The 68,540-nt window shown below is 48.4% G+C and overlaps 1 protein-coding gene, 2 non-coding genes and 1 pseudogene across 3 annotated transcripts; 2 read left to right on the top strand and 2 right to left on the bottom strand.

Moving 5' to 3' along the window:
* The first annotated feature begins 9,857 nt into the window (after nucleotides 1-9,857).
* On the top strand, nucleotides 9,858-19,806 carry mcrip1 (MAPK regulated corepressor interacting protein 1). The gene is made up of 4 exons (XM_078226067.1): nucleotides 9,858-9,913; nucleotides 10,252-10,376; nucleotides 14,123-14,221; nucleotides 18,371-19,806. Exons 1-4 carry the CDS (start codon nucleotides 9,858-9,860, stop codon nucleotides 18,433-18,435), a joined length of 345 nt encoding a protein of 114 aa, XP_078082193.1. The 3' UTR covers nucleotides 18,436-19,806.
* Nucleotides 19,807-44,687: 24,881 nt separating this feature from the next.
* LOC144502149 (U6 spliceosomal RNA) lies at nucleotides 44,688-44,793 on the top strand. Its single transcript, XR_013499286.1, has one exon. It is a non-coding gene; the product is annotated as a U6 spliceosomal RNA (small nuclear RNA).
* Nucleotides 44,794-63,471: 18,678 nt separating this feature from the next.
* LOC144502123 (U2 spliceosomal RNA) lies at nucleotides 63,472-63,664 on the bottom strand. The gene has a single exon (XR_013499268.1). It is a non-coding gene; the product is annotated as a U2 spliceosomal RNA (small nuclear RNA).
* Nucleotides 63,665-63,868: 204 nt separating this feature from the next.
* LOC144502188 (U2 spliceosomal RNA) lies at nucleotides 63,869-63,998 on the bottom strand (annotated as a pseudogene).
* Between the last annotated feature and the right edge of the window lie 4,542 nt (nucleotides 63,999-68,540).

Genomic DNA, 68,540 nt, shown 5'->3' with positions numbered 1-68,540 from the left:
CCCTTTCCCTGCGCCATCGCCCCCCCTTTCCCTGCGCCATCGCCCCCCCTTTCCCTGCGCCATCGCCCCCCCTTTCCCTGCGCCATCGCCCCCCCTTTCCCTGCGCCATCGCCCCCCCTTTCCCTGCGCCATCGCCCCCCCTTTCCCTGCGCCATCGCCCCCCCTTTCCCTGCGCCATCGCCCCCCCTTTCCCTGCGCCATCGCCCCCCCTTTCCCTGCGCCATCGCCCCCCTTTCCCTGCGCCATCGCCCCCCCTTTCCCTGCGCCATCGCCCCCCCTTTCCCTGCGCCATCGCCCCCCCTTTCCCTGCGCCATCGCCCCCCCTTTCCCTGCGCCATCGCCCCCCCTTTCCCTGCGCCATCGCCCCCCCTTTCCCTGCGCCATCGCCCCCCCTTTCCCTGCGCCATCGCCCCCCCTTTCCCTGCGCCATCGCCCCCCCTTTCCCTGCGCCATCGCCCCCCCTTTCCCTGCGCCATCGCCCCCCCTTTCCCTGCGCCATCGCCCCCCCTTTCCCTGCGCCATCGCCCCCCCTTTCCCTGCGCCATCGCCCCCCCTTTCCCTGCGCCATCGCCCCCCCCTTTCCCTGCGCCATCGCCCCCCCTTTCCCTGCGCCATCGCCCCCCCTTTCCCTGCGCCATCGCCCCCCCTTTCCCTGCGCCATCGCCCCCCCTTTCCCTGCGCCATCGCCCCCCCTTTCCCTGCGCCATCGCCCCCCCTTTCCCTGCGCCATCGCCCCCCCTTTCCCTGCGCCATCGCCCCCCCTTTCCCTGCGCCATCGCCCCCCCTTTCCCTGCGCCATCGCCCCCCCTTTCCCTGCGCCATCGCCCCCCCTTTCCCTGCGCCATCGCCCCCCCTTTCCCTGCGCCATCGCCCCCCCTTTCCCTGCGCCATCGCCCCCCCTTTCCCTGCGCCATCGCCCCCCCTTTCCCTGCGCCATCGCCCCCCCTTTCCCTGCGCCATCGCCCCCCCTTTCCCTGCGCCATCGCCCCCCCTTTCCCTGCGCCATCGCCCCCCCTTTCCCTGCGCCATCGCCCCCCCTTTCCCTGCGCCATCGCCCCCCCTTTCCCTGCGCCATCGCCCCCCCTTTCCCTGCGCCATCGCCCCCCCTTTCCCTGCGCCATCGCCCCCCCTTTCCCTGCGCCATCGCCCCCCCTTTCCCTGCGCCATCGCCCCCCCTTTCCCTGCGCCATCGCCCCCCCTTTCCCTGCGCCATCGCCCCCCCTTTCCCTGCGCCATCGCCCCCCCTTTCCCTGCGCCATCGCCCCCCCTTTCCCTGCGCCATCGCCCCCCCTTTCCCTGCGCCATCGCCCCCCCTTTCCCTGCGCCATCGCCCCCCCTTTCCCTGCGCCATCGCCCCCCCTTTCCCTGCGCCATCGCCCCCCCTTTCCCTGCGCCATCGCCCCCCCTTTCCCTGCGCCATCGCCCCCCCTTTCCCTGCGCCATCGCCCCCCCTTTCCCTGCGCCATCGCCCCCCCTTTCCCTGCGCCATCGCCCCCCCTTTCCCTGCGCCATCGCCCCCCCTTTCCCTGCGCCATCGCCCCCCCTTTCCCTGCGCCATCGCCCCCCTTTCCCTGCGCCATCGCCCCCCCTTTCCCTGCGCCATCGCCCCCCCTTTCCCTGCGCCATCGCCCCCCCTTTCCCTGCGCCATCGCCCCCCTTTCCCTGCGCCATCGCCCCCCCTTTCCCTGCGCCATCGCCCCCCCTTTCCCTGCGCCATCGCCCCCCCTTTCCCTGCGCCATCGCCCCCCCTTTCCCTGCGCCATCGCCCCCCCTTTCCCTGCGCCATCGCCCCCCCTTTCCCTGCGCCATCGCCCCCCCTTTCCCTGCGCCATCGCCCCCCCTTTCCCTGCGCCATCGCCCCCCCTTTCCCTGCGCCATCGCCCCCCCTTTCCCTGCGCCATCGCCCCCCCTTTCCCTGCGCCATCGCCCCCCCTTTCCCTGCGCCATCGCCCCCCCTTTCCCTGCGCCATCGCCCCCCCTTTCCCTGCGCCATCGCCCCCCCTTTCCCTGCGCCATCGCCCCCCCTTTCCCTGCGCCATCGCCCCCCCTTTCCCTGCGCCATCGCCCCCCCTTTCCCTGCGCCATCGCCCCCCCTTTCCCTGCGCCATCGCCCCCCCTTTCCCTGCGCCATCGCCCCCCCTTTCCCTGCGCCATCGCCCCCCCTTTCCCTGCGCCATCGCCCCCCTTTCCCTGCGCCATCGCCCCCCCTTTCCCTGCGCCATCGCCCCCCCTTTCCCTGCGCCATCGCCCCCCCTTTCCCTGCGCCATCGCCCCCCTTTCCTGCGCCATCGCCCCCCTTTCCCTGCGCCATCGCCCCCCCCTTTCCCTGCGCCATCGCCTTCCTCCCTCCCTTCCTCCCTCCCCACCACCTTGCTCCCCGCATCCCCTCTCCTTCCCTTCAACACCTCTGTTTCATGTTCCATATGGGGTTGGGAAGCTGCTGTCATTACTATTTAGCAAATGCAAATCTCCAAACTCAAGCAATCGCCTTCTAATTTGCTGTGTTAGTCTCTGGAGGGGACTCTCCTCGATAATGTGCAGCTTTGTTTATGTATCTTCACGTGTATTTCAGGGTTTTGTACTGACACCCCAGTGTTGGAGGTTAGCTGTACAGGGGCTTTGACGTGTCCTGAACCTATTTGGTGCTGTATAAATGTCTCTCTTTTCCTTCAGTAGTTTCTCTTTATCAGTGTACTCCAGTGAGAGTTTCACTTGTGCAAGCTGCCACTGGCTATTTCCTGAAACATCCTTTGCATTTTGCAAAGTACCTTGGGATGTTTTGTGACATTAAGGTGCCGTGTAAATGCAAGTTGTTAGTTCTTGCGCCAGCCGAGTGAGTTGAGGAATGAGTGTACTTGATGAATGAGTGGGATATTTTTTGATACTGGGTTACTTGTGGATGTGGTCATGTACATTAACCTCACTCTTACAATTTTGATTTAAAATGCTGCTTTGAAGATGAGCTTTCAAAATAAAGTCTGATTTCTGCTGTTTGCATTTAGAACTTTTGTCAGCGTCATGTCAGCTGCATTTTGTTCAAAGTTTAATGTTTTTGTTAAAATCATCCTATTCGTCTCTTGAAGCAGTCTAATGTAGACTGCTGTTCATAACTATCCGTTTGCATGAACGCTTTCTCAAGTGAACTTTCTCTTTTCTCTTTAAAGAATGGGTGGCACGGTGGCACAGTGGTTAGCACTGCTGACTCCCAGCTCCAGGGACCAGGGTTTGATTCCTGGCTCGGATCACTGTGTCTGTTTGGAGTTTGCAAGTTCTCCTCGTGTCTGCGTGGGTTTCCTCCCACAGTCTGAAAGACGTGCTGGTTAGGTGCGTTGACCCGAACAGGCGGAGTGTGGCGACTAGGGGAATTTCACAGTAACTTCATTGCAGTGTTAGTGTAAGCCTCACTTGTGACAAATAAATAAGCTTAAGTTCTAGTTCTGTAAGTGTGCACCAGCTGTAACTGGGCTGCTAACTTGTTTCTATGGCTGTCGTTTGCGGCGAGGATTCCACTGTATGATCCAGTGGTAACTTTTCCATCTGTCTCCAATTTGAAGTGAAGGCTGGATGAACTGTTTTCATGCATATGGAGATTAGAATACAGTATGCATTACCACTTGTGGCAGTTGAAGCCGGTGAGAACGTTTGGGAGGCGTTATACACACTGAGGAAGCACATGAGGAAGGGGAGCTGAAATGAATCTGAATCGTTGTGATTCAGTGCCACGCTGGGCTGAATATTCTGCTGCATTGAAAACCATGGCGTTAAACTTGCAGCTGGTGGTGCTCCCATGCACCTACTGCACTTGTTCTTCTACGTGGTAGGATTGTAGGTTCGGAAGGTGCTGTCGAAGGAGAATTGATCCAGTGCACTTTGTAGCTGCCACTGTTTGTCAGCAGTGGACGGAGTGAATGTTTAAGTTGGATGGGCTGCCAGTCAAGCAGACTGCTTTGGTCTGGGTGCTGTTAAGCTTCTTGAATGTTGTTGGAGCTGCAGTCGTCTGACCAAAGGGTGAATATTCCTTCAACACTCCTGATTTGCGCCTTGTAGACGCCAGCTTTAGGAGTCAGGAGACCAGTTACTCATTGTGGAATTCACAGCTTTAGGTCGAAACGTCCAAATCATTAATGTATATTGTGAATAGCTGGGGCCCTGAGCACTGATTCCTGTGGTACCCCACTAGCCACAGCCTGTCAACTCAAGAATGATCTGTTTGTTCCTACTCTGTTTTCTGCTTGTTAACGAATCCTTAACCTGTGCCAGTATGTTACCTCCTATTCCATGTGCTTTAATTTTGAGAACAAACCTCCTGTGGGGGATTTTATCAAAAGCCTTCTAAAAATCCAAGTATACCACATCCACCCCTTTGTCAATTCTGTGAGGAGCATTCTCGAAAAACTCCAATAGGTTCATTAAACATGATTCATGAATACATATTGATTGTGTCTAATCAGATCATCGTTTTCCAAGTGTCCCATTTATCACACCCTTTATATTGGGCCCAACCAATCCATGCTGGTCTTTATGCTCCTGTCTTTTCTCATTTAAATCTGCCATTGTTAACCCTCTATTTATTTATTCCTTTCTCTCCTTAAAGACATCTATGCTAATTGCTTCAATCACTTCCTGTGATATCTGGAATTAAGAATCGACTGATGACCATGAAACCATTGTCGGAAAAACCCATCTGGTTCACTAATGTCCTTTAGGGAAGGAAATCTGCTGTCCTTGCCCAGTCTGGCCTACATGTGACTCCAGAGCCACAGCAATGTGGTTGGCTCTCAACTGCCCTCCAAGGGCAACTAGGGATGGGCAATAAATGCTGGCCCAGCCAGCGACACCTATGTTCCACAATGAATAAAAAAAGAACTTCCAGTGGTAGCAAGTTCCACCAATCGTTGAGTGAAAAAGTTTCTTGTTGGAACAGCACCAAGAAACTGCTTAATTTCTATTCTCCCCATCTTGTCTCCTCCTCGTGTATTTTGGAATTTGTGTCCTTTCCCTATGATGTGCTCCCTGAGCCCTCTTCACGGCAAGTTTTATTGAAGCATGGATTAGGCCTCAGCTAGATGATTGGGGGAAGGAGGGATCCGGATATTGAATTCGCTGATCAGCCATGATCAAAATGAATGGTGGAGCAGGCTTGAAGGGCTGAATGGCCTCCTCCTGCTTCTAGTTTCTATGTTCAGTTATTGGCACCACAAGACCTTGAAGAGAGTGCAGCAGAGATTTACTCTCAATATTATCAACCGTGAGGGACCTCTTGCCCGTCCCTAATTACCCCGGCTTGCTGGAGCATTTCAGAGGGCAATTAAGATAGAAAAAGTAAAAATATATCTTTTTATTTCAACAGTTTTCTTTTTACATTTCTGACAGTAATTAAGAGATGAAGAAATGAGAATCAACAGTCATAAAAGTTAATTTTCAATGCTGAGAGTCTGGAGTCACATGTAGGCAGATTTTCTTCCTTGAAGGAAATTTGTGAAGTAGATGAGTTTTTACGATGATAGTTTCATGGTCATCATTGGACTTTTTAAATTCCAGATTTTTATTGAATTCAAATTTCACCACCTGTGGCTGGGATTCAAACCTGGGATCCCCAAAGCATTACCCTGGGTCTCTGGATTATTAGCCCAGTGACAATGCCCCTACTCCACTGCCTTCTCAGGTTAGAGTGAATAGGGCGAAACTGTTTTCAGTAGTGGGAGGGTCTGCAATTATCAGAAGAGTTAGAGGGAAGATGAGAATTTTTTTTGCCAGTGAGTTATGATCTGGAATGCAGTGCCTGAAAAAATGGTGGCAGCAAATTTAGTCATAACTTTCGAAAGGAAATTGGATAAATACTTGGAGGAGAGAAAAATTGAAGGAAGGAGCAGGAGAGTGCGTCAAAATGGAGAGCTCTTAGCGCAGGCATGATGGGCTGAATGGCCCCTTCCTCATAGAATCATAGAAACCCTACAGCACAGAAAGAGGCCATTCGGCCCATCGAGTCTGCACCGACCACAATCCCACCCAGGCCCTACCCCCATATCCCTACATATTTACCCACTAATCCCTCTAACCTACGCATCTCGGGACACTAAGGGCAATTTTTAGCATGACCAATCAACCTAACCCGCACATCTTTGGACTGTGGGAGGAAACCGGAGCACCCGGAGGAAACCCACGCAGACACAAGGAGAATGTGCAAACTCCACACAGACAGTGACCCAAGCCGGGAATCGAACCCAGGTCCCTGGGAGCTGTGAAGCAGCAGTGCTAACTACCGTGCCGCCCCTTCCAGTACTGTATGATTCTATGATGAATTTACCTTCCAGGTTTGTTTCTGGGATAAGTGCATGCAAGATATATTTTTAAAACTTCAAATAGAAGAACATATAGGAAGGATTTCTTCCCAAAATGTGAATTTATTGAGTTTATTGACAAGTCTTTGTTTCGACAACAGTCAATAGGAAGTATTTTTTGCTATTTAAAAATAGTGATCCCAGAATGGTACATTAAAGAATAAGGCACTGGACAGGATTTTGCTGTTTAAAGTAAGGTAATGGTGTGCAAGTCAGGCTGCAACTGTGGTGGCCTCACAGCTACAATTAAACAAAGGAATCCAGAAGCTTCTCTCTGAGACTCCAACAGAAGCTGAGGGGTAAAAGCATCACACTGTCTGACTCACCATTGAAATGCATAGAGTGGTGTGAACTTCCTGTACTTATCTAACAGGTGCAGGATTAACTCCCACAAAAAGTTAGGGTTTATACATTCCGGTGTAAACTTTGAACAGTGGCAAATCTTAATTAACTCCTAACCAGCCTCCCTGTCACTGCAAGTTAACTTTTATGAATATTGAATCTCGTTTCTTCAGCTTTTAATTACTGTAGGAGATTTAGAAAGAAACAAGTTTAAATAAAAGACACATTTTTACTTTTTCTATCTCGTGTCTCTCTCTCTCTCTCTCAATCCAATCTTTTTTTTTTTCTCTTTGTTTTGGAACAAAGACAAAGATGAAAGAAAGGTCCAGCACAGGAACATGCCCTTTAGCCCTCCCAGCCTGTGCCGATTATGATGCCCTAACTAAAAACAAGCCTCCTGCCCTTACTTGACCTGTATCCCTCTATTTCCTCCCTATTCATGTATCCTGTGCCTGATTTATTAAATTTGCTCTTCTAACTGACGCTTCCTGGTTAAGTCACTGCGCTGCTCATTAATTGTCATGGAATCCCTACAGTGCAGAAGGAGGCCATTTGGCCCATCAACAATCTTCCTGCACTGACAACAATCCCACCCAGACCCTGTTCCTGCAACCCCACGTGTTAACCCTGCTAATCCCCCTGACACTAAGGAGCAATTTAGCACGGCCAATCCACCGAACCCGCACATCTTTGGACTGTGGGAGGAATCCGGAGCATTTGAAGGAAACCCACGCAGACACGGAGAGAATGTGCAAACTCCACACAGACAGTGACTCGAGGCTGGAATCAAACCTGAGTCCCTGGTGCTGTGAGGCAGCAGTGCCACCGTGCCATCCTTCAATGTGATTGGTTTTTTAAAAAAAAATACACAATTGCTTGCCCTGTTCATACAGGCCCCAAATGCCCTGTGGAGAGTGCTGCACTTTTTGGGTAGGTGACAAACAGCAAGTTACTGTGTGGGGCAAGTGCAAATCTCTAATGGGTGACTGGTGCAGTTTGTGCATTACTCAGCACGCTAACTGTGTGGATGTGACAAGTAGAAAGTAAAATAAACCCCTATTCTGATGACTTAATACATGCCTCTCTCTCCCTGTTCATTGTCAACTAACCACTTCCTATTGATGATAGCAAAGGTAGATAAGTAGAACGTGTTCATCTCCTCAACGAGCTGAACCCTGATCTTGCAGTTCATCTTGGGAAGTGAAATTTTGATCTGTAGTTATTTGATTTCAAGTCTGTCTTTCAGCTTAAAGACAGGTGCCAAGCTAGTAGTTTGTGCTTTTCCTATAATTGAGCCATTAGTTGCATGCATATACAACCACTTAGAGTACTCTGAGCGCATAAATCTAAGTGAGATCGTATGCAGATTAATACAACTGTGCAGTGGTGCACTTCACCTCGTTGTGGTTTCTCTAGTAGGCAAGTGACTTGTTTGATTGACTCATTAGGCATTTTCCACGTCGTGCATCTGGCAACTAGGGGGTTTTAGGGGAAATGATCTACAATAAGTTGAACAGAGAAAATTGGATATTTCTTTGTGATTATATTTCTTCCTGTGGAACCCTGCTTTGTGCACTGTGGTAAAATGTTGCCACGGTGATGGGGAACAGGTTACCGGGGGCCTGCCTGTTTCCATTGTGTGGTTGAAAAGCGAATGCTTGAAGCATTTAGTGATCCTATCTGATTTTCTGGTAAGAAAGGAGTATATTTGTTTGGGGGACTGGGGCTTGATGCCTGTTTACCATCTGTATTAACTTCGAGCTAACAAATCTGGAAGGAAGAATGCACTATGTAAAATTGAGAAATGATGAGCTGAGTGTTACAGGTTAATTTCTTACCAATTACAGCACCGCTTTTCTCCCATCTTATTTTATTTGGGATGTGTAAGAATGATAGGGTTATGCCAATCTGTCCCCGTGTTGTTTGAATCGTTTTTTAAAATCTGGAATCCTTGTATGGAGGAGCTCAATTCAAATGCTGGTTTTCTGGTAAACTTAGCAATGGTCCAACGTGTCTAACCGGCCTGGCAGAGAATGCATTTTCTTGCCCTTGTGTGTGAGAGGGACTTGCTGCATATCGCAGACAGCAATCCCTCCTTGCAGTACCCTGTCACGCCAGTGTGTGCAGAAACAGCCATGCCACTTGGAAAGAAACGTCACTTTGTTCTGAAGATGGCCATTTTGTACTGCAGAAGAATTTATTTGGTTTGCAATCTGCCATTGGTTTGCTATTTCCTTTGATCTCAGCACAGGAACTTTGCAGGTTCTTGTGTTCCTGCCAACACAAATATGCAGTGGGAGAAATTCAAAAACGTTCTGGTTAGAAATAAACAGAACCATAATTTAAAGGGGATGATTTTGGATTGCAACAACAACTTGTGCTAAAGGTGCATTGTAAATATAAAACGTCCTAAGGCACTTCACAGAAGCCTTTCCAAACAAAATTTGACACCATGCCTGCACACAGCTATTAGGTCAAGCAGCCAAAAGTTTGGTCAAAGTGGGTTTTCAGGAGTGTCTTAAAGAACCAGTGCAATGTACAGAGGCATTGAGGTATGGGGAGGGTATTCCAGAGTTTGGGGCCTCGGGAACTGATGGCATAACTATTAATGATGGAGTAATTAAAATCAGGGATGCTCAAGAGGCCGGAATTAGATGAGTGTAGATACCTCACCGGCTTATAGGGGCTAGTGAAGCTTATAGAGACAGGGAGCGGTTAGAGAATTTATAAGTTTATTTATTTATTCATTAGTCACAAGTTGCCGAAGGTGAACTCAATAGGGTCTTTTAAGAGACTCCTGGATGAGTACATGGAGCTTAATAGGATGGAGGGTTATAGGTAGGTCTAGAAGGTAGGGATGTGTTCGGCACAACTTGTGGGCCGAAGGGCCTGTTTGTGCTGTAGCTTTTCTATGTTTCTTCTAAGTAATGCTTACATAACACTGCAATGAAGTTACTGTGAGATTCCCCCAGTCACCATGTTCTGGCGCCTATTCGGGTCAATGCACCTAACCAGCACGTCTTTCAGATTGTGGGAGGAAACCTGAAGCGCCCAGAGGAAACCCACGCAGACATGGGGAGAACGTGCAAACTCTGCACAGGCGGTGACCCAAGCTTGGGTCCCTGGTGCTGTGAGGCAGCAGTGCTAACCACTGTGCCACCGTGCCGTTAGGCCATGGAGGGCTTTGAAAACTGGGATGAGAGTTTTAGAATAAAGACATTGCTTGACCAGTGAGCACAGAAGGCAATAAGGGAACAGGACTTGGTGCGAGTGAAGACATAGGCTTTTAGTATTACTGGAGTTTGCAGTTCCAACGTTCATAACCAGTTTGAGGTTTGTCCAACAACAATAGAAAATGCTGGAAGCTCTCAGCAGGTCTGACAGCATCTGTGGAGAGAGAACAGAGCTAATGTTTTGAGTCTGGTCCTTTTTCTGTTTTTGTTTTGGACTCCAGCATCCGCAGTAATTTGCTTTTATCTTGAGGTTTGTCCAACTGACAAGATCAAATATCCAGAGAAATTAAACTTTTTCTTTTAGCCTAAATGTGAACTTATTTCCTCTCTTCCAGCTCACCTGCACCAAGGATTGTTTATAATGGCAAACGAAGCAACGGACCACGTTCTCCAACTAACACTGCACCACAAGAGATTTATACTCCAGCACATGAAGAGAATGTCAGATTTATACATGAAGGTACATTGAGATTGATGTGAAGAAAGCAGACTTCCAAATAGACAAACTTGCATTTATATAGCACCTTTCATTATCACGGGACAGCCCAAAGTGTTTTACAGCCAGTGAAGTACTTTTGAAGTGTAGTCACTGTTATAATGCAGGAAACATTGCAGCAAATTTATGCACAGCAAGCTCCCACAATAATAAGAAAATCTGTTTCTTTAAGATGGTGATTAGAGGATAAATATTGGCCAGGGTACCGGGGATAACATCCTGCTCCTCTTCAAAATTGTGCAATGGTATCTTCTATATTCCCCTTTAGAAGGCAGAAGAAGCCTCATTTTAACATCTTTTCTGAACAGTTTAGCATCCCCTCAGTACTAGCACTGGAGTGCCAGCTCTGATTATTGCACTCATCCCCTGAAGTGGCTCTCAAACTCTCAACCTTCTGAGTCAGAGGCGAGTGTACTGAGCTATAGCTCCTGGCACAGAATGGCCACACAGTACAGCATCTTCCCAACAATGGGGGAATCTACAGTAGACTGCTCCTTGGGAAACATAATGCAAAATCACAGCCTCTGTTTTCACACACACGCTGCTCCCAGCTCTACTACATCTCTCTTGGCTCCCCCAATGTGCTTGACAACCATCCAGTGCTGGATGAACAGAAATTTCCCCCAATTAAATATTGGGAAGATCAAAGCCGTTGTCTGCAATCCCCACTAAAATGTTATTCCCGAGCTACCAGCTCCATCCCTCTCCTTGGCAACTGTCTCGAGACTGAAGCAGACTTTTCGCCACCTTGGTGGACTTCCTACTGCACACTTGCATTATAATTAAGACAGTTTACGTCTGCTTCCATGATGTTGACTGATTCTGCCCCGACTTCAGCTGAAAACCTCATCCATCTCTTTACCTCTGGATTTGACTATTCCAGCACGCCCCTGGTTGGTGTTCCACATTCCATGAACTTTGCAATTGATGGCAAGAACACTAATGATGGATGCTCATGATACAAAGGCCCTGAGTTCTGAAACTTTTTAGCTAAACCTCTCTGCCTCTCTCTCCTCCTCTAAGACACTCCTTAAAACCTACCTCTTTCACCAAGCTTTTGGCCACCCGCCCTAATATCTCCTTAAATGGCTCAGTGTCAAAGTAAGTTAATTGGAAAAGTTGAATAACCTTACAGATGTTACAAAACTCCTACATTTAATAGTCCTTTAAGAGGATGCTGATGATCCTTGTTTGCTGCAGTGGAATATCTGATAGTATAGAATACATGACTCAATTTGGTTGCTTTCCTGGAGCATGCATTTTGGAATTCCTTAAGTTTGTGCAAGAAAATCTGAGTCTAACTTTACCACCGTAACGAGCAGTTAGACTATTGGCTTGTGTGAACGCTTGCATTTTCTACTTAAAAAATATGGGGTTTCTGATGAGGCTTGTGTGAGAAGTTTATGGGGTGGCGATGGCCTAGTGATATTATCGCTAGACTATTAATCCAGAAACTCAGCTAATGTTCTGGGACCCGGGTTCGAATCCCGCCACGGCAGATGGTGGAATTTGAATTCAATAAAAAATATCTGGAATTAAGAATCTACTGATGACCATGAAATCGTTCTCGATTGTTGGAAAAACCCATCTGGTTCACTAGTGTCCTTTAGGGAAGGAAATCTGCCGTCCTTACCTGGTCTGGCCTACATGTGACTCCAGAGACACAGCAATGTGGTCGACTTTCAACTGCTCCTGGGCAACTAGGGATGGGCAATAAATGCTGGCCAACCAGCGACACCCATGTCCCATGAACAAATTTTTAAAAATGGTTATAGTTGACTAGGCTGATAAACTGCAGTTTGAAAGAATGCATTTATGGTTTTGTTGCACTTGGCACAGAAGGAATCTTTTCAAAGAGCAGCTGCGATTTTCCAAGATTTGGCATGTGCGGAGCTCTTCCCAAATCCGTGGTGTAGAGACTAAATGGAGTGCAGGGTGGGTTTAGGATTATCCCATCGCAGAGGTGAAGTATGACTGGCTCATTGTTAGAGGCTTAGGAGTAGTTGCCTGCACTCCCCTTGTCCTAGCCATTGTGAGCGGCCTAGTTATAAGGATTGGAAAGGAGATTTCCTTGTAATCTTCTAAAATTAAACATTTTAATCCATGAGTCCCAAGATAAAGTGGAGAGTGTTGTTCATTTGAATATTAGAGGTGTAAATCGCCCGTTCAACATTAGATGTTTTTTTACTTAGGCACATATTTTATTCTAATATATTTTAGAATGAGTTCTCAGCCATCTGGTAACTACACTAGTTCCCTGCTGTCAAATTGGCGGCGTTTACATGTGCCCTAGTCTAAGCTGACATGCACACTCTTTTCCCAACAGGATGTGGCTGCCTTTGTTTTTGGATGTCTGGATTTTAAAACTACAGACGTTTGAGTAAAATGTAAAGTTGTCTTTTTAATAGCTAATCTGCGTTCTGATTGGCTAGAGAATTGATATTAATTGATGCCAAGATCCCTTGTTGCTCGAATCCCTGCTTTGAAATCCTGCTAACAGCACCCTGTGGCTTCATCAACAATTGACAATAATAAACTAACAGCTGGTACTTTTGCTTTAATCTGCTTTTTATCCTCTTCTATTCTGAGCTTAATGCAAAAGATTTGGAGACCTGCATATGGAATTGTGAAGCGTGTCAAGTTATGTATTGGATGCATTAATGCTAAAGAGAGTTTCGCCTTTGGAGATCTGTGTTTACCTGGGGACTTCCAAGCAGATGTACTTTGTTACACCTTTTTAAATTATCTTCTAATCATCAGCTGTTGCATTCCAAGGGGTGTGCTTGGACTTTGAATGACTTCTGAGCTTGTAACGCACCATCACATTTTACAGAGAACCCTATGATGTTACTCTGCCTGTACTTGTCTAAGGCCCTTGGGGCTTTGATCGCATTTAAACTTTGATGCTCTCTTGATAAAGCATCTTTGTGCTTTGGGGCATCTTATACAAGCAAAGCCAATACATTTTAGGTTGATAGATGTACTACTCTATTCCTCTGTTTTGTTTATGTACTTCAGTTGAACAAAGATTTGTGATTAATAGTCCCAAAGTATGGAGCTGGGGGCCCTGCCTTGGCAACACGGCTTCCCAACTGTGGAATTGTTTTAACTTTGTGAAGCAGCTGGCAGTTGTGGCTTCTCAATACATATCTTGGGGTTTTAGTGGTTACCCACTGCAGAAGGAAACTGTGCCAAAGGGACAACCTTCCTGTTTGAAATTGTAGGCTTGCAATTGTGGGAATCCTATTGGACTGTCCCTTTTAAAGCGAAAGCCAAGCTTAAATGTTTGTCATAATTTGGAACTCGACTATTCTTCAGCCAGGGCATTCTTTTGAAGTGTAGCCTTCGACTTGTGGTCTCAGGATGAAGTAAGGCCACAAATCATTTACAGTCAGGTTTGAGACAAAAACAATTGTGAAAGCTATTCTGCAGCTAGAAGTCCGTTTAGGAAAATACACGACTGTCTCCTGTAGTTAGAAATATTTAAATCTACAGAGTTGTGCACTGTTAGACAGTGACTGCAGAAAGGCAGAAGATTGAGATTCCCTGGGGTTTGTGGAATTAGTTTGAAACATTTGATGCTGTGAATTTAACTCTGATTCATTTTTTTTGAAATTGGGGGAAAAAGAGGCAGAAGGGCGGCTGGACAGAGTTTCACCAAAGGCTGTCCTTGAGTCTAACTCCAGCCTAATATCTGATTCTGTTTTCAGCTTGGCAGTGTGTGGAGCGAGAGCTGAGGAGCCAGATGTCAGGAAATGAGCGAGGCCCTGTCCAGTACGTAGAGAAGAATCCTAATCCAAATCTGCACAGTGAGTAATGGATGGTTGAGGCTGGTGTGGGAAGTCAGAGGAGAAATCTGCCAATATTGTTTAGAAGTCTTCTGCAAAAGCCACTTGTTTTTAATTGCAAAAATCTTTAGAAAAATTTTAATACTCCTTGCTTGGAGGGTAAGTATGTTTGAAGAGGGTTAATTCAATATTGGCAGGTAATGTGGTGAAACAAAGGGTATGTTGTAAAGGATGAAAGATGCCTACTTGCACCCTGCAGGAAAAGACCAGCACTTGTTTCAAACTGAGCTGCCTGTTTCCTCTATAGTGAGATACTTGTAGACAATAAGATGTGGAGCAGAAGTTGGCCATTTGGCCCATCAAGTCTGCTCCGCCATTCAATGAGATCATGACTGATCTGATATGAAAATCCTCAACTCCACCTTCCCACCCTATCCCTGAACCCTTGATTTGCTTACTGATTAAAGATCTATGCATCTCATGTTAGGATCTTGGACCTGAACCCCAAGGCATATTATGAACCAGACTAGACCCCAACAATTTTTTCTATTTTGGCATAAATGTGAGGAAAGGATGCTTCGCCTCAGGAGTAATTCCACTGACAAACTCGAGATCTTTTATCAAAATAAGCTTTATTCATAATACAATTTAAATATGACTCTAACAACATGAAGCAGCTGAACTTTAACAGTTGAACAATAGTTAAAAAATGAAAGGAAACATTTCTAACTTATCGCTTTTTCAATTCCAAATAAGCAGCAGTCTTCTTAGACTCTAATGTCACTTTAAATACAGTTAGCAAACCCAGGCATACTTGCTATAAATTGTTAACATCCTTGAAGCTTTCAGAGGTTTTGATTTTCAGAGCAGTTTGCCGACTTCTGCCAGAAACTGAACAGAAAGCAATTTCTCTGCTCCATACCTCGCGTCTCCCATTAACCACATTATCACATGTATACCTAAACCCACCTTCCATTTCTTTAATCAAAAAACCCCAGGGGAACTTTTTTGTAAACAAGAGTTCATTAGCTGTTTCCTGAGCAAACACTGCATAGCTAAAATTAGTAATTATCCTACTGTCCTAGCATCTGAGCTGTATTACCCTCAGACATACCGACTGCCTGTTTAAAAAAAGCTGAATCTTAAAACTGTCCCCTTAAACATAAAATATATCAATAGCACAGTATGATCACATTCAGCCTTAGTCATACTTAATGACCCAGTCTCGACGGCTCTCTGGTAAAGAATTCCACAGATTCACTACTCTCTGAGAGAAGAAATTCCTCCTCCTCCTCTAAATGGATGACCTCTTCCTCTGAGATGATGCCCTCTGGTCCTGGACACTCCCACAAGGGGAAACAGCCTTTCCGCATCTACCCTGTCAAACCCCCTGAAACTCCTATATGTCTCACAGAAATCCTACAGTACAGAAAGAGGCCATTCGGCCCATCGAGTCTGCACCGACCACAATCCCACCCAGGCCCTACCCCCATATCCCTACAGATTTACCCGCTAATCCCTCTAATCTACGCATCTCCGGACACTAAGGGGCAATTTTTAGCATGGCCAATCAACCTAACCCGCACATCTTTGGACTGTGGGAGGAAACCGGAGCACCCGGAGGAAACCCACGCAGACACGGGGAGAATGTGCAAACTCCACACACACAGTGACCCAAGCCGGGAATTGAACCCAGATCCCTGGAGCTGTGAAGCAGCAGTGCTAACCACTGTGTCTCGATAAGGTCACCTCTCATTCTTCTAAACTGCGGTGAATACGTGCCCAACCTACTCAATCTCTCCTCATAAAAAAAATTCCCTTCATACCTGAGATCAGCCTATCTTGTGAACCTTCTCTGGACTGCCTCCAATGCCCGTATCTTGGGTAATGGGACCTAGGCTATTCACAATGTTCCAGGTGTGGTCTAATTAGTGCCTCGTATAGTTCTGGCAAGACTTCCCTATTATTATGCCCCATTCTCTTTAAAATAAAGGCCAACATTCCATCTGTCTTCCCTATTACCTGTCGAACTTGATTGTTAGCTTTCTGAGATTTATGCCCGAGGACTCTCAAATTTCTCTGTGCTGCAGCTTTCTGCAGTCTTTCTCCATTTAAATAATACTCAGCCCCTTTTTTTCCTATCAAGCAGCACGAACGTTTCGAGTCCGATATGACCCTTGTTCATGGCTTTGACAAGAGTCAGACGGACCCGAAATGTTAACTCTGTTTCTCTCTCCGCAGGTGCTTCCAGACCTGCCGAGTCTTTCCAGAATTCTCTGTTTTTAATGAAAGATTATATAACCTGTTCTCGTTACTTCATAGCTCCTGGCTGACCCGCATAATCCCAATGTTGTTCTCTGATTGGTTTCGACAAATGTCATGTAGGGAATGACTTGGAGAAACAGATTATATAATCTTATTTCCTCATGTTTTCTGAGCTGTTCAAGTTACTTGAGGTGCGGCCTTATGTTTCTGCACCTATTGGTAATGTGCTTCCAAGTAATTTTACTGCTGTGTGGGCAGGTTGGTGTTAAACCTGAACACTGACTCTCTGCAACTTGATTCCACTGCTCTTGTAAAATAATCTGCCCTCACACTAACACAATTTCTTTGATTTCTTGCACAACGAGACCTTTATATTTACAAATTGTGTTTAACAATGTGGCAACAGTCCTTGCATTGCTTCAAGTTGCGCACTCGACTTTTGCGAACACTTGGATTTTTCACTGCTGGTTTTCAACATTTTAATTTTTTAAAAATGCATCAAAGCAGCTTTTTAAACTAACATTCTATCTTATCACCATCCAACCTGTCTGCTTCTCCAGAGCATGTATTTCAGATCCATTTCCTGTTCTCCCCCTTGCTGAATGTAGTTCAGAGATAGGATTTGTGAGCTGAGTGTTATCCGAGTGCATCAATGGATGATCTGAACTCCCTCTGGTCACCTTTGAATAAGTATCTCATCAGGAGAAACCTATACAACAGCAGAGATAATGAGCAAAACGCAACTTGGCAAATCTAAAATAAGGAGTGAGAGACTTTATTCCGAGTGTTCATGATGCACTCTGGCTGCCCTTTCTCAGGGTGTACAAGTTATCCAATGCCCGTTGCATTGTGCCCTGTCCCCACACCAGCCCAGACATGCACCCCATGTGCATGTGACCCCCTCCACGTGCCCGTGCACCTGCCCCACCCCCAGCCACTCACTCACTCACCCCCCCACCACCCCCAGCCACTCACACACACACCCCCCCACCACCCCCAGCCACTCACTCACACCCCCACCCCCAGCCACTCACTCACACCCCCACCCCCACCCCCCGCCACTCACTCACACCCCCACCCCCCGCCACTCACTCACACCCCCACCCCCCGCCACTCACTCACACCCCCACCCCCGCCACTCACTCACACCCCCACCCCCCGCCACTCACTCACACCCCCACCCCCACCCCCGCCACTCACTCACACCCCCACCCCCCGCCACTCACTCACACCCCCACCCCCCGCCACTCACTCACACCCCCACCCCCCGCCACTCACTCACACCCCCACCCCCCGCCACTCACTCACACCCCCACCCCCCGCCACTCACTCACACCCCCACCCCCCGCCACTCACTCACACCCCCACCCCCCGCCACTCACTCACACCCCCACCCCCCGCCACTCACTCACACCCCCACCCCCCGCCACTCACTCACACCCCCACCCCCCGCCACTCACTCACACCCCCACCCACTGCCACTCACTCACACCCCCACCCCCCGCCACTCACTCACACCCCCACCCCCCGCCACTCACTCACACCCCCACCCCCGCTACTCACTCACACCCCCACCCCCCGCCACTCACTCACACCCCCACCCCCCGCCACTCACTCACACCCCCACCCCCCGCCACTCACTCACACACACCCCCCCCACCCCCAGCCACTCACACACACACACACCCCCCCACCCCCAGCCACTCACTCACACACACCCCCCCGCTCCCCGCCACTCACTCACACACCCCCCCCCACCCCCGCCACTCACTCACGCACACCCCCCCACCCCCAGCCACTCCCTCTCACCCCCCCACCCCCGTCACTCACTCACACACGCATCATCTTGCGCACATAGTTGGTTGAACACAGTCCAGGTTCTAAATCGATTCATTTGCTTTTCAGATTTCACCCCTGTCGATTTGAGCGATTTGAAGAAGAGGGGTGTGTCAGATGCTAAGAAGTCTTAAGGCCTACGTTCGGCTGGATTTGATCTTTCCTTCAACATCCTCAGGAACTTCCTTTTGAAGTTTGTTTCCTTTGATCTCTGGCTGGCGAGGAACCAGAGCCAACCCACTTTCTTCCAGCAGAATGGATGTCCTGTCGGTTACCTCTAACTGACCTGAGGATGCAATGCAGTCAGCATGTGTACAAAAACCCAAAAGTTTGTAGATGGTGCTAATTTTAACTGATTTATTTTCCATCTGTTTCTTCTCCATTCCTGTCGAGAGCTGAGCTCCATTTTGACATGTTATGGCCACAATTTGGACTCCTGTCCGCCCGCCGTGAGGAGTGTAATGCCCTCGGGAGCCGCCTTTTTGGAAAGTATTCACTCTGGCCTCCGATTGTTAGATTTCTCCGTCATTTGCTTGGCGCCGGCAACCAAACTGGATCTTCCGAGTAAGTCCCATTCGGAAATGTTAGGTTGGGAAGGGGGGGGGTGAAAAAGATAGCCTATTGAATGATGCAGAAACCTCAATGACTGGTTTGTTTAAAAATACCATTCCAGATTTGGTGAAACATTCGATTTGACTTGTGCTGTATGCAGCCAGTACTGATGTGGGCAAATGAGAAGCTCGGGTTAAATGCTTGGACTTAAAGCAGTGAGCTGTGTGAGGGGATCACAAACTGGTTTTCTGTATACAGGCCACAAGTCATTTTAACTTGGTATTCCAGGTAAGCTTCCAGCTTTCAAATAAGTCTTTAACTTTTTAAAAAAGTATGGGTAGGGTTGGGTGGGGGGGTGGGGGAGGGGGGGGGTGGTGGAATAATCTTTTAAATTTGTTTTCACTGCAGTGTATGATGACAGCCGCCAGGCGGGGTGGGTGGGAATGCAGACTCTGGGCAGTGTGATTTTGGATGTCTAAAATGGCCTCCTCCTCCCCTGGCCTGGTGCTGCGTATTCTCCAGCCGTCTCTGATAAAGTGGAAGATCCCACACAATGTGACCGGTGGACTGTTTAGAAACCTGGGTTTCTCCCAGGAATCATCCAGCTTTCTAAACAGCGGGCAACTCTCATACACTGCAAGTCTTTTCGCCGGAAATCTAAGCTCCCAAAGTAGTTTTTCCTTCATCCCTTTCCTTCAGCAGTTACATCCTGGGCGCGGGAAGGATTAAGCATTGTAACCATCACTGTGAGGCATAAATTGTTACTAACGTTGGCAACTTGTCTAATTGATGGGGAAGGATGTATTAAGAGTCTGTACTCCACTGTCGTATGGACATGTCACACTCGAGAGCTAGAAGGATTGTATTTGTCAGAGGAATTGTACAATTTTGCGAACTTCCTGATGCTTAAGTGGGGAAGTGTTGTAAATAAAACTGACTTCATTTATGAGTCTAACGTTTGTATATTGTCCAGTTCTTGTTTGTGTGAATGACGTGCAGTTTAAACCAACTGAAAAAGCTGTGATGTGCAACAAACAGTGTGAACAGATTGTCAACATCCTGGCAGTTACCACTGACCAGACACTGAACTGGACCTGCCATGTAAATACTGTGGCTATCAGAGCAGGTCAGAGATTGGGATTCTGCGGTGGATAACTCCCCTCCTGACTCCCCAAAGCCTGTCCACAAGGCACAAGTCAGGAGTGTAATGGAATATTCTCCACTTGCCTGGATGAGTGGTTTACTAGGATGCTACCGGGACTTGACGGGTTTGAGTTATAAGGAGAGGCTGGATAGACTGGGACTTTTTTTCTCTGGAGCGTAGAAGGCTGAGGGGTGATCTTATAGAGGTCTATAAAATAATGAGGGGCATAGGTCAGCTAGATAGTCAATACCTTTTCCCAAAGGTAGGGGAGTCTAAAACTAGAGGGCATAGGTTTAAGGTGAGAGGGGAGAGATACAGAAGTGTCCAGAGGGGCAATTGTTTCTCAGGTTGGTGAGTGTCTGGAACAAGCTGCCAGAGGAGGTAGTAGAGGTGGGTACAATTTTCTCTTTAAAAAAGCATTTAGACAGTTACATGGGTACGATGGCTATAGAGGGATATGGGCCAAATGTGAGCATTTGGGACTAGCTTAGCGATTTTAAAAATAAAAGGGCAGCATGGACAAGTTGGGCCGAAGGGCCTGTTTCCATGCTGTAAACCTCTCTGACTCTATGAGTGCAGCTTCAACAACGATTAATCGCGACACCATCCAGGACAAAGCAGCCCATCCACCACCTTAAACATTCACTCGTTCCACAACTGATGCACAGCGGCAGCAAGATGCATTGCAGAAACCCACCAAGGCTCCTTTGAAAAATCTGCAGCCTCTAACACCTAAAAGGACAAGGGCAGCAGATGCTTGGTTTTCCTCCAAGTCACTCACCATCCTCACTCGGAAATATATTGCTATTTCTTCACTGGCACTGGGTCAAAATCCTGGAATTCCCCTCCCTAACAGCACTGTGGGTGTACCTACACCACAGACTGCAGTGGTTCACGAAGGCAGCTCTCGACCGTTTCCAGTGCTCATGGAGATGACCACGGTTATATTTTTAATCAAGGTAGAAATAACATGGAGGTGATTGGCAGGTTGAAAGCCCCAGGTTAGCAAGAACAATTGGTACTTGTAAAAAAATAAATTTTTAACGACCTCCTTGCCTTCATACGTCTTGTTAAAGCCAAGGATGGTGCCTGCTTAATTCATTGTGCTCTCAACCTGTCTGGCCTTGATCCACATCTTCACCCACACTGTTCTTTCCCTTTGGAAGATGATGGGAAGGTTGTAGAAAGATCCCCAGGCTGTTTATGTGGCCAAGAAGTTCTGGCATGGGAATTGAACCAGTGGTTTGACGACAGAGGGTGGTTGTAGAGAGTTGTTTTTCAAACTGGAGGCCTGTGACCAGCGGTGTGCCTCAGGGATCGGTGCTGGGCCCACTGTTATTTGTCATTTATATTAATGATTTGGATGAGAATATAAGGGGCATGGTTAGTAAGTTTGCAGATGACACCAAGATTGGTGGCATAGTGGACAGTGAAGAAAGTTATCTCCAATTGCAATGGGATCTTGATCAATTGGGCCAGTGGGCTGATGAATGGCAGATGGCGTTTAATTCAGATAAATACGAGGTGATGCATTTTGGTCGATCGAACCAGGGCAGGACTTAGTCAGTTAATGGTAGGGTATTGGAGAGAATTTTAGAACAAAGAGATCTCTGGGTACATGTTCATAGCTCCTTGAAAGTGGAGTCACAGGTGGACAGGGTGGTGAAGAAGGCATTCGGCATGCCTGGTTTCATTGGTCAGAACATTGAATGCAGGAGTTGGGACGTCTTGTTGAAGTTGTACAAGACATTGGTAAGGCCACACTTGGAATAGTGTGAACAGTTCTGGTCACCCTATTATAGAAAGGATATTAAACTAGAAAGAGTGCAGAAAAGATTGACTGGGATGCTACCAGGACTTGATGGTTTGAGTCATAAGGAGAGGTCGGATAGACTGGGACATTTTTCCCTGGAACGTGACTTAGGGGTGATCTTACAGAGGTCTATAAAATAGTGAGGGGCATAGATAAGGTAGATAGTCAACAACTTTTCCCAAAGGTAGGGGAGTCAAAAACTGGAGGACATAGGTTTAAGGGGAAGAGATACAAAAGGGTCCAGAGGGGCAATTTTTTCACAGAGGGTGGTGAGTGTCTGGAACAAGCTGCCAGAGGTGCAAAGAAAATTACAGCACAGGAACAGGCCCTTCGGCCCTCCAAGCCTGCACCGACCATGCTGCCTGATTTAACTAAAGCCCCCTATGCTTCTGGGGACCATATCCCTCTATTCCCATCCTATTCATGTACTTGTCAAGATGCCCCTTAAAAGTCACTACCGTATCCTCTTCCACTACCTCCCCCGGCAACGAGTTCCAGGCACCACCACTCTCTGTGTAAAAAATCTGCCTCGTACATCTCTTTTAAAAGTAGTAGTAGAGGTGGGTATAGTCTTGTCTTTTAAAAAGTGTTTAGACAGTTACATGGGTAAGATGGGTATAGAGGGATATGGGCCAAATACAGGCAATTGGGACTAGCTTAGTGGTAAAAACTGGGAGGCATGGACAAGTTGGGCCAAAGGGCCTGTTTCCATGCTGTAAACCTCTACGATTCTATGACTATGACTCTATAACCAGAGGCAGGGACACTACCACTTGTTCAGAAGGTAATCTTTTCTCCTGTGGATCTGGGAGAAGCAGGAGTGCTGCCATAGTCCCCACAAGATAAACGTGGGTTGCTCTGTGTTGTGCAGTAAGAAGTTTCACAACACCAGGTTAAAGTCCAACAGGTTTATTTGGCAGCACGAGCTTTTGGAGTCTCAGGCTCCTTCTTCAGGTGAGCTCACTCACCTGATGAAGGAGCAGCGCTCCAAAAGCTTGTGCTGCCAAATAAGCCTGTTGGACTTTAACCTGGTGTTGTGAAACTTCTCACTGTGTTTACCCCAGTCCAATGTTGGCATCTCCACATCAATGCTCTGTGTTGGCATGATTCCTGTTATTGATAATTGAGGACTGGCAATTTCTAAAAGGCATAAAAATAACAGTGGGAGCTACAAGCAAATAAGCCTGAAATCTGCTCGGGGTAAACTTGGGGATCCCAAAAGAAGGACAAATAATACAACAGACGAAAGAAATAGGAATTAAAAAGGAGCCAACTTGGCTTTATGGGAGGGGGAATTGCATCTGAGCAATCTCCAGGACTTTATGGAGGTAACAGGTGAAGAGGAGAGGATTACTGGGATTTGAGGCTTTCCCAAAGGCAGTTGTTTTATCAATGCAGAAGCCGGGAGAGGTGAGGAGAGGATCTTCTGAAGGGGCCTGAAAAGAGGAAGCACAGATTCATTGTGTATGGAGCAGCATCGGAAATAGTTAGATGGATGGGGCAGCACAGTGGTTAGCACTGCTGCCTCACAGCGCCAGGGACCCGGGTTCGATTCCCGGCTTGGGTGACTGTGTGGAGTCTGCATGTTCTCCCCGTGTCTGCGTGGGTTTCCTCCGGGTGCTCCGGTTTCCTCCCACAGTCCAAAGATGTGCGGGTTAGGTTGATTGGCCATGGTAAATTGACCCTAATGTCAGGGGGACTAGCAGGGTAAATATGTGGGGTCATGGGAATAGGGTGGGATTGTTGACGGTGCAGGCTCGATGGGCTGAATGGCCTCCTTCCGCACTATAGGGATTCTATGATACCTCCAGGAGTCACTGTTTACATGGAAACACAGGATTTTCCAGTGGTGGCAATGGGCTGAGGGAGGGGGGTGGACCTCATTGACAATTTGTAAGGGATGTAGATGAGCCGAATGTAAATGAGCTGAAAATTGACACAAACTGCCCAATCTGTCAAAAGGGGCTGTGGGTTTGGAATCTGCAGAGGAAATGTGATCAGACAGTTCTGATTAAATTTCACAGTGATAAATGTCTGGAGAGGAAGGTGGTTCGTTTGATAAATGCAGCTGTCGATAGTTGTGTTGTGATAATTGTGATAACGTCTCTTTAAGACCAATTTTGCAGTTGGTGGTGCAGAGCTTTGTCAATAATTGAATCCTCCACTCGACAGCATTTGCAATGGCTTCAGAGAGGGAAATGAGATAGATAGGAGCTGTGTGGTTAGAGAGAGACACCCAGTGGCGATTTAGGAAAATGCAGGTTCACTGTGACATTGCAGGCACAGAAAATAATTAAAAACCTTTACTTACATCGTGTCTACACAGAAATAGGGCCTTTAGCACAACAGGTTCATGCCTGCTCCCACCCTACTTCTTATCATGCATACATTTCTGGGGATTTTTTTTCTCTCTCGTACTTTAAATGCATGCTATTCACCACAGCTACTCCTTGTGGGAGTGAGTTCCACATTCTTATCCTCACCCAAATTCTGGGTTTATTAGTTACATCCTTAATTGCAGCTCCTGATATTCAGTTGATGTTTCAATGCCTTTTACTTTCTTCTCTGCAATGTCCCCTACCTCTGATGTAACCTCAACCCACCTCCCTACTACATTTTTTTACTGTCTTTCTTCATTTTTCTCCCCCCTCCCTGCTTTTCCCCCTACTTTATCCCCACTTTCCTTACTCTTTCTTCCCCTTTGCTTCCCCTTTCCCCCCTTTTCTCAATTTTACCCTCTCTCCCACCCATCTCCCCCCTTCCCCACATCTTCATCTATCACAGCTAACCCTCTGATTTCAGCTTCTCTGCCGTTTGGCCATTCACATCTTCCATTCTCTCTGTGGGCTGCCATTAGCAGCCTTTCCCCTTGTTTCTGTGGCTATGATTCATCTTTCATTCCCTCCCCCTGCAGTATTAATATCTCCCACTTTCTCTGCCTTTTAGCTTTGACAAAGGGATCATCTGGACTCGAAACGTCAGCTCTTTTCTCTCCTTACAGATGCTGCCAGACCTGCTCCTCCTGCTCCTATCTTCTATGTTTCTATGTTTCGATCTTGCATTTACAGTGCTCTATTGCCTTGGCCCGCGCTATCTCTAAACCCCTCCAGCCTTCAATCCCTCCCGAACTCCCTGTACACTCTCTGTTCCCTTATCTCTTGTGTAATCCCACTCTCTCACTCATAGTCATCGTAGTGCAGTGCAGAAGGAGGCCATTCGGCCCATTGAGTCTGCACCAACTCTTCAACAGAGCATCTTACTCAGGCCCACCCTATCCCAGTAACCCTAGGTATTCATCCGGCTAATCTCCCTAACCTACACATCTGGACAATAAGGGGCAATTTAGCATAGCTAATCCACCTAAGATGCACATCTTTCGACTGGGAGGAAACCAGAGCACCCGGAGGAAACCCACGCAGACACGGGGAGAATGTGCAAACTCCACACAGACAGTCACCCAAGCCGGGAATCGAACCCGGGTCTCTGGCACTGTGAAGCAACAGTGCTAACCACTGTGCCACCTGGGCGGCATGGTGGCACAATGGTTACAGTGTTGATGACCATCTGACCTTCCAAGCCCTTGAAGGTCCACCTTAAACTTCTCTGCTTGACCACCTCCGCCTCACCTTAAGAACTTACCTCTTTGACTGAGCTTTGGAGTACCTGTACTAATTTCATAGAATCCCTAAAGTGCAGAAGGAGGCCATTTGGCCCATCGAGTCTGTACTGGCCACAATCCCACCCAGACCCCTAACCCCATGCATTTAGCCTAGCTAGTCAGTCTGACACTAAGGGGCAATTTAGCATAGCCAATCCACCTAACCCACATATCCTTGGAGTGTGGGAGGAAACCGGAGCACCTGGAGGAAACCCACGCAGACACGGGGAGAATGTGCAAACTCCACACAGACAGTGACCCAAGCCAGGAATCGAACCGGGGTCCCTGGTGCTGTGATGCAGCAGTGCTAACCACTGTGCAGCCCCTAATAGCAACAAGGTAGATGAATTAACAGCGCAAACTGGTATACGTGGGTACAATATGATTACAATTACGGGGATATGGCTACAGGGTGACCAAGACTGGGATTTGAATATTCAAGGGTATTCGATATTTAGGAAGGACAGTTAAAAGGAGAGAAGAGGTGTGAGGGGGAGGGGAGGGGGTGCGTTATTAGTTCAGGATGAAATTAGTGCAATAGCGAGAGAGGCATTGATTCAGAAAATCTAAATGTAGAATCTGGGTAGAGCCAAGAAGCAACAAGGGGAGGGAAACATTAGTGGGAGTTGTCTATAGGCGCGGCACAGTGGCACAGTGGTTGGCACTGCTGCCTCACAGCGCCAGGGACCCGGGTTCAATTCCCAGCTTGGGTCACTGTGTGGAATCTGTACCTTCTCCCCGTGTCTGCATGGGTTTCCTCTGAGTGCTCCGGTTTCCTCCCACAATCCAAAAGACGTGCTGGGTTAAGTATATTGGCCATGCTAAATTTTCCCTCCGTGTACCCGAACAGGCCCCGGAGTGTGGCGACTAGGGGATTTTCACAGTAACTTCATTGCAGTGTTAATGTAAGCCTACTTGTGACACTGATAAATAAACTTTAAACTTTAATAGGCCTCCAAACAGTAATGGTGAGATAGGGGATGGCATTAAGCAGGAAATTTGAGATGCATATAACAAGGGCACTTTGGAGGAAATAATAGCAAATTGGATTATTATCTAAATGGAAAAAAAATTACAACATGCTGCTGTGCAAAGGGATCTGGGGGTCCTTGTGCATGAGACGCAAAAACCCAGTCTGCAGGTGCAACAGGTGATCAAGAAGGCAAATGGGATGTTGGCCTATGTCGCAAGGGGGATAGAATATAAAAGCAGAGATGTCTTGCTGCATCTGTACAGGGCATTGGTGAGGCCGCAGCTGGAATACTGTGTGCAGTATTGGTCCCCTTATTTGCGGAAGGATATATTGGCCTTGGAGGGAGTGCAGAGAAGGTTCACCAGGTTGATACCAGAGATGAGGGGTGTTGATTATGAGGAGAGACTGAGTAGATTGGGTTTGTACTCGTTGGAATTTAGAAGGCTGAGGGGGGATCTTATAGAGACCTATAAGATAATGGAGGGGCTGGATAGGGTAGAGGTGGAGAGATTCTTTCCACTTAGAAAGGAAGCTAGAACTAGAGGGCACAGCCTCAAAATAAAGGGGGGTCAGTTTAGGACAGAGTTGAGGAGGAGCTTCTTCTCTCAGAGGGTGGTGAATCTCTGGAATTCTCTGCCCACTGAAGTGGTGGAGGCTACCTCGTTGAATATGTTTAAATCACGGATAGATGGATTCCTGATCAGTAAGGGAATTAGGGGTTATAGGGATCAGGCGGGTAAGTGGAACTGATCCACTTCAGATCAGCCATGATCTTATTGAATGGCGGGGCAGGCTCGAGGGGCTAGATGGCCTACTCCTGCTCCTATTTCTTATGTTCTTACGTTCTTATGTACACTAATCAAGGGTGACTTTACATAGCAAGAATACTGTGGCAGATGAATTCCTGGAGTCTGTATGAGATGGTTTATAGACCAATATATTGAGGAACCAACTAAGAAACATGCTATCTTAGATTATGCAACGCGAAGGGGTTAATAACCTTGTTGTCCTTTAGGAAACACTGACCATAACATGACAGAATTCTTCATTAGGATGGAAGGTGAAGAAGTTTGATCTGAAACTCGTGTCCTAAATCTAAACATAGGAAACTATGAAGATATGAGGCATGAGGTGGCTGAGATAGATTGTGGGATAGAGTGTGGAACTTTATTAAAAGGCCTGAGAGTGGATGGGAAATGGCTAATCTTTAAGGAATGGGTATACCCATTGCGATAGTTTCTGCTGCAAAAATACAACAAGAACAATGGCCCAACTATGATTTACACAAGAAATTAAGGCTGGTATTAGAAAACGTAGCAAGCCTGAAAATTGGGAACACTTCAATGTTCAGTAAAGGATGACAAAGAGATTGATTAAGAGAGGAAAAATAGGGTATGAGAGTAAACTTGCGAGTAACATAAAAGCAGAGTGTAAAAGTTTCTGTAAGTTTATAAAAAATAAAACGTTAATTAAGGCAAGTGTCCTCCTTACAGTCCGACACAGAGGAATTTATAATAGAGAACAAGGAAATGGCAGCGCAATTAAACAACTAATTTAGTTCTGTCTTCACTGAGGAAACACAGATAACGTCCCAGAAATGGAAAGGAATCAAGAGTCCAGTGAGAAGGAGGAATTGAAGGAAATTGGTATTACTGGAAAAATAGTTCTGGAGAAAGCTGATAAATCCCCAGGACCTGATAATCCACATCCCAGAATGCCACAGGAGGTGGCCATGGAAATAGTGGATGTGTTGGTTGTTAACTTCCAAAATTGGGTTGGAGGGTGATCCCACTATTTAAAAAAGGAGGGAGGGAGAAAATAGGGAATTCCAGACTGATTATCTTAACATCAGTAACAGGGAAAATGCTAGAGACTTTTATAAAGGATGAGAGGCAGGACACTTGGATAATATCAACAGGATTAGACAAAGTCACCATGGATTTATGAAAGGAAAATCATGTTTGACAAACCTACTGGAGTCTTTTGAGAATGTAACGAGTAGAATAGATAAGGGGGAACCAGTGGATGTGATGTATTTGGATCTTCAAAAGCTTTTGATAAAAGAGATTAAAGTGAAGAATTAAAATGCATGGGATTGGGGTTAATATATTTACATAGATTGAGAATTGGTTAGGAGACAGGAAACCTGGTAGGGATAAATGGGTCATTTTCAGACTGGAAGGCAGTGACTAGAGGGGTCCCACAGGGATCAGTACTTGGGCCCCAGCTATTCACAATATACATCAAAAATTTGGATGAGGGAACCAAAAGTAATATTTCCAAGTTTTCTGATGACATGAAACTTGGCGGGAATGTGAGCGGTGAGAACGATGTTAAAAGGCTTCAAGGTGGTTTAGACAAGTTGAGTCAGTGGGCAAAGACATGGCAGATGCAGTATAACGTGGATAAGAGTGAGAAACAGAATGGCAGAGTAGTATTTACATGGCAGTAGATTGAGAAATGTTGATGTACAAAGGGACCTGGGTGACTTTGTATACCAGTCACTGACAGCAAACATGTAGATACAGCAAGCAGTTAGGAAGGCAAGTGGTATGTTGGTCTTCATTGCGCGAGGATTTGAGTACAGGAGCAAGGATGTCTTACTGCACCTGTGCAGAGTCTTGGTGAGATCCATCTGGAGTATTGTGTGCAGTTTTGGTCTCCTTATCTAAGAAAGGATTTACTTGCCATAGAGGGAGTGCAGCGAAGGTTCACCAGACTGATTCCTGGGATGGCAGGACTGCCGTATGAGGAGAGATTGAGTCGAATGGACCCAAATTCACTGGAGTTTAGAAGAATGAGAGGGAATTTAATTGAAAGGTATAAAATTCTGCTGGACAGGCTGGATACAGGGATATTGTTTCCTCTGGCTGGGGGCGGGGCTCTAGAACAAGGGGTCACAGTCACAGGATATGGAGTAGGCCATTTAGGACTGAGATGAGGAGAACCATCTTTACTCAGAGGGTGGCGGACCTATGGAATTCTCTACTGCAGAAGGCTGTGGAGGTCAAGTTACTGAATACATTTAAAAAGGAAATAGATCGATTTCTGGACTCTAAAGGGCATGGGGAGAGAGCAGGAGTATGGTGCTGAGATAGAGGGTCAGCTATGATCATATTGAATGGCAGAGCAGTCTCAAAGGGCCGAATGGCCTACTTCTGCTCTATTTTCTATGGTTCTATCTCCTTCTTGGCTCTGATTTGATTTGATCTGATTTATTATTGTCACATGTATTAACATACAGTGAAAAGTATTGTTTCTTGTGCGCTATACAGACAAAGCATACCGTTCATAGAGAAGGAAAGGAGCGAGTGCAGAATGTAGTGTTATAGTCATAGCTAGGCTGCAGAGAAGGATCAACTTAATGCAAGGTAGGTCCATTTAAAAGTCTGATGGCAGCAGGGAAGAAGCTGTTTTTGAGTCGGTTGGTACGTGACCCCAGACCTTTGTATCTTTTTCCCGAAGAAAGAAGGTGGAAGAGAGAATGTCCGGGGTGCGTGGGGTCCTTAATTATGCTGGCTGCTTTGCCGAGGCAGCAGGAAGTGTAGACAGAGTCAATGGATGGGAGGCTGGTTTGTGTGATGGATTGGGCTACATTCACGACCCTCTGTCAATACTTGCCTGATTACATTCTAGTGGAGTGCTTTGTGACATCTCACTGTATTTAAAGCGCTATAGAAAGACATAGAACTTCATAGAACTTTTGGTCAGTGCTCATAATTTCTCATCATTTTTTGTTTCCCTTATGCCGATCATAGAATCCCTACAGTACAGAAGGAGGCCACTCGGCCCATCGAGTCTGTACCGACCACAATCCTACCCAGGCCCCATTCCCATAACCCCACACATTTACTGCTGTTTATTCTGGCGCTGAAAAGTCGGATCCTGGTTCAGGTTTCCCTTCCCTCCCCAAACCCAGCTGCACACACAGAATCGTTCCACAAAAAGCTTCATGGTAAGGATGCAATTGAACTAATTCTCACAGTGACTCATTTATTAAATTGCTGCTAAATGTGTCGTTTGCCACTGTAATTAATTCTCCACACCTAATTGGAAAAAAACCCACACTTACTTTCACGTCAAGTTTAGCCTGAAACTATTTAATTGGTGCGGTGTTAGAACTGAGAGCAGCTATTAGCATGCATCCTGATTTCAAGGTTTTAATTAAAGTTGATTTCAGTCCAGGTGATGTTCGAAATGCACTTGTTCCCTCCCGACACTTTGGCAATGCTCTCTTTTACAATCTCCCGGTCTTCAAGACAAAGCAGAAACTGCTGGAAATACTCAGCAGGTCAGGCAGCTGTGGGGAGAAATAGAGTTAAGGTGAGGCAGGGGTGGGTGGGGCAGGGCTGGGGGGGCAGTGAGGTGGGGGTGGGTGAAGCAGGGCAGGGGCCAGGCCAGGTAAGTTCATAAGTACATATAAGATATAGGAGCAGAATTAGGCCATTCGGCCCATCGAGTTTGCTCCGCCATTCGATCATGGCTAATATGCTCCTCATATGAATTATAGAATCATAGAAACCCTACAGTGCAGAATGAGGCCATTCGGCCCATTGAGTCTGCACCAACCACTATCCCACCCATGCCCTATCCACATATCCCTGCGTATTTACCCACTAACCCCTCTAACCTATGCATCCCAGGACACTAAGGGGCAATTTAGAATGGCCAATCAACCTAGCCCGCACATCTTTGGACTGTGGGAGGAAACCGGAGCACCCGGAGGAAACCCACGCAGACACGGGGAGAATGTGCAAACTCCACACAGACAGCAACCCGAGCCGGGATTCGATCCCAGGTCCCTGGAGCTGTGAAGCAGCAGTGCTAACCACTGTGCTACCGTGCCGCCCACAGTCCATAAGGTATAGGAACAGATGGCAGATTTCCTTCCCGAGAGGACATTAGGGGATTTTCACAGTAACTTCACTGTTGTATTAATGTAAGCCTACTTGTGACACTAATAAATAGACCTAAACTTAGTGAAGCAGATGGGTTTTTATGACAGTCAATGATAGTTGCATTGTCACCATTACCGAGATTAACTTTATATTCCAGATTTTATTAGTTGAATTCAAATTCCGCCAGCTGCTTTGGTGGGATTTGAACCTGTGTCCCCAGAGCATTGGGCTGGACCTCTGGAATGGTAGTCCAGTGATACAACCAATACCCCACCATTTCCAACACCCCCGAACCCAATCCTCTGATACTCCCCCCCCCCCCACAAGTAGCTAATATCTAACAGAAGCCGAGGACTCATTGTTGCCAGGTTATCTGATGATGGATTTGAGGGCAAAACAGCAGAGACTGACCCCGTCCTCCGCAGACACTTGCTGGAGGGGGAGGGGGGAGAAGTCATGGAATATGTTCCTCCACCTGGCCTGGGGACCGAGGGCAAATTTACCACCAGACTAAGACCGCAACTGAGAGCATCGAACTCAAATCGACCTGGTACCCGGTTCCTGATCTTGTGTGGTTCTGTCTCAGGGCACATACCGACTCATAACAACAGCTCCAATTTTAGTTTGGAGATTTGTTCTTTAATGACCAACTGGACCAAGAACAGAAGGACCGGGACACTTGTCTGTGAGCCAGAATATTGTTTTGTGTCTTGTAATCAATAAATACAGAACATCAGATAATAAACACAACACTTGGAACCTTTTCTAGCCAATAAACTCATCAATAGAATCATATGACGTTGTAAAGATTGAGTGCAAAGCTCTTTATAACTACTTTCTAAGGTCTGATATTAAATGATCATTTTAAAATCACTGTCTCCTTTAACTTAGATACATTCCTGTCCTTCCCATCCGTGCTTCATTATTTGTTATGATGTTCTCAGCGAGATGTGTTGCTTTTAATGTTCTGTGAACTTAAATCCCCCGACCTCTCTGCCCTTCCACAGCACTAGAATCATCGGATCCTTACAGTGCAGCAAGCAGCCATTTGGCCCAAGAGCTTTGTGCCGACTCTCCAAAAGAACATCTTACCAAGGCCCACCCCTTCCCCCCACCCTATCCCCATAACCATAAGAAAAGCAGGGATGTGAGGGAACTTGGGGAAATAAATAGTGATGTCTTGAGGAGTGTGCATATTACAGAGAAAGAGGTGCTGGAAGTCTTAAAGCGCATCACGGTCGATTAATTCCCGGGATCTGATGAAGTGTACCCCAGGACATTGTGGGAGGCTAGGGAGGAAATTGCCAGTCCCCTAGCAGAGGTATTTGAACCATCGATAGTCACAGGTGAGGTGCCTGAAGATTGGAGAGTGGCAAATGTTGTGCCTTTGTTTAAAAAGGGCTGCCGGGAAAAGCCTGGGAACTATAGGCCAGTGAGCCTCACATCTGTGGTGGGTAAGTTGTTGGAAGGTATTTTGAGAGACAGGATCTAGAGGAGGTAGAGACGCAAAGACTGATTAGGAACAGTCAGCATGGCTTTGTGAGTGGAAAATCATGTCTCACAAATTTGATTGAGTTTTTTGAAGGGGTAACCAAGAAGGTAGATGAGGGCAGTGCAGTTGATGTTGTCTACATGGACTTCAGCAAGGCCATTGACAAGGTACCACATGGTAGGTTGTTGCATAAGGTTAAATCTCACGAAATCTAGGGCGTGGCAACTAAATGGATACAAAATTGGCTTCTTGACAGAAGCCAGAGGGTGGTTGTAGAGGGTTGTTTTTCAAACTGGAGGCCTGTGACCAGCGGTGTGCCTCAGGGATCAGTGCTGGGTCCACTGTTATTTGTCATTTATATTAATGATTTGGATGAGAATATAGGAGGCATGGTTAGTAAGTTTGCAGATGACCCCAAGATTGGTGGCATAGTGGACAGTGAAGAAGATTATCTCGGATTGCAATGAGATCTTGATCAATTGGGACAGTGGACTGACGAATGGCAGATGGAGTATAATTTAGACAAATGTGAGGTGATGCATTTTGGTAGATTGAACCAGGGCAGGACTTACTCAGTTAATGGTAGGGCGTTGGGGAAAGTTACAGAACAAAGAGATCTAGGGGTACAGGTTCATAGCTCCTTGAAAGTGGAGTCACAGGTGGACAGAGTGATGAAGAAGGCATTCGGTATGCTTGGTTTCATTGGTCAAAACATTGAATACAGGAGTTGGGACGGCTTGTTGAAGTTGTACAAGACATTGGTAAGGCCACACTTGGAATACTGTGTATGGTTCTGGTCACCCTATTATAGAAAGGATATATTAAACTAGAAAGAGCGCAGACGAGATTTACTAGGATGCTACCGGGACTTGATGATTTGAGTTATGAGGAGAGGCTGGATAGACTGGGACTTCTTTCTCTGGAGCGGAGAAGGCTGTGGGGTGATCTTATAGAGGTCTATAAAATAATGAGAGGCATAGATCAGCTGGATAGTCAATATCTTTTCCCAAAGGTAGGGGAGTCTAAAACTAGAGGGCATAGGTTTAAAGTGAGAGGGGAGAGATACAAAAGTGTCCAGAGGGGCAATTTTTTCATAGACGGTGGTGAGTGTCTGGAACAAGCTGCCAGAAGTAGTAGTAGAGGCAGATACAATTTTGTCTTTTAAAAAGCATTTAGACAGTTACATGGATAAAATGGGTACAGAGGGACATGGGCCGAATGTGAGCAATTGAGGCTAGCTTAGGGGTTTAAAAAAAAGGACAGAATGGACAAGTTGGGCCGAAGGGTCTGTTTCCATGCTGTAAACCTCTTTGACTCTAAAACCCCACATATTTCCCATGGCTAATTCCTCCTCACCTACGCACCTTGGGACACTAAGGGACAATTTAACATGGCCAATCTCCCCTAACCTGCACATCTTTGGAGTGTGGGAGGAAACCGGAGCACCCGGAGGAAACCCACGCAGACACAGGGAGAATGTGCAGACTCCACACAGGGAGAATGTGCAGACTCCACACAGACAGTGACCCAAGGCTGGAATTGAACCCGGGTCCCTGGCGCTGTGAGGCAGCAGTGCTAACCACTGTGCCACCGTGCCGCTGTGTGTTTCACAGCGTGATTGCTGCTGAAGCGATTGTTTAAAACTCCTGGCTGGAGGTTTAAGTGCGGCCGGGCTGTTAGTGTGAATTGTGCGGAATGAACTGAACTCTTCACTGCAGCAATTTTTACATTGTAGGAGCTGGAGGAAAGATTTGGACTGTCACTGAAATGACTCTTACTCACTACGAACAATCATTATTTTACCAAGTTAGCACTGCTGCCTCACAGCGCCAGGGACCCAGTTTCAATTCCCACTTGGGCCACTGTCAGTGGGGCGCCTGCATGTTCTTCCTGTGTCTGCGTGGATTTCCTCCGGGTGCTCCGGTTTCCTCCCACAGTCCGAAAGATGTGCTGGTTAGGTGCATTGGCCATGCTAAATTCTCCCTCAGTGTACCCGAACAGGCGCCAGAGTGGGGATTTTCACAGTAACTTCATTGCAGTGTCAATGTAAGCCTACTTGTGACACTGTGTGGAGTTTGCACATTCTCCTCGTGTCTGCGTGGGTTTCCTCCGGGTGCTCCGATTTCCTCCCACAGTCCAAAGATGTGCGAGTTAGGTCGACTGGCCATGCTAAATTGCCCCTTAGTGTTCTGGGATGCGTAGATTAGAGGGATTAGCGGGTAAAATATGTAGGGATATGGGGGTAGGGCCTGGGCGGGATTGTGGTCGGTGCAGACTCGATGGGCCGAATGGCCTCTTTCTGTGCTGTAGGGTTTCTATGATTTCTATGATTAACTTAAACTTATCATTAAATACAGTTTTATGTATTTATACAATCAGGATGAGAGGGGACGCCAGTTTCGCTCAGGCAGAATCCGTCACACTCAGGAGTCTTCGTGTTCGTGCTCTCGACTGTCTGTTCGCCACTCGGCTCACGCGCATCATCTGATAACGTTGATTCTTCTTCAGCTTCTCCAGATGCTGTTGCTTCAACTGGTGAAGAATCTGAATTTGACTCAATCGCGATCATAGGTTCGGGGATTTCCAAACCTTGAGTGCCAGATGTTGGCCTTTCAGCGGCCGACTCTGTAACTTCTCTTTCGAAAGCAAGGATTTGATCAGCGCGCCTCCTCCAAACTCTCTCCTCATCGGTTTGCATCGTATGAGAAACAGCGAGTGTTTGTGAGTTTTGTGACAGGTGCCCACTTCTCACTTGAGGAGTACTTTCTGACTAAAACTCTTTCGCTTTGATCACGTCTTGGTTTTGGTGTCTGTTCACAGTGTGACGGTACTGTGCCTTTAAGAAATGTATTTTAGTCATGTTTCCCTGCAGGATGTTTCTAGCGGGCCCTGGAATTTATCGGCACCGTGTTGTCTGCAGCCGATGTCTAATATTAGAGTCATAGAGGTTTACAGCATGGAAACAGGCCCTTCGGCCCAACTTGTCCATGCCGCCCTTTTTTAAAAAAAACCCCTAAGCTAATCCCAATTGCCTGCATTTGGCCCATATCCCTCCATACCCATCTTACCCATGTAACTATCTGAATGCTTTTTAAAAGATAAAATTGTATCCGCCTCTACTACTACCTCTGGCAGCTTGTTCCAGACACTCACCACCCTCTGTGAAAAACATTGCCCCTCTGGACACTTTTGTATCTCTCCCCTCTCACCTTAAACCTATGCCCTCTAGTTTTAGACGCTCCTACCTTTGGGAAAAGATATTGACTATCTAGCTGATCTGTGCCCCTCATTATTTTATAGACCTCTATACGATCACCCCTCAGCCTCCTACACTCCAGAGAAAAAAGTCCCAGTCGATTCAGCCTCTTCTTATAACTCAAACCATCAAGTCCCGGTAGCATCCTAGTAAATTTTTTCTGCACTCTTTCTAGTTTAATAATATCCTTTCTATAATAGGGTGACCAGAATTGCACACAGTATTCCAAGTGTGGCCTTACCAATGTCTTGTACAACTTTAACAAGACGTCCCAACTCCTGCATTCAATGTTCTGACCGATGAAACCAAGCATGCTGAATGCCTTCTTCATCACTCTGTCCACCTGTGACTCCACTTTCAAGGAGCTATGAACATGTACCCCTAGATCTCTTTGTTCTGTAACTCTCCCCAACGCCCTACCATTAACTGAGTAAGTCCTGCCCTGGTTCAATCTACCAAAATGCATCATCTTGCATTTTTCTAAATTAAACTCCATCTGCCATTCGTCAGCCCACTGTCCCAATTGATCAAGATCCCATTGCAATCCGAGATAGCCTTCTTCACTGTCCACTATGCCACTAATCTTGGTGTCATCTGCAAACTTACTAACCATGCCCCCTATATTCTCATCCAAATCATCAATATAAATGACAAATAACAGTGGGCCCAGCACTGATCCCTGAGGCACACCACTGGTCACAGGCCTCCAGTTTGAAAAACAACTCTCTACAACCACCCTCTGGCTTCTGTCAAGATGCCAATTGTGTATCCATTTAGATACCTCACCCTGGATCCCGTGAGATTTAACTTTATGCGACAACCTACCATGTGGTACCTTGTCAAAGGCCTTGCTAAAGTCCATGTAGACAACATCAACTGCACTGCCCTCATCTACCCTCTTGATTACCCCTTCAAAAACGCAATCAAATTTGTGAGACATGATTTTCCACTCACAAAGCCATGCTGACTGTTCCTAATCAGTCCTTGCATCTCTAAATGCCTGTAGATCCTGCCTCTCAAAATACCTTCCAACAATCTATCCACCACAGATGTGAGGCTCACTGGCCTGTAGTTCCCAGGCTTTTCCCTGCAGCCCTTTTTAAACAAAGGCACAACATTTGCCACCCTCCAATCTTCAGGCACCTCACCCGTCAGCATCATCAAGGAGTGCAAGGGTGAGGGGTAAAGTTTGAATACCATGGCAGGTGGGTTGCACATTACTGGGGAGAGGGACATTCAAAGATGTGTAGGTTCAATGGATTAGCCATGGGAAGTGTGTGAGGTTACAGGGATAGGGCAGGTGAGGGGGAAAGACCTGGGTAAGATACTCTTGTCAGTGCAGTTTCGATGGGCCGAATGGCCTCCTTCTGCGCTGTAGGGATTCTACGATCTGGACATGTGTTAGAATTAGCTGTGCTCGCAGTACCAGAGAGCTGCCTCCAGGTGGCAGGAGGAGGCTATTGTACACCAGCCCATCCCAAAGCTGAGCACAGAGAGGGAACAGGACAAAGATGTGTCACCTGCAGCAATGTCTGCAGGCAGGTAACACCAGGGAGGGTGGCTTAGTGCTAATGTCACCAGCCTTAGTAATCCAGGTTCCCACCCTAATGCTCAGGAGAAGCATGTTCAAATCCCACCATTGGCACCCGGTGGAATTTAAATTCAATTAAAAAGCTAGTTACAGTGACAGCAACTATAAAACTCTCATCAATTGCTGTAAAAACCCATCTGGTTCATTAATGTCCTTTAAAGTTTATTTATTACTGTCACAAGTAGGCTTACATTAACACTGCAAAGGGCAGCATGATGGCACAGTGGTCAGCACTGTTGCCTCACTGTGCCAGGATCCTGGGTTTGATTCCTGGCTTGGGTCACTGCCTGTGCGGAGTCTGCACATTCTCCCCATGTCTGCGTGGGTTTCCTTCGGGTGCTCCGGTTTCCTCCCACAGTCCGAAAGACGTGCTGGTTACGTGCATTGGCCGTGCTAAATTCTCCCTCAGTGTATCCGAACAGGCACCGGAGTGTGGCAACCAGGGGATTTTCACAGTAACTTCATTGCAGTGTTAATGTAAATCTACTTGTGACACTAATAAATAAACTTTAAACTTTAATCTTGGAACACTCAGCGGCAATTTAGCATAGTTAATCCATCTAACCTACTTATGACACTAACAAATAAACTTAAGCAATGAAGTTACTGTGAAATTCCCCTAGTCGCCACACTCTGGCACCTGTTCGGGTATACTGAGGGAGAATTTAGCATGGCCAATGCTCCTAACCAGCACGTCTTTCAGACTGTGGGAGGCTATTAAGGAAATTGCGGGTTCCCTAGCAGAGATATTTGAATCATCGATAGTAACAGGTGAGGTGCCTGAAGATTGGAGGGTGGCAAATGTTGTGTCTTTGTTTAAAAAGGGCTGCAGGGAAAAGTCTGGGAACTACAGGTCGGTGAGCCTCACATCTCTGGTGGGTAAGTTGTTGGAAGGTATTTTGAGAGACAGGATCTACAGGCATTTAGAGACGCAAGGACTGATTAGGAACAGTCAGCATGGCTTTGTGAGTGGAAAATCATGCCTCACAAATTTAATTGAGTTTTTTGAAGGGATAACCAAGAAGGTAGATGAGGGCAGTGCAGTTGATGTTGTCTACATGGACTTTAGTAAGGCCTTTGACAAGGTACCGCATGCTAGGTTGTTGTATAAGGATAAATCTCACGGGATCCAGAGTAAGGCAGCTAAATGGATACAAAATTGGCTTGATGACAGAAGCCAGAGGGTGGGTGTGGAGGGTTGTTTTCCAAACTGGAGGCCTGTGACCAGCGGTGTGCCTCAGGGATTGGTGCTGGGTCCACTGTTTTTTGGATGAGAATATAGGAGGCATGGTTAGTAAGTTTGCAGATGACACCAAGATTGGTGATATAGTGGACAGTGAAGAAAGTTATCTAGGATTGCAACAGTATCTTGATCAATTGGGGCAGTGGGTTGACGAATGGCAGATGGAGTTTAATTTAGATAAATGCGAGGTGATGCATTTTGGTAGATTGAACCAGGGCAGGACTTACTCAGTTAATGATAGGACGTTGGGGAGAGTTACAGAACAAAGAGATCTAGGGGTACCGGTTCATAACTCCTTGAAAGTGGAGTCACAGGTGGACAGAGTGGTGAAGAAGGCATTCAGCATGCTTGGTTTCATTGGTCAGAACATTGAATACAGGAGTTGGGACATCTTGTTGAAGTTGTACAAGACATTGGTAAGGCCACACTTGGAATACTGTGTACAGTTCTGGACATCCTATTATAAAAAAGATATTATTAAACTAGAAAGAGTGCAGAAAAAATTTACCAGGATGCTACCGGGACTTGATGGTTTGAGTTATAAGGAGAGACTGGATAGATTGGGACTTTTTTCTCTGGAGCGCAGGAGGCTGAAGGGTGATCTTATAGAGGTCTATAAAATAATGAGGGGCACAGATCAGCTAGATAGTCAATATCTTTTCCCAAAGGAAGGGGAGTTTAAAACTAGAGGGCATAGGTTTAAGGTGAGAGGGGAGAGATACAAAAGTGTCCAGTGGGGCAATTCTTTCACACAGAGGGTGGTGAGTGTCTGGAACAAGCTGCCAGAGGTAGTAGTAGAGGTGGGTACAATTTTGTCTTTTAAAAAGCATTTAGACAGTTACATGGGTAAGATGGGTATAGAGGGATATGGGCCAAATGTGAGAAATTGGGAGTAGCTTCGGGGTTTTAAAAAAAGGGCGGCATGGACAAGTTGGGCCGAAGGGCCTGTTTCCATGCTGTAAACCTTTATGACTCTATAAACCAGAGCACCCGGAGGAAACCCATACAGACATGGGGAGAATGTGCAGACTCCACACAGTTGGTGACCCAAACCAGGATTCGAACCCGGGTCCCTGGAGCTTTGGGCAGCACCGTGACGCCAGAGGGAAATCTGCCGTCCTTACCCAGTCTGGCCTATAGGTGACTCCAGAGCCACAGCAACGTGACTGACTCTCAACTGAGATGGTTGAGTTCAGGGAGGATCAGAGATGGGCAGCCAATGGTGACCCAGACATCAAACAATACATTTAAAATAACCACAAGGCAATCTGCCAAATGCACTCATTTTGTTCAAAGTTATTGAATTGTGTTTCTAATACCTTAGCATAGAGAGTGGAAGACACTTACTAAACTGGACTCAGTTTATTCAAACCCACAGATGCAGAATCGTTCAGTATGTCGAGTGAAACATCGTTCTCCATCCCTTAGTGTCAGGGGGATTCGCTGGATAAATATGTGGAGGTACAGGGATGGGACCTGGATGGGATTGTGGTCGGTGCAGACTCGATGGGCCGAATGGCCGCCTCCTGCACGGTAGGGATTCGGTGGCACAGTGGTTAGCACTGCTGCCTCACAGCGCCAGGGACCCGGGTTCGATTCCCGGCTTGGGTCACTGTCTGTGTGGAGTTTGCACATTCTCCCCATGTCTGCGTGGGTTTCCTCCGGGTGCTCCTTCCACTGTCCAAAGATGTGCAGGTCAGGTTGGTTGGCCATGCTAAATTGCCCCTTAGTGTCAGGAGGACTAGCTAGGGTAAATAGGTGTGGCTACGGGGATGGGGCCTAGGTGGGATTGTGGTCCGGGCAGGCTCGATGGGCCAAATGGCCTCCTTCTGCACTGTAGGGATGCAATGATTTTGTGAAGACACAGCAAAGGGCTGGCATCAGCTGAATGGCCTCCTTTTACACTGTAAATCAGTCCTTCCTTTGGGTGCCTTATGAGATGGCATTGAACCAAAGGAAATCCCTGTGATCCAGTTTCCGTGGCAATGGGGACTTTCTCACCATCACCCTCTGAGAGTGTCAGGACTTGGTGTAGAGCCCAGGAACTCGGTGGGGAGCTGTACTGCTGCCATTGAATATGGGTTAGGTTCTGAGGGCAATTATCGGTAAACATTGGGTGGGATTTTCCTGCTGCGCTCGCCCCAAAACCGGAAAATCCCGCCTCAGGTCAACGGACCGTCCCATGGTCCGCCCCTCGCCCACTCCGATTCCCGAGGCCGGCGGGAAGGTAAAATCCAACCTATTGTGTGTGAACTGAGTTCTGATAAATAAACATGGCTTTGCCAAGGGAGATATGCTGGTCATCTGGCTTTAAATTACAGCCAAATTAAGCCGGTCCATGGATCGAAACACTCTCCACTAGGTGGCACGATGGCACAGTGGTTAGCACCGCTGCCTCACAGCGCCAGGGACCCGGGTTCAATTCCCGGCTTGGGGTCACTGTCCATGCGGAGTCTGCACGTTCTCCCCGTGTCTGTGCGGGTTTCCTCCGGGTGCTCCGGTTTCCTCCCACTGTCCAAAGATGCGCGGGTTAGGTGGATTGGCTGTGATAAATTGCCCCTTAATGTCAGGGGGATTAGGAGGGTAAACATGTGGGGTTGCGGGGATAGGACAGGACTTGGATGGGGTTGTTGCCGGTGCAGGCTCGATGGGCCAAATGGCCTCCTCCTGCACTGTAGATTCTCTGTGTGTGGAAACCTTACTGACCTTTGTGTTAGGAGATCTTTCCATCCCTTGGTTGGCTTTTCCTGCACTGCTCTCTGTGTTTCTCTCTCTCTTCACCCTTTCACAGTGCACAAACAGACGTAACGTTCCAAAAACAAGTCCATTTATGTTACAAAACTGTCGCATAAACTCCAGGCTTTCCATAATGGCCACTTACGTGGGAACATTGCCGCCTCTCTCCCCAGCGTTAACGCTGGAAGTCTTCCCGAGCTGTGTCCATTAATCATTGCAAATTGCCCGGGACGAGTGTGTTTATCTAAGTGAGTGAATGCCGCCTCGGTGCTCCTGGGTGTTATTAGCACTTGGATCGAATGAATTAATTGCTTCTATAAACAGTGGCTTTGCAAAGAGGAATCTGTGCTGTCAGTGCTGAGAGCTGTGGATGGGGAGCCGGCCTCCAGCTCATTCCGACTCGACTTTCTGCAGGATTTCCCGCAACACTTCAGAAACCATGCCCTCAAACTGAGCCGAGTGACAGGTGCCCTTTGTAACGCTCCCCCTCTCTGTCTGCCTGAAGTGCCATTGGTGTGTCTTTCACTTCACTATAGGGAGTCCAGGTTTGCAATGGCGACGTACACATTGTAGTGCGGAGCCATGGGTGGTGATGTTTTCATTTCCATAAAGCCGTAAGATATAGGAGCAGGATTAGGCCACTCGGCCCATCGAGTCTGCTCCGCTATTCGATCATGGCTGATATGTTTCTCAACCCCATTCTCCCATCTTTTTCCCGTAACCTTTGATCCCCTTACCAATCAAGAACCTATCTATCTCTGTCTTAATGACTTGGCCTCCACAGCCTTCTGCGGCAAAGAGTTCCACCGATTCACCACCCTCTGGCTGAGGAAATTCCTCCTCATCTCTGTTTTAAAGGATCGTCCCTTTAGCCTGAGGTTGTGCCCTCGGATCCTAAAATCCATAGAATCATAGAATCCCCACAGTGCAGAAGGGGGCCATTCGGCCCATCGAGTTTGCACCGATCACAATTCCATCCAGGCCCTATTCCTGTAACCCCATGCATTTACCCTGCTAATCCCCCTGACACTAAGTGGCAATTTAGCATGGTCAATGCACCTAACCCCGACATCTTCAGACTGTGGGAGGAAACCGGAGCACCCGGAGGAAACCCACGCAGGCACGGGGAGAATGTGCAAACTCCACACAGGTGGTGACCCGAGGTTGGAATTGAACCCGGGTCCCTGGCGCTGTGAGGCAGCAGTGCTAACCATTCTGCCACCGTGTCGCCCTAGTCTCTCCTACTAATGGAAACATCTTCCTCACTTCCATTCTATCCAGGTCTGTCAGTATTCTGTAAGTTTCAATGAGATTCCCCCTCATCTTTCTAAACTCCATCGAGTACAGACCCAGATGCTGGAACTTTACCACCTTGCCCACCCCAGAAACGGGGCAGGCGAGGCTCGTTGGCCTTGGGCAGGCGAGGTGGTAAAATTCCAGCAAGAGTCCTCAAACATCAAGCTTTTTGTTCCCGGGATCATTCTTGTGAACCTCCTCTGGACCCTCTCCAAGGCCAGCACATCCTTCCTTAGATACACTTTCTATCCATCACACAGCTGGCCAGGAATGGCTCCCGCTCCTTGTGTTTGGAAGGATTTGCAGGCTGGCACTCGACCTGTTTGACAGTATTATGAACACATCTTCCTTGGCCATCAACTCCTGGAATGGGACTCGAACCCAGAGCTTCTGGTTCAGAGGCAGGGACACTAACCCACTGCACCACAGGGGCTCATGCTGCAAGTGTTGATTCTGAGTTGGGGGAAGAGGTTTATATAGGTGCTGGTAATTAAATGGGGGTGGGGAGACGGTGGGAGAGTCGGGCTGGGAGAGAGCTATTTGACCACGCAGGCTGCATCCACACAGCTTCCAGCAGGAGTCACTAGTCAGTTATCAAACTGCAGCCTCGATTGAGAGATACTGTGTGCAAGAACAGTTACCCAAATCCCTGAGCTACTGCAGAAACAGTTATATATTCGAGGTTATTGTTGTGTTCTTGTACAGTCACTTTAAGAGCGGAATTTTCCCCTTGCGCTCGCCGTAGGAATTGTAGTGGGCGGGACACAGACCATGCTATGATCCGTTGACCTCGGGCAGGATTTTCCGGCTTTGGGGTGAGTGCAGATCCGGAAAGTTCTGCCCTAAGAGTCTAGACACACGTATAATCTGTGACATCATTAGCTGCTTTGTGGGTTTTTGCCTCGGTCTAGATGTAGAGTTAACAGCTATTCAATAAACCTGCATTATTGCAGCTAAACCCACCTGCTACAACTCCATGTTCTTGTGTCCTGAGAGTGCAACACAGAACAGATACCACTGTGTGAATGTGTGTGTGTGAGTGTGTGAGAGACTGTGTGAGAGAGTGCGTGAGGGTGTGTGTGACTGTGTGTGAGAGAGAGTGAGAGCGCGTGTGTGTATGTGTGAGTGAGAGCGCGTGTGTGTGTGTGAGTATGTGTGTGAGAGTGTGTGTGTGAGAGTGAGTTTGACTGTGTGTGAGAGTGAGAGCGTGTGTGTGTGTGTGTGAGTGTGTGAGAGAGTGAGTGCGACTGTGTGTGTGAGAGAGTGAGAGCGCGTGTGTGTGTGAGAGAGAGTGAGTGTGAGTGAGAGCGCGTGTGTGAGTATGTATGTGAGTGTGTGTGTGTGTGAGAATGTGTGCGTCTGTGTGAGTGTGTGTGTGTGAGTGAGAGTGAGTGTGTGTGTGTGAATGTGAGAGTGATGGCCTAGTGGTGTTATCACTAGACTATTAATCCAGAAACTCTTAATGTTCTGTGGACCCTGGTTTGAATTCCGCCTAGGCAGATGCTAGAACTTATAACTCAATAAAAAATACCTGGAATTAAGAATCTACTGATGACCATGAAACCATTGTCGAATTGTCGGAAAAACCCATCTGGTTCACTAGTGTCCTTTAGGGGAGGAAATCTGCCGTCCTTACCCGGTCTGTCCTATAGGCGACTCCAGGGCAAGGTGGTTGATCCCTGGGCAATAAATGCTGGCCAGTCAGCGACGCCCATGTCCCAGGAATGAATAAAGGCTACACTTCGGCAGCACATATACTAAAATTGGAACGATACAGAGAAGATTAGCATGGCCCCTGCGCAAGGATGACACGCAAATTCGTGAAGCGTTCCATATTTTTGGGGCGGCACGGTAGCACAGTGGTTAGCACTGCTGCTTCACAGCTCCAGGGACCTGGGTTCGATTCCCGGCTTGGGTCACTGTCTGTGTGGAGTTTGCACATTCTCCTCGTGTCTGCGTGGGTTTCCTCCGGGTGCTCCGGTTTCCTCCCACAGTCCAAAGATGTGCGGGTTAGATTGATTGGCCATGCTAAAATTGCCCTTAGTGTCCTGAGATGCGTAGGTTAGAGGGATTAGTGGGTAAATATGTAGGGATATGGGGATAGGGCCTGGGTGGGATTGTGGTCGGTGCAGACTCGATGGGCCGAATGGCCTCTTTCTGTACTGTAGGGTTTCTATGGTTTCAAAAAGTATTCAATTGGTTAAGTACTTGGAGATATCCTGAGCTTGTGAAAGGTGCTATATCAATGCAAGTCTTCCCTTTATTTATGACTCTTTTGCTGAAACAGATATTGCATTACTCAGTGTGCTGGTGATGTCTGGGACTTGGCTCCTTACTGCAACTTGGAAACTGTGCACAGTTTCGGGGTGATATTGGGCAGCACGGTGGCACAGTGGTTAGCGCTGCTGCCTCACAGCGCCAGGGACCCGGGTTCGATTCCCAGCTCGGGTCACTGTCTGTGTGGAGTTTGCACGTTCTCCCCATGTCTGCGTGGGTTTCCTCCGGGTGCTCCGGTTTCCTCCCACAGTCCAAAGATGTGCGGGTTAGGTGGATTATGTGTGATGAATGCACAGTGTTATGGGGATAGGGCAGGGGTGGGGGTGGGCCTGGGTAAGCGAGTCAGTGCAGACTCGATGGGCCGGGTGGCCTCCTGCAGCACTCTCGGGATTCTATGGGTCCACTGGCAGTAGCAGAACAATCATTGACCTCAGTGTCCGGGAGGGAGGGCTCAGGGCCCGGATGCATCGGAAACAGCCACTGACCTGCTGTCACCTGGGTCAGGAATTTCCACACAGGTAGCGGCTGTCTGGGCGAGGAACCTGGGGGTGTTCAATTTCTGAACTCCAGTGCCCGAATCCCAAAGTGAGTGGCGAATCCCAAAGCCAGTGCTGAATCCCGGATCCAGTGCCTGAATCCTGGAGCCAGTTCCCGAATCCCAGAGCAAGTGCCTGAATCCCAGAACCAGTGCCAAATCCCAGAGCCAGTTCCCGAATCCCAGAGCCAGGGCCGAATCCCAGTGCCAAATCCCAGAGCCGGTGCCAACTCCCAGGGACAGTGCCCGAATCCCAGAGCCAGTGCTGAATCCCAGATCCAGTGCCAAATCCTAGAGCCAGTTCTCGAATTCCAGAGTCAGTGCCTGAATCCCAGAGCCTGTGCCTGAATTCCAGAGCCAGTGCCCGAATCCCAGAGCGAGTGGCGAATCCCAAAGCCAGTGCTGAATCCCGGATCCAGTGCCTGAATCCCGGAGCCAGGTGCCTGAATCCCAGAACCAGTGCCAAATCCCAAAGCCGGTTCCCGAATCCCAGAGCTAGGGCCGAATCCCAGAGCCAGTGCCCGAATCCAAAAGCCAGTGCCAAATCCCAGAGCTGGTGCTAACTCCCAGGGACAGTGCCCGAATCCCAGAATCAGTGCCTGAATCCCAGAGCTAGTGCCCAAATCCCAGAGCCAGTGCCCGAATCCGAGAGCCAGTGCCTGAATCCCAGAGCCAGTGCCTGAATCCCAGTGCCAGTTCCCGAATCCCAGAGCCGGTGCCTGAATCCCAGAGCCAGTGCCGAATTACAGAGCCAGTGCTAAATCCCAGAGCCAGTGCCGAATCCCAGAGCCAGTGCCAAATCCCAGAGCCAGTGCCGAATCCCAGAGCCAGTGCCGAATCCCAGAGCCAGTGCCGAATCCCAGAGCCAGTGCTGAATGCCTGAGCCAGTGCCGAATCCCAAAGCCAGCACCTGAATCCCAGAGCCAGTGCCTGAATCCCAGAGCCAGTGCCGAATCCCAAAGCCAGCGCCTGAATCCCAGAGCCAGTGCCTGAATCCCAGAGCCAGTGCTGAATCCCAGAGCCAGTGCTGAATGCCTGAGCCAGTGCCGAATCCCAAAGCCAGTGCCCGACTCCCAGAGTCAGTGCCGAATCCCAGAGCCAGTTCCTGAATCCCAGAGCCAGTGCCAAATCCCAGAGCCAGTGCTAAATCCCAGAGCCAGTGCCGAATCCCGGAGCCAGTGCCCAATGTCCAGTTTCTGACCCTCAAGGTGTTGGTGCTGTCAGGAGAATTGTTATAGAGATTCAGCAAGAATAAAATAATTGCCTAACTCCTGGACCTGGGGATTTCAGGATGTCACCTGGATATTCTTTGTAAGCAGGGAGTTTTTGTGATCTGGAATGTGTTGCTTGAAAGGGCGACAGAAACAGATTCAATAATAACTTTCAAAAGGGAATGGCATAAGCAGTTGAAGGGAAAATCTTTGCAGGGCTATGGGGAAAGCAAGGGTGAGGGGCTGAATGGCCTCATTCTGAACTGGAATATTCTCTGGTTCTATATTGCAAAGCCAGTTCAGGATGACTGCTCTGTCACAGTATCTCAGGCTGGGAGTTAGAGGCGGGCTTTGTAACGGAATGTAAGTGATATAGACACTGGCTCACCGAGGCGTCTGGGCAGTGGGCGCAGTGACCAGCTTTCCGGAAATCATTCCCGAAATTCCAGGTAGAATCCCGGGTTGTTGGTGGATTGTGGGAGCTGTGGTTTTGATTGGCCGTCCTCATTTTCTGCATTCTCTCCATAAAACAGGAGAGGGGGCCATTCAGCCCATCCGGCAAGTAGAGCTAGCAGCCAAATTTGTGACGTTAGTCTTCATACCTCTGCGAGGATCTCACTCTCTCTTGCATAAACTCCTTTGATTCAGTCACCAGTAACTGGCAGAAAGTCCCACAACTAGATGAGGATCACAGTATCAGGCGGACGGTGGCACAGTGGTTGGCACTGCTGCCTCACAGCGCCAGGGACCTGACTTCGATTCCCGGCTTGGGTCACTGTCTGTGTGGAGTCTGCACGTTCTCCCCGTGTCTGCGTGGGTTTCCTCCGGGTGCTCCAGTTTCCTCCCACAGTCCGAAAGACATGCTGGTTAGGTGCATTGGCCATGCTAAATTCAGTGTGCCCGAACAGGCGCCGGAGTGTGGTGACTAGAGGATTTTCACAGTAACTTCATTGCAGTGTTAATGTAAGTCTACATGCGACTAATAAATAAACTTGAACTGTCCAGTATGAGGCTGCAGTGAGACAGGCAATTCCTGCAGTAACCACAGACAGTCACCCTATGGAGCACAGGCTATTCCTGTCCCCGCCAGTACACATTCCTGCCAGTACCTGTTCTTGCCCTTGCTGCCTGACACCTTCCCGCCTTTATACATACCCGCCTCTACCTGCTCCTACCTGTACACGTTCCTGCCTGTACAAATACTTGCCTGTATACATTCCAGTCTATACACCTTTTTCTCTCTCCCTCTCTCACTTACTGTCCCTTCTCTCTCTTTCTCTCCCTCTCTCCCTCTCTCCCTTTCTCTCTCCCTCTCTCTCTTTTCCTTCCTTTTCTTTCTCCTTCTCACTCTTTCACTCTCCCTCTCTCTCCTTCTCTCTCCTTCTTTCGTTCTCTCTTTCTTTCCTTTCCTTCTCTTTCTCTCTCCTCTCTCTTTCTCTCTCTCTTTCTCTCTCCCTCTTTCTCTCTTCCTTTCCTTTCCTTCTCTTTCTCTCTCCTTCTCTCTCTTTCTCTCTCCCTCTCTCTCTTTCTCTCTCCCTCTTTCTCTCTTTCTTTCCCTTCCTTCTCTTTCTCTCTCTTTTTCTCCCTTTCTCTCTCCCTCTCTCTCTCTTTCTTTCTCTCTGTCCTGTGCTTGTCCATCCAATCCTTGTGGACTCCATTAGCTTTTACCACTTTTCTATCTGTCCCTGGAGACTGTCCATTAGCCTGAAGACTGTCTGAACAGATCCCAGTCTCTTTCGTCCCTTGGCGCAGTCCTGTCAGTTCTCCTGTAGTATCTCTCCGTCAGAGTGAACGGAGGGTCAGCAGGATCTCTCGAGGAGTAACACTTTGCTGCCTAAAAGATGTCAGCTGGTGTTATTGTCTTCCTGTCCTCACCAGCAATTGCCCTTTGCAATAAAAACTGACTTGTCGCCCAGTTCTGAGACTGAGGAGATTTCTTTATCCCCGGGATAGGGAACGGGAGCCACTCAGTGATGTGGGAAGGAGAGGTCAAGGTGTGGAATAAGGTCACCAACTCTGACTGGACATTCATCACGTGACCTCTTGTTTCTAGCTGGTCCCTCCCCCCTCTCCTGCCATTGGTCACTTCGCACGTTGACACTGGCGATGACTCTGCCTTTCATGGCCAATTGGAAAGCAGAAAGACTCTTCAATTCCCAATTGAATGATTCCTAAATGTTGATCAAATGGCGTTCCCCAATCTCCAATATTATCATATATGTGGCACAGCGGTTAGCACTGCTGCCTCACAGCGCCAGGGAACCGGGTTCGATTCCCGGCTTGGGTCACTGTCTGTGTGGAGTTTGCACATTCTCCCTGTGTCAACGTGGGTTTCCTCCGGGTGCTCCAGTTTCCTCCCACTGTCCAAAGATGTGCGGGTTAGGTGGATTGGCCATGCTAAATTGCCCCTTAGTGCCAGGGGGATTAGCAGGGTAAATATGTAGGGTTATGGGAATAGGGTCTGGGTGGGATTGTGGTCGGTGCAGACTCGATGGGCCGAATGCACTGTAGGATTCGATGATTCTATGATGAATAAACAGAGCCAGGCAAATAAAAAGGAAATAACACATACCATTCTTTTGGAGGCTTCTATGATTTTTCCCCTGGGTTTTTGCTTCTGCCGTGTCCTGGAGATTAATTTTCAAATCCTGGAGATTCCTGCACAAACTGATAGAGGTTCTCAAGAGGCTAGAGAGAGAAAAACCATTCCTTCTGTGAGTGCACCGACACGTCGCAATTCCAGATCATTGCTAAACGGATAGACGGGAGGAGATTTGTTTCACTCAGGGAGTTGTCAGGACCCGGGACACTCGATCTGAAAGGACGGTGGAAGCAGATTCAATGAATAATTTGGAAAGGGAGGTGGATGAGTGTGGGGAGGTTACAGGGAAAGGGCCCGATTTTACCATCGCGTCGCGCCCGTTTCCGGGCACGAAAACTTGGTAAAGTCGGGCATGAGGCTATTAACGCGATCCGCGCCCGTGTCTGCACTGATGCCCACTTTACCAAGGCCTGAAAATGGCCATGATCCGATTCGCGCCCGAAATGGGCGCAACGGCGATTTAAATGCATTTGCATGAATTTAAATTGAATTAACGGGCAGCCCGCCCAACTTTACCAGCGTTGCCCCCTTTACCGTCGCGTTCGCGCCTCCAGATTCGGCGCGAAACAGACCTGCTCGGCAAAGGTCTGTCTCGGGCGCTCCGAAGTGCCTGAGGAGGTAAGTTCAGAGCTTCCAATGGCTCTCTGACTCAGATTGGTGGAGGGGGGAGGGAGGCGGGCCAGATCATTCTCTGGTGGGGGGGAGGAGGAGGTGGGTCAGATGATCTCTGGTGGGTGGGGAGGCGGGGGGGAGGGGAGGGAGGAGGGAGGCCTGATCATTCTCTTGGAGAGGGGGGGGGGGGGGGGGGCGTCCGATCATTCTCGTGGGGGTGGCGGCGGGGGGGGGGGGCACTTAATTCTATCCCATCACATTTCTAATTCTGATCATTCCTGTTATAAATGCTTCGATTATATTTCACTTGCCATGAATGTTGTTTTTTTCCCCCGACACCAGCAAGTTCAGAAGAAGTAGAAATGATCTTGTTACCATTTCCCAAATTATCTTCCAAACTTGGAAATGCAGCTCTTAGAATTTACTGCAAGTTGGCTGTTGCTAAACATCAGCTGTTGCTAAACACAATTGCAAAGGTTGTTGAATCAAGCAGTGGTTATTTGTACACACACCTAAATGTTTCATTACACAACTTCAATAAAGGCCTGGATATGTACCTCGGTGGATTTTGCAAGTACAAGTCACTGAAAGTGGCAATGCAGGTGGAGAAGGTAGTCAAGAAGGCATACGACATGCTTGCCTTCATCGGCCGGGGCATTGAGTTTAAAACTTGGCAAGTCATGTTGCAGCTTTATAGAACCTTAGTTAGGCCGCACTTGGAATATAGTGTTCAATTCTGGTCGCCACACTATCTGAAGGATGTGGAGGTTTTGGAGAGGGTACAGAAAAGATTTACCAGGATGTTGCCTGGTATGGAGGGCATCAGCTATGAGGAGAGGTTGGAGAAACTTGGTTTGTTCTCACTGGAGTGACGGAGGTTGAGGGGCGACCAGATAGAAGTCTACAAGATTAAGAGAAGTATAGACAGAGTGGATAGTCAGAAGCTTTTTCCCAGGGTGGAAGAATTAATTACTAGGGGGCACAGGTTTGAGGTGCGAGGGGCAAGGAGATATACGAGGCAGATTTTTTACACAGAGAGTGGTGGGTGCCTGGAACTCGTTGCCGGGGGAGGTAGTGGAAGCAGATACGGTAATGACTTTTAAGGGGTGTCTTGATAAATACATGAATAGGATGGGAATAGAAGGATGTGGTCCCCGGAAGGGTAGGGGGTTTTAGTTCAGTCAGGTAACATGGTTGGTGCAGGCTTGGAGGGCCGAAGGGCCTGTTCCTGCGCTGTAATTTTCTTTGTTCTTTGTACAGGCAGCAGAGAGAAGGGATTCCACAGCTATAATAGTGCGCGTGCACTTAATGAGTGAACTGTCAAAGTACTCGGCTGTGACTATGTGAAATATACTGGGAGGGAGGCCAGATGGATCTCTGGTGGGGGGTGGGGGGGGGGAGGTGGGGGGGGGGGGGGGGGTAGCGGCAGATGGACAGAAGCGGGGGATCCGCTGCCACTTTGCGGGCGATCGGTGGCGGGGGGAAAGGGGGCAGAGAGTCGCGATCGATCTGGGTAGTGGGGGGCTGGCTAAGGGGGACAGTTATGTTGTAGGGGAGGGATGGTGTCTGTGGGGGCCATCGCTCCCGCTTTTTGCTCCCGGGCCGTTTATCCGTTTTTTGCGGCCCGGGAATGATGTGACAGGGGCGCGATTTTCAAATTTTTTTCCTCACTGGTCAGACCCCATTTGGAGTATTGTGAGCAGTTTTGGACCCCGTATCTGAGGAAGGATGTGCTGACCTTGGGAAGGGTCCAGAGAACGTTCACAAGGATGATCCCTGGAATGAAGAGCTTGTCTTATGAGGAACGGTTGAGGACTCTGGATCTGTACTCATTGGAGTTTAGAAGGATGAGGGGGGATCTTATTGAAACTTACAGGATGCTGCGAGGCCTGGATAGAGAGGACGTGGAGAGGATGTTTCCACTAGTAGGAAAAACTAGAACCAGAGGGTACAACCTCAGGCTAAAGAGACGATCCTTTAAAACAGAGATGAGGAGGAATTTCTTCAGCCAGAGAGTGATGAATCTGTGGAACTCTTTGTCGCAGAAGGCTGTGGAGGCCAGGTCATTGAGTGTCTTTAAGACCAGAGATAGATAGGTTCCTGATTAATAAGGGGATCAGGGGTTATGGGGAAAAGGCAGGAGAATGGGGATGAGAAAAATATCAGCCATGATGGAATAGCGGAGCAGACTCAATGGGCCGAGTGGCCTAATTCTGCTCCTATGTCTTATGGTCTTATGGCCACAGCAGGAGGGGCCGTCATTTAGTCTCCATCCCTAGGAGGAAGGTGATGACCTCATGGTATTAGCGCTAGACCATTAATCCAGAAACTCAGCTAATGTTCTGGGGACCCAGGTTTTTGGGACGGCACAGTGGCACAGTGGTTAGCACTGCTGCCTCACAGCACCAGGAACCTGGGTTCAATTCCCATGCTTGGGTCACTGTCTGTGTGGAGTTTGCATGTTCTCCCCGTGTCTGCGTGGGTTTCTTCCGGGTGCTCTGGTTTCCTCCCACTGTCCAAAGATGTGCGGGTTAGGTGGATTGGCCGTGCTAAATTGTCCTTTAGTGATTGGAGGACTAGCTAGGGTAAATGCATGGGGGTATGAGGATAGGGCCTGGGTGGGATTGTGGTCGATGCAGACATGATGGGCCGAATGGCCTCCTTCTACACTGTAGGATTCTATTATTCAATGAATCCCGCAATGGCAGATGGTGGAATTTGAATTCAATGAACAATATCTGGTATTAAGAATCTACTGATGACCAATCAAACCATTGTTAGAAAAACCCATCTAGTTCACTAATGTCCTTTAGGGAAGGAAATCTGCCATCCTTACCTTGTCTGGCCTACATGTGTCTCCAGAGCCACAGCAACGTGGTTGACTCTCAACTACCCTCCTAGGACAACTAGGGATGGGCAATAAATGCTGGCCAGCGACGCCCATGTCCCACAATGTGGTGGTGAGCCAGCTTTTTGAATTGCTGCATGGTTGCCAGTTTGACATTGAGCAGTTTAGGTACAAACAAAGAGAAGAACAAAGAGAGGTACACCACAGGAACAGGCCCTTCGGCCCTCCAGGTCTGTGCTGATCATGATGCCCTCACTAAACTAAAAAACCTTCTGCTCTTCCTCAGTCCGTATCTCGCTATTCTCTTCCTACTCATGGACCCATCCAGATGCCTCTTAAATATTGCTAACTTGCCTGCTTCCACCACCTCCTCTGGCAGCGCGTTCCAGGCACCCACCAATCTCTGTGTGAAAAACCTCCCCTGTACATCTCCCTTAATGCTCAATGTTGCTTCAGAGCTAATGATGTGGCCACTGGAGTCACATAGGGGCCTGACAGGGAAAGGGCGGCAGATTTCCTTTCCCAGAGGATGATGGGAACCGGCTGGGATTTTAGAACAATTTCATGGTCACTTTTACTGTTTTATTGAATTCAAATGTTGAAGTTGATTTGGTGGAATTGAAACTGCATTCTTGCAGATCGTTAGTTCCAGCCTCTGAATGTCTCATCCACTAACAATGTAGTCACGACACTACAACACCCGTGTCCTTGTTTGAAATCAACGGCAATCACTAGTAGTTCTGATGAAAGGCCACAGACCTGAAACGTTAACTCTAGGGTGGCACGGTGGCACAGTGATTAGCACTGCTGCCTCACAATGCCAGGGATCTGGGTTCAATTCCGGCCTCGGGTGACTGTCTGTTGGAGTCTGCACGTTCTCCCCGTATCTGCGTGGGTTTCCTCCCACACTCCAAAGATGTGCTGGTTAGGTGGATTGGCCATGCTAAATGCGCTGGGTTATGGGGAAGGGATGGGCCCGGATAAGTTGCTCTGCCGGACAACCTCGATGGGCCGAATGGCTTTCTTCTGCATTGTGGGGATTCTTTGATTCTATGAAGACAAGGAGGGAAAAGCTGGCACCGGTTCAGTTCCAGCGCTTCCTCAATCAGTGTTGGAGAGTGAGAGAAAGACAACAGACTCAAACAAAATGGCGTCATGCTCATTTTAATATCCATGCATATATGCAAATAAATTAGTTCTGTAATCCAAAATGATGAAGAGTTCTGTCTCTCTATTCCAGATTCTCCCTTTACAGATGATTCAAATTTTAAAATTTGTGTCCAAACCGCTCCATTGTCTTTAACCACCAAACGTTATCTCCTCTGTAGGTTTGCCAACTCTGACTCGGTGTATTCCTGGAGGTTTCATCACATGACTTGTCCCTGTGCTCCAGCCATTAGTTGGCCAACACATCCATCCTTGTGACGTACACCAATTGGAAAGCAGAAAGACTCATTACCCAACCGGATGATGCTTAATGTCAGACGTTTACCCCCCCCCCCCCGCCTCCCCCCGCCTCCCCACCCCCCCATTCCCCACCCCCCCGCCTCCCCCCACCCCGCCTCCCCCCACCCCCCCATTCCACCCCCCCCATTTTCAATATTTTCATCCCTGTGAAAGAGAAATGCTCAAAGAAGATGAGAAAAGGCCCAATCTTGTTCAATGCCCCGATGATTTTCTCCAGGGTGGCACTCAGCAGTGTCCTGGAGGTTGATGGTCAATTCTTGGTGACTCCAGGCCAATCCCGGAGAGTTGGCGACCACCCTTTCCCCCCCCCCGCAGGCTTCCCACCCTCTGAGATATCGATACTCCTCTAATTCAGGATTCTTGCACTACCCTAATTTTAACCACTCCATAATTGGTGGTTGGGCCTTGTGTTGCCAAGGCCCTGGAATTCTTTCCCGAAACCTGTTTCATCTCCTTTACGATATCCATCTCCATCTCTTTGACCCAGCTTCCGGCCACCTGGCCCCAATATCTCCTACAGTGACTTTGGTGTCAAATTTTGTCTGATATTTCTCCTGTGAAGCACCTTAGGAGAGGAAGCGGGGAGGAATGGGGATAACCGTAACAACTTACCTTTAGATGTGTTGAGGTATTGAACAGGTGGTGGGCTTGGGTTTTTTTCAGTTTATTTATTAATATCACAAGTAGGCTTACATTCACACTGCAAAGAAGTTACTGTGAAAATCCCCTAGTCGCCACACTCTGGCACCTGTTCGGATACACCGAGGGGGAATTTAGCATGGCCAATGCTCCTAACCTGCACGTCTTTTGGACTGTGGGAGGAAACTGGAGCACCCGGAGGAAACCCACGCAGACACGGGGAGAATGTGCAGACTCTGCACAGACAGTGACCCAAACTGGGAATCGAACCCGGGTCCCTGGCGCTGTGAGGCAGCAGTGCTAACCAGTGTGCCACCGTGCCGCCCTGGGAAAGTGGGATCGGAGGGTATGCAGGCAGATTCACCAGAATGATACCAGAGTTAAAGAGATTGAAGTTCTAGGACCAGATGTACATCTGTCCTTAAGTGTCGAAAAATAAGAAGTGGCCTAATTGAGATGTCTGACATGAGTAAAGGTTTTGATGGAGTAGATTTCCTCTGGTTGAAGGTTTCAGCACATCTGGGTATAACCAAATTAAAATTAAAGCTAGCGCTAGGCCACACAAGGGCAACATCAGAAAGCATTTCCTCACACAAAAGTATTGCAAATCCAGACCTTCCTCTCCCCAGAAGTATACCGGATGAATTAGTGCCTCTCCCTCTCCGTGGTAACCTTCTCTAACGCACATTCCAGATGTCTGTTAGCCTGGTGATGATAATAGACATTCCTAAAATTATTAGCAATAAGATGGTTAAATATAGTGCAGGTATTTGCAAAGTGGTGCGACCTTCTACCCGCCTTGGAATTTTTAAAGACATCTTCAAACTTTTTGCATTTTTCTCCTTGCACTGACAGCTTGCTTCATCAGCAAAACAGAAATCAGCAAAACAGAAACTCCAGAGTTTGCTGGAGTGGGGGAATCTCTCTGTGTGTCCTGTTGCACTTTGTCCTCACCCACAGCTCAAACATTTGGAGCATTGCTTGTTGGAGGGGGCGGCACAGTGGTTAGCACAGCGCCAGGGACCTGGGTTCAATTCTGGCCTCGGGTCACTGCCTGTGTGGAGTTTGCACGTTCTCCCCGTGTCTGCGTGGGTTTCCTCCGGGTGCTCCAGTTTCATCCCACACTCAAAAGATGTGTGGGTTAGGTTGATTGGCCATGGAAAATTGCACCTTATGTCAGGGGAATTAGAATCATAGAAACCCTACAGTGCAGAAGGAGGCCATTCGGCCCATCGAGTCTGCACCGACCACAATCCCACCCAGGCCCTACCCCCACATATTTACCCGCTAATCCCGCTAACCTACGCATCTCAGAACTCTAAGGGGCAATTTTTAACCTGGCCAATCAACCTAACCCGCACATCTTTGGACTGTGGGAGGAAACCGGAGCACCCGGAGGAAACCCACGCAGACACGAGGAGAATGTGCAAACTCCACACAGACAGTGACCCGAGCCGGAAATCGAACCCGGGACCCTGGAGCTGTGAAGCAGCAGTGTTAACCACTGTGCTACCGTGCCGCCAATTACCATGGTAAATGAGAGTTATGGGAATAGGGATTGAGGTGGGTACAGATTCGATGGGCCAAATGGCCTCCTTCTGTACTGTAGGGATTCTATGAAATTCTATGAAAAATTTCTATGAAATTCTAAGTGTGAGCTGGTAACGGTAGAGGAGCGGCGAGGGACAACTGGGAACTTGGTAAATGATGGGCCAGGCACTCTGTTGAGATGCAGGCGTTGGACTGGGGTAAACACAGTAAGAAGTCTCACAATACCAGGTTAAAGTCCAACAGGTTTATTTGGAATCCCGAGCTTTCGGAACGCTGGTTGACTCACCTGATGAAGGAGCAGCGCTCCGAAAGCTCATGATTCCAAATAAACCTGTTGGACTTTACCCTGGTGTTGTGAGGCTTCTTACTGTGCCTTCATCAAGGAGTTTGAAGATTGGGGAAATAAACAGAGGAGCAACAGAGAAGGGAACAGGGTAAATTAGAGTCAAACAAGATGCAGAAAGAGAGGGGAAGAAACATTGAATTAAGGGGAAGAAAAGAAAGGGACAGAGAGGAAAAGAATAGGAAATATTAAAAATGTAAAGATCCTCTAAAAACAGATGACTGTGACACTCCACAGTTTCAGTGTTCTGAGCCAGAGAGGTTGAATGGCATTATAGAAACATAAACCTCAGCATTAAAAGGCTCCTTACTTAGTTAAATACCAGCCCTAACTTTCTGAAATGAGTTTCATTTGATTTAATGGCACAGTGGCACAGTGGTTAGCACTGCTGCCTCACAGCGCCAGGGACCTAGGTTCAATTCCAGCCTTGGGTCACTATCTGTGCGGAGTCTGCACGTTCTCCCCGTGTCTGCGTGGGCTTCCTCCGGGTGCTCCAGTTTCCTCCCACAATCCAAAGATGTGTGGGTTAGGTGGATTGGCCGTGCTAAATTGCCTCTCAGTTAGAGGGGGTTGGCAGGGTAAATACATGGGTTAACAGGGATAGGGCCTGGGTAGAATCATTGTCGATGCAAGATTGATGGGCTGAAAGGCCTCCAAAGATGTGCGGGTTAGGTTGATTGGCCATGCCAATGTCTGTGTAGGAATTACCCCTTGTTCCAAAATACATCTACAATCCCTGAACTCACTCAGACTTCCCTTTCCCAAACAACATCCAAATTAATTAACTCTGTATGTCAAATCCAGCTTATAGTTACCACTCAATACAGGGCTGACGATCAAATCTAGGAAACGTCTTTTCCTGGTCCAGAAGATATTTAAACTGCCTTTACAAAGATTTCCTGCATTCCATTGGTTCTAAGACTTAAATGCAACATTAGTTTTTTTTAGTTTATGTTCATTATTAGTCACAAGTAAGCTTACATTAACACTGCAATCATCATAGAATCATAGAAACCCTACAGTACAGAAAGAGGCCATTCGGCCCATCGAGTCTGCACCGACCACAATCCCACCCAGGCCCTACCCCCATATCCCTACATATTTTACCCACTAATCCCTCTAATCTACACATCCCAGGACACTAAGGGGCAATTTTTTTAGCATGGCCAATCAACCTAACCCGCACATCTTTGGATTGTGGGAGGAAACCGGAGCGCCCGGAGGAAACCCACGCAGACACAAGGAGAATGTGCAAACTCCACACAGACAGTGACCCAAGCCGGGAATCGAACCCAGGTCCCTGGAGCTGTGAAGCAGCAGTGCTAACCACTGTGCCACCATGCAATGAAGTTACTGTGAAAATCCCCTAGTTGCCACAATCCAGCACCTGTTCGGGTACACTGAGGGAGAATTTAGCCTGGCCAATGCACCTAACCAGCACATCTGTCGGACTGTGGGAGGAAACCGGAGCACCCAGAGGAAACCCACGCAGACACGGGGAGAATGTGCATACTCCACATAGACATAGAATGAGGGGAGATCTAATAGAGGTGTACAAGATTATGAAGGGGATAGATAGGGAAGCTTTTTCCCAGATCAGATGTGACGTTCACGAGAGGTCACGGGCTCAAGGTGAGAGGGGCGAAGTATAACTCAGATATTAGAGGGATGTTTTTTACACAGAGGGTGGTGGGGGCCTGGAATGCGCTGCCAAGTAGGGTGGTGGAGGCAGGCACGCTGACATCGTTTAAGACTTACCTGGATAGTCACATGAGCAGCCTGGGAATGGAGGGATACAAACGATTGGTCTAGTTGGACCAAGGAGCGGCACAGGCTTGGTGGGCCGAAGGGCCTGTTTCCTGTGCTGTACTGTTCTTTGTTCTTTGTTCTTTGACAGTGACCCAAGCCGGGAATAGAACCCGGTTCCCTGGCGCTGTGGGGCAGCAGTGCTAACCACTGTGCCACTGTGCTGCCTGGTGAAAGGTGTTACAGGACCCCTTCCTGTGAAGTAGGTCCCAGCCTCCAGGTTGTGAGTGCCGGACTGGCTTCTCGTTTTGAGGTGCGGACTGCCCTGTCTTGTGAGGGGGGGGTGGGGATGGGGGTAACAGTTATATTATTTCCCATTTTGTTATTTCAACTTGAAAGTCGGCTGTCTACATAGCTCGAACTCTTACCATGCGCGGAGCTTAGCTTTTCTTTAGCCCTGAATCACCCAGTCATTTAGATAAACTGTTTCTGTTTGGGAACTTAACATTTCTTAGCAGTCATCTAAGTAATCTGTTTCTACTCATTACAGCAAGTCACCTTTCGATGCTCTCATGCCTTTGGAATGCCCTGATCACTTTTTGAATCTTACCTGCCCCTGGAAATGCTGGCTGTTCCAAGGCAGATTTCTACCTTTCAGCCCTTTTGCAATCCTTGTCACTGTTGCTGTGAGGGTGACCCCGATATGAGTCGCTGTTGTAGTGTAAGAAACACAGCAGTCAATTTGTACATAGCAAGCTCCCACAAAACGCAAAGTGGTAACGATCAGATAATTAGTTTTTGGGATGTTAATTGAGGGGTATTTTGTCCAGGACACTGGGGCAACTCACCTACTCCTCAAAATGATGCGATGAGATCTGTTACACCCACCTTCAACAGTGCGGCACTCCCTCAGTACTGACCCTCTGACAGTGCAGCACTCCCTCAGTACTGACCCTCTGACAGTGCAGCACTCCCTCAGTACTGACCCTCTGACAGTGCAGCACTCCCTCAGTAATGACCCTCTGACAGTACGGTACTCCCTCAGTACTGACCCTCTGACAGTGCAGCACTCCCTCAGTACTGACCCTCTGACAGTGCGGCACTCCCTCAGTACTGACCCTCTGACAATGCAGCACTCACTCAGTACTGACCCTCTGACAATGCAGCACTCCCTCAGTACTGACCCTCTGACAGTGCAGCACTCCCTCAGTACTGACCCTCTGACAGTGCAGCACTCCCTCAGTACTGACCCTCTGACAGTGCAGCACTCCCTCAGTAATGACCCTCTGACAGTACGGTACTCCCTCAGTACTGACCCTCTGACAGTGCAGCACTCCCTCAGTACTGACCCTCTGACAGTGCGGCACTCCCTCAGTACTGACCCTCTGACAATGCAGCACTCCCTCAGTACTGACCCTCTGACAATGCAGCACTCACTCAGTACTGACCCTCTGACAATGCAGCACTCCCTCAGTACTGACCCTCTGACAGTGCGGCACTCCCTCAGCACTGACCCTCTGACAGTGCGGCACTCCCTCAGTACTGACCCTCTGACAGTGCGGCACTCCCTCAGTAATGACCCTCTGACAGTACGGCACTCCCTCAGTACTGACCCTCTGACAGTGCAGCACTCCCTCAGTACTGACCCTCTGACAATGCAGCACTCCCTCAGTACTGACCCTCTGACAATGCAGCACTCCCTCAGTACTGACCCTCTGACAGTGCGGCACTCCCTCAGCACTGACCCTCTGACAGTACGGCACTCCCTCAGTACTGACCCTCTGACAGTGCGGCACTCCCTTAGTACTGACCCTGTGACAGTGCAGCACTCCCTCAATACTAACCTTCTGTCAATGCGGCCCTCCCTCTGCACTGACCCCCTGACAGTGCAGCACTCCCTCAGTACTGCCTCTCTGACAGTGCGGCACTCCCTCAGCACTGACCCTCTGACAGTGCGACACTCCCTCAGTAATGACCCTCTGACAGTGTGGCACTCCCTCAGTAATGACCCTCTGACAGTGCAGCACTCCCTCAGTAATGACCCTCTGACAGTGCGGCACTCCCTCAGTAATGACCCTCTGACAGTGCGGCACTCCCTCAGTAATGACCCTCTGACAGTGCGGCACTCCCTCAGTAATGACCCTCTGACAGTGCGGCACTCCCTCAGTAATGACCCTCTGACAGTGCGGCACTCCCTCAGTACTGACCCTCTGACAGTGCAGCACTCCCTCAGTAATGACCCTCTGACAGTACGGCACTCCCTCAGTACTGACCCTCTGACAGTGCAGCACTCCCTCAGTACTGACCCTCTGACAATGCAGCACTCCCTCAGTACTGACCCTCTGACAATGCAGCACTCCCTCAGTACTGACCCTCTGACAGTGCGGCACTCCTTCAGCACTGACCCTCTGACAGTACGGCACTCCCTCAGTACTGACCCTCTGACAATGCAGCACTCCCTCAGTACTGACCCTCTGACAATGCAGCACTCCCTCAGTACTGACCCTCTGACAGTGCGGCACTCCCTCAGCACTGACCCTCTGACAGTACGGCACTCCCTCAGTACTGACCCTCTGACAGTGCGGCACTCCCTTAGTACTGACCCTGTGACAGTGCAGCACTCCCTCAGTACTGACCCTCTGACAGTGCGGCACTCCCTCAGTACTGACCCTCTGACAGTGCAGCACTCCCTCAGTAATGACCCTCTGACAGTGCGGCACTCCCTCAGTAATGACCCTCTGACAGTACGGCACTCCCTCAGTACTGACCCTCTGACAGTGCGACACTCCCTCAGTACTGACCCTCTGACAGTGTGGCACTCCCTCAGTAATGACCCTCTGACAGTGCAGCCCTCCCTCAGTACTGACCCTCTGACAGTGTGGCACTCCCTCAGTAATGACCCTCTGACAGTGCAGCACTCCCTCAGTAATGACCCTCTGACAGTGCGGCACTCCCTCAGTAATGACCCTCTGACAGTGCAGCACTCCCTCAGTAATGACCCTCTGACAGTGCAGCACTCCCTCAGACAGTGCGACACTCCCTCAGTACTGACCCCCTGGCAGTGCAGCACTCCCTCAGTAATGACCCTTTGTCAGTGCGACACTCCCTCAGTACTGACCCCCTGGCAGTGCAGCACTCCCTCAGTAATGACCCTTTGTCAGTGCGACACTCCCTCAGTACTGACCCTCTGACAGTGCGACACTCCCTCAGTACTGCAGTGGAGTGTCAAGTTGAATCTTGGGCTCAAGTCTGTAATGACTTCAACGAGACCCATGAGATTGGCCTCTTGGAGTATGAGCTCCCTGATTGAGTCCATAATTTCCTGCCCAAAGCAGGGGGCCTCACCTGTGTATGAATGTAGGAGTGTCAGGTCCACTGACACTCCGGATTCTGACTGTGTGCCTGAAACACTCTTGGAGTGGAATTGAGTTTGTAAATAAAGGGAAAGTGATGAAGGGATAGCAGCCAATGAGGAGTTATTTCAAAACCCCTGAATTGGCACTGGATTCTGAAACCCTGTTACTCAGAACTAACCAACTGAGCCACAGCTGCCAATCTATTCTCACTCCCTTTCTCTTTATTTCTGTTTAATTCCAAGTTCTGATTATCTCACTCACTGTGGGAGATCCCTGGGTTACATTTGAGAGATGATTAACAAGTCTATAAACAGGCAACCACTGGATTGCCTGTTTATAGACTGACATTCAAAAGGGGAAAAGTAACCAGTTGCGCTGTTTGGACTTTTCAAGACTTGTGAAACCAATAAGATTATGTAGCAATAGTTCCGGAAATTTCCATTTGCCGCACAGTCAGGAACAAGCTTACTTCAGTTTACACAAGGCAGAAAATTAAAAAACAGCCCTATCACATTGCCACAGTTCAAATATTCCCCTGGCCCGATACAGAATCTGTAACAATAATTGTCAGATTTAGTCTTTTTTATATACTGTTTTGATTGGTCGTGAAAGGGGTGTAACCTTTGATGGGTTTATTTGGTGGGCAAAGTCAGGGTCAGTGGGGAGGCTCATGGGGCAACTCAGAAGGCTAGAGCACATTGAAATATTTTATACAGACATTTTGACCAATTTATCCGATATTTACTCAAATGCCTTTACTCTATGGGTGGCACGGTGACACAGTGGTTAGCGCTGCTGCCTCACATCGCCAGGGACACGGGTCCGATTCCCGGCTTGGGTCACTGTCTGTGTGGAGTCTGCATGTTCTCCCCGTGTCTGCGTGGGTTTCCTCCGGGTGCTCCGGTTTCCTCCCACAGTCTGAAAGATGTGCTGGTTAGGGTGCATTGACCTGAACAGGTGCCAGAGTGTGGCGACTAGGGGAATTTCACAGTAACTTCATTGCAGCGTTAATATAAGCCTTACTTGTGAATAATAAATAAACTGGTTTTTTTGAGACAGACGAAGGAATGTGGTTCTAATTTAGCTTTATTAAAAGCACTCACAGGTTAAAGAAACCACTCTTACACAATATATTAAGTTAGCTTTCCCCAAACTAGGCAAATTACCTGAGAAATAGATTTTTAAAATTTTTTAAAAATATACTTTTCCAATTCAATCAAATCAAATCCAATTCAGAGTCTCAACAAGTTGAGATATTTCAGATCCAGGCTGACAAGACAGGGCGAGCGACCAAATCACCCTGTCCTGGGCCTGATCTACATGAGCCAAGTTGATTGGAGGAGCAAAGCAACACCTCCTCCAAGACTTGAGCTCCTTTGCATCTTAGCCAAAAGGCCGGGATGCAGCTTTTAAAAATTGCTTCATATGAAACATATGAAGCTTCAATGTAACCCAATGACCTCAACCAAGTGCAGCATCCAATCCACACTACACTTGATCTTAGCCAAAAGGCCGAGAAGCGAGAAATAGATTTTTTTTTTACTTTTCCAATTCAATCAAATCAAATCCAATTCAGAGTCTCAACAAGTTGAGACATTTCAGATCCAGGCTGACAAGACAGGGCGAGCGACCAAACCACTCTGTCCTGGGCCTGATCTACATGAGTCAAGCTGATTGGAGAAGGGGGAGGTTCCTCCTCCAAGACTTGAGCTCATTTGCATCTTAGCCAAAAGGCCGAGATGCCGCTTTTAAAAATTGCTTCATATGAAACATATGAAGCCTCAGCGTAACCTCATGACCTCAACCAAGTGCAGATCCGATACTACACTTGATCTTAGCCAAAAGGCCGAGAAGCGAAATAGATATTACCCAGTCTGGTGAAATCGATTGGGTTGCTGGATTCAGTTCACTGAGCTCATGGTGACAGTTGAACTCAGGGTCCCCTTAGCACGAAGGTGGATCTCGCACGCCCTCTTGCATCCCCCCAGGTTACAGTAGTTTTGGTGGAATCTACGCCGGAGATTGTCTCGAAAATTGCTATTTTTATTCCACTTCCCTTCTTCAAAAATTCTCTGGTTTTCGGCCAAAGGGGTGACAGGGTGAGGGGCGGTGGGGGGTGGGGGTGGGGTGGGGTGTCACAGCACCCAATGAGTTTAGGTCACATCATCCTAATTTTACATATTTCTTTCAGGATGGGGTTTTATTGCAGGGAGTCAGGCTGAAACTGGGGAATACACAATCGTAATGTATTCTGACTGAATACCTCCCGATGGGTGTTGGGCCATAACAGCTCTTCCATTGTAAAGATGAGCCTCTATCCAATGTGTAAGGGTTCAGATCCTGATGACATCCCTATTGTTAAAGTGAAGCACCCCTGTTTGATATGCGAGACAGTTCTGGTTTGTGCCCCTGTTGGCTTTTGATCTGTGGTAACCTTGTAGATGCATTTTTTTAAGCCGTATTAATTTAAAGTGTCCAGTTTTATGTTGAGCTGAATTTCTCATTTGACCACAATGTGAGGCACTCTAACCTTGTGGCCAAATGTCCTCATTCCTTGAACCATTCCAGCTAAACCTTCTCTGCAGCCACCCCCCACCCCTCATGGAGGCCCGCCTCCAGCTTCAGCCACTCGCTTGTACATCCCTCCCGACTGGAATGCCTGCAGCTGAGAGCCAGCAGGGATTTATGACAGGCAGCTGAATTAATGAGCCCAGTTTCACGTTGCCATCCAAAGTCCACATTATATCGGATGACATTTCCCCCTTCCAAGATGGTTTCTTGTCCAGCGGGGAGCCTAAGGAGCCAGTCCGCAACACTGCCCAGCGGTGACCAGCCTATCCCCTCGCTGATGCTAGTGCCTCCTGACATCTCCCTCAGAGGCTTGCAGCCCTCCCTCGACACCTCCTCCCTCAGGGTGAAGCTGAGGCAACAAGCCCCGTCACTGGTGTGTGAGCCACTTCCCCAGCGAGCGCCAGCAATTATGAATGGGGCTATTTTCTGCTTTTTGTTTAACCAAGTGTGCAGAAATCCAATTACAAAACGGCTCTGCTCAGCAGCTCAGCCGAATGGAGTTGTCCGTTGGTCAAATAGAAAAGGAGGGTTGGGATGGTTACCAGAATACTGGGTGAGGGACGCAAGGGAGTGAGGGGGTGGGGGGATGAGGGGGTGGGGAGTGAGGGGGTGGGAAGTGAGGAGGTGGGGGAGTGAGGGGATGGGGGGTTAGGGGGTGGGGGAGTGAGGGGGTGGAGGGTGAGGGGGTGGGGGTAGAGCGGTTGGGGGGAGGAGGGGGATGAGGGGGTGGGGAGTGAGGGGGTGGAGGGTGAGGGGGTGGGGGGGGAGAGGGATTGGGGGGAGGAGAGGGATGAGGGGGTGGGGAGTGAGGGGGTGGGGAGTGAGCGGGTGGAGGAGTGAGGGGATGGGGGAATGAGGGGGTGGGGGAATGAGGGGGTGGGGGAATGAGGGGGTGAGTGGGTGGGGGAACGAGGGGATGGGGGAATGAGGGGGTGGGGGAATGAGAAATGTGGGGGAATGAGGGCATGGGGAATTTGGGGTTGGGGGAATGAGAGGGGTGAGGGATTCAGGGATTGGGGGTGTGAGGGGGTGGGGGGATGACGGGGTGGTGGTGAGGGGATGGGGGTGTGAGGGGTTGGGGGAATGAGGGGGTGGGGGTGAGGGGATGGGGGTGTGAGGGGGTGGGGGAGTGAGTGGGTGGGGGGGTGAGGGGGTGGAGGGTGAGGGGGTGGGTGGGAGAGGGGTTGGTGGTTGCAATGTCGGCACACGGATTCTTTGCAAGTTTTATTTCACCACTTCAGCGTAGCTGGAATTCTTTACCTCAGCATTCACATTGCAAAGAAAAACCGTTTATATCACAAACACGGACTGGCGGCTTGAAGCTGCAAATACCAGAAGTGCCCCAGTGTAAATCCCCACTCATGGAGCTCTGGCAGCATTACTCTCAGAAAGGAGTTTTGCTTTGTGTGGATAACCACTGATTAAATCTTCACTTTTTGAGGGAGAAACGCAAGTTGATTTTGAAATAAAATCCAATGTGTCTCTACGTTTCCTTACCCGCCCAAACTTAAAACTAGGCAGAGAGCAGTTAGGATCGGCTGAGAGACACAGCCTGTCACCATCCTCTCCGAAACCAGCCCACCACCTTGAATTTCAACCTGTTTTCCTGAGCAGGCAGCAGGGACGGATGCCTGAAGCTGCCCGGGGTCCTTCTTTACGTATGTAGATGGCGGTTTAGCTAGGATGGCTGGTTTGTGATGCAGAGCAACGCCAACAGCGTGGGTTCAATTCATGAAGGCAACCTTACCCCTCGCTTGAGGTGTGGTGTGTGCTGCCCCTTTAAGAGTGTGGGTCATGTGATCCTGAGAGTTAGCTCCTCCCAGGGTGGAGCTCAGAGAGTCAGTCTTGGATTGAGTGTGGAACAGTACACACCTTCAATAAAGGGCTCCCATTGTTAAGTCTTTGAGGCCTACCTCACTGTCCTTCTTACACTTTGCATCGGATAACCATACTTAATAACATGATCCTCAGGTTAAATCACCACCTGTCAGCTCTCTCCATCAAGTGGAAATGGTCGAGAGCTTCATGTTTTTAGGTGTCCAGATCACCAACAACCTGTCCTGATCCCCTCATGCCGCCACTATAGTTAAGAAAGCTCCACCAACGTCTCTACTTTCTCAGGAGGCTAAGGAAATTCGGCATGTCCGCTGCCTCAGAAAAGCAACCAGCATAACTAAAGACCCAACGCACCCGGACATTCTTCCACCTTCTTCCGTCGGGAAAAAGGTACAAAAGTCTGAGGTCACGTACCAACCGACTCAAGAACAGCTTCTTCCCTGCTGCCATCAGACTTTTGAATGGACCTACCTCGCACTAAGTTGATCTTTCTCTACATCCTAGCAATGAATGTAACACTACACTTTGCACTCTCTCCTTCTCTATGAACAGTAAGAAGTCTCGCAACACCAGGTTAAAGTCCAACAGGTCTATTTGGAATCACGAGCTTTTGGAGCGCTGCTCCTTCATTAGGTGAGTGTTCATCAGGTCCATGTTCAAGGTCACCTGATGAAGGAGCAGCGCTCCGAAAGCTCGTGATTCCAAATAGACCTGTTGGACTTTAACCTGGTGTGAGACTTCTAACTGTGCCCACCCCTGTCCAACGCCCGCATCTCCACATCATCTCTATGAACGGTATGCTTTGTCTGTATAGTGCGCAAGAAACATAACTTTTCACTGTATATTAATACATATGACAATAATAAATCAAGTCAAATTAAAGGGGCGAGCAGCCTGGGGTCACCTGGGACTATGGTGACTTTACCTTTAAGATGGCAGTCAATCTGAAAATGCCATTCAGTCACGACTGCAATTTTAACCCAATAGTTTTCCCACCAAGTGAAAAGGATCCAGGACCTGAAGAGGCCCAAACTGACAAGTCGTTTGACCTTTTTGCAGCTAAACTTTTCTTGTGGGGCCAGACTGAGCAGATGTTCCCCTCTGGGCCTTCACAAATGCCGACTGATCCTGGCCCTGCCTTTCTTACCGTTTACACAACTGAAAAAAACAAAATGTGTTTTAGTTATAAAATCATAAAAATGATGGAAGAGAAGTCAATTTGAACCTTCTACTGATTTATTGGGACGCCTGCAGTTTCTTGGTTGCTATACACTACACTGGCCAGTTTACTCCTTTGGGACTTCATCCAATTAAAACAATCCCAGCTTTAAATAATAAGTTCAGGAGATCAGGTGCCTCTCAAGAAAAATCTCTCCCAAAAGTTTGGAGGAACGTTGAGTCACGAGAATTAGATCGCAGTTGAAGCTGTCTTGAAAAAGCTTTTCCTTACATTTTCAAAGTATCCTCCCCAAGCCTCGCTGAGGCGCCTGAGTGACGCAATGGGTCACCTGACACTGACATGTACCAGAGAGCCCCTTTAAAGGGTTGCCCATGACTCGTTCCGGGTCACGACTTTTAACTTCCGACACTGGACAAGCTGCTCTCCAGCACACATTATACAGGGTGACTGTAACGCATCCTTGCTGCTAATTGGCAGCAATAGTGTATTATCAGGGGCAAGACCACCATGGACCCAGACGTCAGAAGGCCACCAACGTTTTGATGCAGAACCTCATAGAATAGAATCCCTACAGTGCAGAAGGAAGCCATTCAGCCCATCAAGCCTGCACTAACAATGATCCCACTCAGGCCCTATCCCTGTAACCCCATATATATATCCTACTAATCCCCCTGACACTAAGGGGCAATTTAGCATAGAACATAGAACATTACAGCGCAGTACAGGCCCTTCATCCCTCAATGTTGCGCCGACCAGTGAAACCAATCTAAAGCCCCTCTAGTCTACACTATTCCAATATCATCCATATGTTTA

This window comes from Mustelus asterias, chromosome 12 (genome assembly GCF_964213995.1).
Source record: "Mustelus asterias chromosome 12, sMusAst1.hap1.1, whole genome shotgun sequence".
Classification (NCBI taxonomy): Eukaryota; Metazoa; Chordata; class Chondrichthyes; order Carcharhiniformes; family Triakidae; genus Mustelus; species Mustelus asterias.
Note: the sequence above shows the minus strand (reverse complement) of the source record. Positions and strands in the feature narration are given on the sequence as shown.

Excerpts from the sequence above, each read along its gene's own strand:
- mcrip1 (XM_078226067.1), top strand. The coding sequence starts at position 9,858 with ATGGAGGGCTTTGAAAACTGGGATGAGAGTTTTAGAATAAAGACATTG. Across the intron at positions 10,377-14,122 it reads TGTCAGATTTATACATGAAG|CTTGGCAGTGTGTGGAGCGA; the intron begins GTACATTGAGAT and ends TTCTGTTTTCAG. Across the intron at positions 14,222-18,370 it reads TCCTAATCCAAATCTGCACA|ATTTCACCCCTGTCGATTTG; the intron begins GTGAGTAATGGA and ends TTTGCTTTTCAG.